The 72,089-nt window shown below is 46.2% G+C and overlaps 1 protein-coding gene and 1 long non-coding RNA gene across 2 annotated transcripts; both read right to left on the reverse strand.

The window, feature by feature from the left end:
- Positions 1 to 29,681: 29,681 nt before the first annotated feature.
- LOC113565553 lies at positions 29,682 to 38,537 on the reverse strand. Its single transcript, XR_003408667.1, has 3 exons — positions 38,344 to 38,537; positions 37,299 to 37,301; positions 29,682 to 29,691 (listed from the first exon to the last, which is right to left on the reverse strand). It is a non-coding gene; the product is annotated as an uncharacterized LOC113565553 (long non-coding RNA).
- Positions 38,538 to 62,181: 23,644 nt separating this feature from the next.
- On the reverse strand, positions 62,182 to 63,078 carry LOC6603592. The gene has a single exon (XM_002028536.1). It carries the CDS (start codon positions 63,076 to 63,078, stop codon positions 62,182 to 62,184), a length of 897 nt encoding a protein of 298 aa, XP_002028572.1.
- Between the last annotated feature and the right edge of the window lie 9,011 nt (positions 63,079 to 72,089).

Below are 72,089 nucleotides of genomic sequence, written 5' to 3' on the forward strand. Positions count from 1 at the left end.
ATCACTAGGAATACAATAATCTGTCCTCTCTGGTAATTGTGGGAGTCTCATCAGCATACCCGAGTCCCAACCGCTGACACTTTCCACAGTCTGGCTTCTCTCATTCTGAGTGCGGAAAGTGTTGCCCTCTTTCCCATGAGATCTATGGGGAGGAAGTCCAGCACAGTATCCAGGGCTTCCCCTGGAGTAGTGCGTAGCCCGCCAGTTATGCATAGCTCTGCCATGCGTTGAACTCTGTTGAGTTTATTGAGGCATGTCCTTTTGTCTAAGGCTGGCCACCATACCACCACTCCATAGAGCATGATCGGTCGTATAATGGCGGTGTAAAGCCACCGAACTATATAGGGGGTCATTCCCCATTTTAGTCCGATGGCTTTCCTGCAAGTATAGAAGGCCACTGTGGCCTTCTTTACTCTATCCTCTATGCTCAATTTCCAGTCGAGCTTTCTATCGAGGATTAGGCCAAGATACTTGGCGTTGTTGCTAAAAACTAGCGCTTCACCACATAGTGTTGGGGGAATCAAGGATTTTCCTTTCCGGTAGGCATGCTGCGCACTTGAGTACAGCTGGGGACTTATGGTTGTCCGTAGTTGTAACCCGATAAGTCTCTCAAAGGTTTTGAGTGGGAAAAACGATAAACTGATTGGTCTAAAGTCTTTCGGGGTTGAGTGTGAGGCTTGCCTGCTTTAGGGATGAAAACTATACCGCCAGTATCTTCCTGAAGATACTATGTAGCCAGTTGATGGCCGTATCCCCGGCCTTCTAAAGTTGGGCCGGGATTACCTGGTCCGGGCCTGGCGATTTAAACGGGTTGAAGCTGTTTACTGCCCAATTTATGTCCCGTTTTGTAAGAATATGGACCATCGATTCTACCGATCGCTCTCCTAGGAGGTACGTCGGCTCGGTGGCTGTGCATCCGGGAAAGTGCGTGTCGAGCAGAATGTGTAGGGACTCCTCACTGGAGTTGGTCCACGTACCATCATTCTTTTTGAGGTAACCTACCGAAGGGATAGTTTCTGAGAGAACTTTCCGGAGTCTTGCGGCCTCCGAAGTTTTCTCGATTTCGGAGCAACATTTTTACCAGGAGGCTCTTTTAGCCTTCCTCTTTCTTTTTGTATAGACTTGTTTTATAGTCTGCCCAGTGAATATCCTCCTTAGCTCTTGTGGCTTTATTGAATAGAGTCCTACAAGTTATACAAAGGGTGTCTAGTTGCTTAGACCACCAGGGGGGTTTCTTTTTCCCCCTTGGTCTGGTAGAAGGGCATGCTGCCTTGAAGGCTTTGTTGCACGCATCCGTAAACCTGTTCACGAGACGGTTTAGGCTGTCTTCCGTGTTCGGGCAATTAGGGGCGTTAGGAGGGAGTAGTTTCTCCAGGGTTGTGCTATATTTTTCCCAGTTGGCTTTTCTGGGGTTGACATAGTTGGTGGGTTTGGGGATCTCGAAGGATAATATCGTCTCGATATACTTGTGGTCTGAGAAGGAGTAGTCTCCTAGGACTTTCCAGTTCTTGATTGTGTTTAGCATTTTGTTTGACACTAACGTGAGGTCAATGACCTCCTGCCGCTTTTTAATTATAAACGTGGGGTCGTTGCCCCGATTGCAAATGAATAAATTTGAGGTCAGGATGAAGCTGAACAGTGACTCACCCCTTACATTCGTGTCCTTGCTCCCCCTTTGGGTGTGGTGGGCGTTAGCATCGCAGCCTATAAGTAGGTCTTTGTCCGTCCTTTCGCTGTCGCTGGCTATTTTGCGAACAAGGTCGTTGGGAGGATCATCCTCCTCGTGGGCCATATAGGACGCCACCAGCTTGAGATGATTCCCGTTTAGCTCTAGGCTTGCCGTCGTGTTATCGCCATCGCTATAATTATCGCTTTCTCGCAAGTATGCAGGTACGGATTTTACCTTCCGGTAGTCCTGGGTTGCATCTTTGCAACATCTTGAGGATGCGTTCTAGCTCCTTGAAGGTAGCCGGCACCCAAATTCAGGCAATTATCTTGACGTTGCCCTGGAACCACCCCATGTCCTTGCAAACTGGCGGTGGTCCTGGGTCTTTGTTTAGGAGGCCGAAGCAGCGGTCGGCCAGTGCCGCTTCCACCCACTTCCACTGACTCCTTGGGATTCTTCCCTCTTTCCTCTCCCGTTCCACCTTCTTCAGACAGTCGGCTTATGGGCTGGCTTCACTGCTGGCGTGTTGCCGACGGAGTATGTGCCCTGTACTCCTCTTTTGGGCATAGGTGTATCGTTTGGCTTGGGCGCTTGTCGACGGCAAGTCAACCCCCTCCGCTTTACCAGAAGGTCGGGCAGCCGCAGTATTGCTTAGCTTTCCTTCCATAGTGTCAGCTTCGGGAGTTACCTTGCCACCCACTCGGATTCGGGATGGGACCCCCTCGGGTTCGCACAGGCCCCTTCCACCTTACAGGTATTCCCTGCTGTAGATCAGGTTGGGCCAGGCCTTTAGGCCGCTACCGTTCCGTGCTTGGGATTGCTCCCGGTGGGCATTAGGGGAGCGCCGCACTCATTTGTTTTTTTTAATGTTTTTTTGGTTTTTACTTTTGTTGTTGTACATCTTGTTCCCACGAGATGCAGAGAAAGGGAGGGGTCAGCCCGGGCAGAGATCCACGTTGTCCGAGTAAGGCATCATTAGAACAGGTTGCTGCCAAGTCCCTGAGCCCTCCGTTAGCGACTGGGCTAGTTTTATACCGGGCCCCCAGCCAGGCTGTCTCTCGGCACGGGTGGGGGTTGGGATGTGGGTAGGTATCGTGTATGGATGGGAGTGTGTGAGCTACTTATTGAGGCGGCACCACAAGCGCATCGTCAGTGCTGCTACCTAGATAACACCCGCTGGCTGTCCGGGACTGCTTATTTCGGTACTCTCCCGTGAGGGATGCGCGCTTATTCGCGGCTGACCTACCGAGGTAGGCCGTTCGTCATCCGCAACCCGCGAACCGTCCGGTGACCTCAGCTAGGCCCCCTTTGAGCTACCTCACGAGCTCATCAGACCAGATATATAGACACCCTAACTCAGATGCATCCACAACATGGTCTAACAGCACACGACTTTGCGGACTCTACCCTGTCAAAAACAATCACAATATCTTTAACACACACCCAAACAAACACAACCAACCAAACCGAAATAGCCAACTCCTTCGCCCACACGTGGTCAGAAGAAGCTCATTATCGTAATTTCTCCCCAACATTCCGTACAAACAAATCCCACACAGCCTTTATTAACTATACCCAACTCCATCAGCACTAGAAATTCGAAAAGGAAATTAACCTTATAGAATTCTCTCTCTCTGTACTCCCTGAAGGGAAACACCCCGGGTCACGACCGCATCTCCTACTGAATGTTAAAAAACGGGGTGCGTTTTAACCTTAAAATCAGAATAATAAGCCACTTTAACAGAATACTCGACTCATAAATAACAACAATAACAATAAAAACAAATAATCAACTGGTGCACTCTGTCAGGAGCAGACCTCTCCAAAGACAAAAGTCAACTCCTACACATATGTCGCAAACATAACTGCAAACCAAAATTCCTTACTGGCAACACATCCATCAACCAAAACAGCTCACTTAGACTACTAGGCCTCACACTCAACTCCAGATACAACTGGAATTCGCACATCAATAAACTCAAAATAGACCTTGCCAAGTCACTGGGCATTATCAAACACCTCTCGTCCTTAAAATACAACTGTCACACCTCAACACTTGTACAAATTATGAAATCGCTAATCATATCCAGAGTAGACTTCTGCCTCCCCATATACGGTTACGCACCAAAAAGCCGGCTTAACCGCCTGAAAACTATGATTAATGCAGCAACAAGAGCCGCCCTGGGTGCATTCCGCACCACATTCACTAACAACATTCTATCCGAAGCCAACATACACACCTTGGAAAACAAGCGAGATTTTCTAAAAGGCAAAATATTCAAAAACCTCATCCACGCTAAAGACACCCCCCTAAACCCACTCCCAAAAAACCTAAAAAAACACAGACTGCTAAGCAATATTGACAGAGCCAAACAAATTTCCCAGAACAACCTCATACCGTTCTCCCTGATTAAAACCTCCAACACCAATAAATTCAACATGACAACATCCTTAAATCAACCAACATCACCCTATCCAAACACGATAAAAACACCACCACCCCAATAGTCTTCCACCAACTCTTCCACACCATCAAATCCGAACTCCACCAACACACCTTCCTATACACAGACGGGTCCAAAGCAGCAGGCATTACTAGCTAGGATCTGCAGTGAGACATCAACCATAAAATCCGGACTACTTCCACAGTACTCCTCAGTACTTTCCAGCGAAATTATAGCTATCCACGAAGCCATTTTATTAATCCGCAACAAACGCGGAAGATACGCTATCCGCACAGATTCACTCTCCTCTATTTCCGCAATTACCAATCCCAACAATTCCTCGTACTACCCCACCACAATCCGTAACCTCGTCACCAAACTATTCCCAAAAACGAGGGGGAACGTTGTGAGTTGCTGCGGACACCGCAACTCTACAGTTATACCCGATACTAAGTCAGTATGGCTCTCCTCCGGCAGACACCGCTAATACTAAACGACACGACAAAGAATGCGTGCGAGAGAGACAGAAAATCAGTCTGAGCGTGACGTCGGGCGCTGCGTAGCCACTGCAAATTGATTTGTTCCTTTTGGCTATAAAAATGATCTGATCTGATCCAAATTCAGCAACCGGATAGATATAGTCATTCTCTATGATTCTGCGTTTTTAGTTTTCTCGAATCTGCAATATTGTGGATGCAACAGATTTTCGTCCTTTGTGGGGGCGGATGGGGGTGGGGCGAAATTCTGAGATATCCGTTTTATAGTGACATCTTAGAGGAGTGTGTGTACCAAATTTGGTTAATCTAGCCTTAATAGTCTCTGAGATTTGTGGTTGCCTCAGATTTTCGTCCTTTGCGGGGGCGGAAGGGGGTGTGGCGAAATTTGGACACGAAACGGTCAAGGTCCGATATCACAGGAGTGTGGATACCAAATTTGGTTGCTCTGGCTCTAATAGGTTCTGAGATCCTTGAACTCATATTTTACAATTGGCACAACCGACAATGAAACCTGTGTGTTAGAGAGAGTAAGGCATCATTAGAACAGGTTGCTGCCAAGTCCCTGAGCCCTCCGTTAGCGACTGGGCTAGTTTTATACCGGGCCCCCAGCCAGGCTGTCTCTCGGCACGGGTCGAGTAACACACTTAGTCCGGCCCGGTGTGAGGTGGGTGTGGGGGTTGGGATGTGGGTAGGTATCGTGTATGGATGGGAGTGTGTGAGCTACTTATTGAGGCGGCACCACAAGCGCATCGTCAGTGCTGCTACCTAGATAACACCCGCTGGCTGCCCGGGACTGCTTATTTCGGTACTCTCCCGTGAGGGATGCGCGCTTATTCGCGGCTGACCTACCGAGGTAGGCCGTTCGCCATCCGCAACCCGCGAACCGTCCGGTGGCCTCAGCTAGGCCCCCTTTGAGCTACCTCACGAGCTCAACAGACCAGATATATAGACACCCTAACTCAGATGCATCCACAACATGGTCTAACAGCACACGACTTTGCGGACTCTACCCTGTCAAAAACAATCACAATATCTTTAACACACACCCAAACAAACACAACCAACCAAACCGAAATAGCCAACTCCTTCGCCCACACGTGGTCAGAAGAAGCTCATTATCGTAATTTCTCCCCAACATTCCGTACAAACAAATCCCACACAGCCCCTATTAACTATACCCAACTCCATCAGCACTAGAAATTCGAAAAGGAAATTAACCTTATAGAATTCTCTCTCTCTGTACTCCCTGAAGGGAAACACCCCGGGTCACGACCGCATCTCCTACTGAATGTTAAAAAACGGGGTGCGTTTTAACCTTAAAATCAGAATAATAAGCCACTTTAACAGAATACTCGACTCATAAATAACAACAATAACAATAAAAACAAATAATCAACTGGTGCACTCTGTCAGGAGCAGACCTCTCCAAAGACAAAAGTCAACTCCTACACATATGTCGCAAACATAACTGCAAACCAAAATTCCTTACTGGCAACACATCCATCAACCAAAACAGCTCACTTAGACTACTAGGCCTCACACTCAACTCCAGATACAACTGGAATTCGCACATCAATAAACTCAAAATAGACCTTGCCAAGTCACTGGGCATTATCAAACACCTCTCGTCCTTAAAATACAACTGTCACACCTCAACACTTGTACAAATTATGAAATCGCTAATCATATCCAGAGTAGACTTCTGCCTCCCCATATACGGTTACGCACCAAAAAGCCGGCTTAACCGCCTGAAAACTATGATTAATGCAGCAACAAGAGCCGCCCTGGGTGCATTCCGCACCACATTCACTAACAACATTCTATCCGAAGCCAACATACACACCTTGGAAAACAAGCGAGATTTTCTAAAAGGCAAAATATTCAAAAACCTCATCCACGCTAAAGACACCCCCCTAAACCCACTCCCAAAAAACCTAAAAAAACACAGACTGCTAAGCAATATTGACAGAGCCAAACAAATTTCCCAGAACAACCTCATACCGTTCTCCCTGATTAAAACCTCCAACACCAATAAATTCAACATGACAACATCCTTAAATCAACCAACATCACCCTATCCAAACACGATAAAAACACCACCACCCCAATAGTCTTCCACCAACTCTTCCACACCATCAAATCCGAACTCCACCAACACACCTTCCTATACACAGACGGGTCCAAAGCAGCAGGCATTACTAGCTAGGATCTGCAGTGAGACATCAACCATAAAATCCGGACTACTTCCACAGTACTCCTCAGTACTTTCCAGCGAAATTATAGCTATCCACGAAGCCATTTTATTAATCCGCAACAAACGCGGAAGATACGCTATCCGCACAGATTCACTCTCCTCTATTTCCGCAATTACCAATCCCAACAATTCCTCGTACTACCCCACCACAATCCGTAACCTCGTCACCAAACTATTCCCAAAAACGAGGGGGAACGTTGTGAGTTGCTGCGGACACCGCAACTCTACAGTTATACCCGATACTAAGTCAGTATGGCTCTCCTCCGGCAGACACCGCTAATACTAAACGACACGACAAAGAATGCGTGCGAGAGAGACAGAAAATCAGTCTGAGCGTGACGTCGGGCGCTGCGTAGCCACTGCAAATTGATTTGTTCCTTTTGGCTATAAAAATGATCTGATCTGATCCAAATTCAGCAACCGGATAGATATAGTCATTCTCTATGATTCTGCGTTTTTAGTTTTCTCGAATCTGCAATATTGTGGATGCAACAGATTTTCGTCCTTTGTGGGGGCGGATGGGGGTGGGGCGAAATTCTGAGATATCCGTTTTATAGTGACATCTTAGAGGAGTGTGTGTACCAAATTTGGTTAATCTAGCCTTAATAGTCTCTGAGATTTGTGGTTGCCTCAGATTTTCGTCCTTTGCGGGGGCGGAAGGGGGTGTGGCGAAGTTTGGACACGAAACGGTCAAGGTCCGATATCACAGGAGTGTGGATACCAAATTTGGTTGCTCTGGCTCTAATAGGTTCTGAGATCCTTGAACTCATATTTTACAATTGGCACAACCGACAATGAAACCTGTGTGTTAGAGAGAGTAAGGCATCATTAGAACAGGTTGCTGCCAAGTCCCTGAGCCCTCCGTTAGCGACTGGGCTAGTTTTATACCGGGCCCCCAGCCAGGCTGTCTCTCGGCACGGGTCGAGTAACACACTTAGTCCGGCCCGGTGTGAGGTGGGTGTGGGGGTTGGGATGTGGGTAGGTATCGTGTATGGATGGGAGTGTGTGAGCTACTTATTGAGGCGGCACCACAAGCGCATCGTCAGTGCTGCTACCTAGATAACACCCGCTGGCTGCCCGGGACTGCTTATTTCGGTACTCTCCCGTGAGGGATGCGCGCTTATTCGCGGCTGACCTACCGAGGTAGGCCGTTCGCCATCCGCAACCCGCGAACCGTCCGGTGGCCTCAGCTAGGCCCCCTTTGAGCTACCTCACGAGCTCAACAGACCAGATATATAGACACCCTAACTCAGATGCATCCACAACATGGTCTAACAGCACACGACTTTGCGGACTCTACCCTGTCAAAAACAATCACAATATCTTTAACACACACCCAAACAAACACAACCAACCAAACCGAAATAGCCAACTCCTTCGCCCACACGTGGTCAGAAGAAGCTCATTATCGTAATTTCTCCCCAACATTCCGTACAAACAAATCCCACACAGCCCCTATTAACTATACCCAACTCCATCAGCACTAGAAATTCGAAAAGGAAATTAACCTTATAGAATTCTCTCTCTCTGTACTCCCTGAAGGGAAACACCCCGGGTCACGACCGCATCTCCTACTGAATGTTAAAAAACGGGGTGCGTTTTAACCTTAAAATCAGAATAATAAGCCACTTTAACAGAATACTCGACTCATAAATAACAACAATAACAATAAAAACAAATAATCAACTGGTGCACTCTGTCAGGAGCAGACCTCTCCAAAGACAAAAGTCAACTCCTACACATATGTCGCAAACATAACTGCAAACCAAAATTCCTTACTGGCAACACATCCATCAACCAAAACAGCTCACTTAGACTACTAGGCCTCACACTCAACTCCAGATACAACTGGAATTCGCACATCAATAAACTCAAAATAGACCTTGCCAAGTCACTGGGCATTATCAAACACCTCTCGTCCTTAAAATACAACTGTCACACCTCAACACTTGTACAAATTATGAAATCGCTAATCATATCCAGAGTAGACTTCTGCCTCCCCATATACGGTTACGCACCAAAAAGCCGGCTTAACCGCCTGAAAACTATGATTAATGCAGCAACAAGAGCCGCCCTGGGTGCATTCCGCACCACATTCACTAACAACCTTCTATCCGAAGCCAACATACACACCTTGGAAAACAAGCGAGATTTTCTAACAGGCAAAATATTCAAAAACCTCATCCACGCTAAAGACACCCCCCTAAACCCACTCCCAAAAAACCTAAAAAAACACAGACTGCTAAGCAATATTGACAGAGCCAAACAAATTTCCCAGAACAACCTCATACCGTTCTCCCTGATTAAAACCTCCAACACCAATAAATTCAACATGACAACATCCTTAAATCAACCAACATCACCCTATCCAAACACGATAAAAACACCACCCCCCCAATAGTCTTCCACCAACTCTTCCACACCATCAAATCCGAACTCCACCAACACACCTTCCTATACACAGACGGGTCCAAAGCAGCAGGCATTACTAGCTAGGATCTGCAGTGAGACATCAACCATAAAATCCGGACTACTTCCACAGTACTCCTCAGTACTTTCCAGCGAAATTATAGCTATCCACGAAGCCATTTTATTAATCCGCAACAAACGCGGAAGATACGCTATCCGCACAGATTCACTCTCCTCTATTTCCGCAATTACCAATCCCAACAATTCCTCGTACTACCCCACCACAATCCGTAACCTCGTCACCAAACTATTCCCAAAAACGAGGGGGAACGTTGTGAGTTGCTGCGGACACCGCAACTCTACAGTTATACCCGATACTAAGTCAGTATGGCTCTCCTCCGGCAGACACCGCTAATACTAAACGACACGACAAAGAATGCGTGCGAGAGAGACAGAAAATCAGTCTGAGCGTGACGTCGGGCGCTGCGTAGCCACTGCAAATTGATTTGTTCCTTTTGGCTATAAAAATGATCTGATCTGATCCAAATTCAGCAACCGGATAGATATAGTCATTCTCTATGATTCTGCGTTTTTAGTTTTCTCGAATCTGCAATATTGTGGTTGCCTCAGATTTTCGTCCTTTGCGGGGGCGGAAGGGGGTGTGGCGAAATTTGGACACGAAACGGTCAAGGTCCGATATCACAGGAGTGTGGATACCAAATTTGGTTGCTCTGGCTCTAATAGGTTCTGAGATCCTTGAACTCATATTTTACAATTGGCACAACCGACAATGAAACCTGTGTGTTAGAGAGAGTAAGGCATCATTAGAACAGGTTGCTGCCAAGTCCCTGAGCCCTCCGTTAGCGACTGGGCTAGTTTTATACCGGGCCCCCAGCCAGGCTGTCTCTCGGCACGGGTCGAGTAACACACTTAGTCCGGCCCGGTGTGAGGTGGGTGTGGGGGTTGGGATGTGGGTAGGTATCGTGTATGGATGGGAGTGTGTGAGCTACTTATTGAGGCGGCACCACAAGCGCATCGTCAGTGCTGCTACCTAGATAACACCCGCTGGCTGTCCGGGACTGCTTATTTCGGTACTCTCCCGTGAGGGATGCGCGCTTATTCGCGGCTGACCTACCGAGGTAGGCCGTTCGCCATCCGCAACCCGCGAACCGTCCGGTGGCCTCAGCTAGGCCCCCTTTGAGCTACCTCACGAGCTCAACAGACCAGATATATAGACACCCTAACTCAGATGCATCCACAACATGGTCTAACAGCACACGACTTTGCGGACTCTACCCTGTCAAAAACAATCACAATATCTTTAACACACACCCAAACAAACACAACCAACCAAACCGAAATAGCCAACTCCTTCGCCCACACGTGGTCAGAAGAAGCTCATTATCGTAATTTCTCCCCAACATTCCGTACAAACAAATCCCACACAGCCCCTATTAACTATACCCAACTCCATCAGCACTAGAAATTCGAAAAGGAAATTAACCTTATAGAATTCTCTCTCTCTGTACTCCCTGAAGGGAAACACCCCGGGTCACAACCGCATCTCCTACTGAATGTTAAAAAACGGGGTGCGTTTTAACCTTAAAATCAGAATAATAAGCCACTTTAACAGAATACTCGACTCATAAATAACAACAATAACAATAAAAACAAATAATCAACTGGTGCACTCTGTCAGGAGCAGACCTCTCCAAAGACAAAAGTCAACTCCTACACATATGTCGCAAACATAACTGCAAACCAAAATTCCTTACTGGCAACACATCCATCAACCAAAACAGCTCACTTAGACTACTAGGCCTCACACTCAACTCCAGATACAACTGGAATTCGCACATCAATAAACTCAAAATAGACCTTGCCAAGTCACTGGGCATTATCAAACACCTCTCGTCCTTAAAATACAACTGTCACACCTCAACACTTGTACAAATTATGAAATCGCTAATCATATCCAGAGTAGACTTCTGCCTCCCCATATACGGTTACGCACCAAAAAGCCGGCTTAACCGCCTGAAAACTATGATTAATGCAGCAACAAGAGCCGCCCTGGGTGCATTCCGCACCACATTCACTAACAACCTTCTATCCGAAGCCAACATACACACCTTGGAAAACAAGCGAGATTTTCTAACAGGCAAAATATTCAAAAACCTCATCCACGCTAAAGACACCCCCCTAAACCCACTCCCAAAAAACCTAAAAAAACACAGACTGCTAAGCAATATTGACAGAGCCAAACAAATTTCCCAGAACAACCTCATACCGTTCTCCCTGATTAAAACCTCCAACACCAATAAATTCAACATGACAACATCCTTAAATTAACCAACATCACCCTATCCAAACACGATAAAAACACCACCCCCCCAATAGTCTTCCACCAACTCTTCCACACCATCAAATCCGAACTCCACCAACACACCTTCCTATACACAGACGGGTCCAAAGCAGCAGGCATTACTAGCTAGGATCTGCAGTGAGACATCAACCATAAAATCCGGACTACTTCCACAGTACTCCTCAGTACTTTCCAGCGAAATTATGGCTATCCACGAAGCCATTTTATTAATCCGCAACAAACGCGGAAGATACGCTATCTGCACAGATTCACTCTCCTCTATTTCCGCAATTACCAATCCCAACAATTCCTCGTACTACCCCACCACAATCCGTAACCTCGTCACCAAACTATTCCCAAAAATAACAATTATCTGGATACCTAGTCACATTGGCATAAAAGGAACGAAATTGCTGACACCGCAGCCAAAACTACCTTCAAACAACCCCTCATATATACCCCCAATCATAATTCTAACGACATCTCACTATTCCTTAAGAAAATCCTCCTATCGAAACAAACATACCTCCTCACTAAGACATCCCCCTGGTACCAAAAAGTTATCAATCTATCTTCCACTCATTCTCTCTCCAAAAACCTAAACAACCTTAACAGAAGACACCAAGTCATCGTAAACAGACTGAGACTAGGGCACACAAGATCCACCAATGCCCACTACATGGATAAAACATCCTCCAACGCAATATCGTATAAAACCAACCCTGTACATATGTATACAAGTTCATACATACTCAAGTGTATAATTATACCATAGCCAGCTTAAGGCCTCAGTAGCTATAGCCCTATACCTTGTTAATACCTAGTTTTAACTATTTATTAGCTTTATATAATAATAATGAAAAAATATAATTAGTATATTTTATAATTTCTTTCTAGAGCTTATTACCTGCTTGCTCGTGCAGTGAGTGTGAATTATCTTGCCCGAAAGCCCCACCAAAAACCGAATTTCCCGAGCAATTTAAAATAGCCGGATTTGATGCCTATGTCGTAATAATGTCATCAGTTTATTTTGTAGGAGTCTTTATTTTCCTCATGGGAGCATTTGTATTTACTCAAGATTCGATAATAGGTAAGTATTTTTTATTTTTATTGTCTTGATCCATGGACTAAAACGAGGGGGAACGTTGAGTTGCTGCTGCGACCGCAACTCTACATTTATACCCGATACATAGTTAGTATGGCTACATTGAACTACAAAGAGTGCGGGTGAGACAGAAAACATGACTGAACATGTCGTCAATCGCTGCGTAGCCACTGCAAATTGATTTGTTACTTTTGGCTATAAGAATGATCCGATCTGATCCAGTTTCGGCCATCTGGTAGATATAGTCATTCTTTATAATTGTGCGTTTTTAGTTTTCTCGTATCTGCAATGTTAAGGATGCTACAGATTTTCTTCTTTTGTGGAGCGGAAGGGGCTGGGCCGAAAATTTGAAATACACTTATAACAGTTAGATCTACAGATGTATGGAGACAAAATTTGATTGCTCTAGCTCTAATGGTCTTTGCGATTTGTGGATGCCAAAGATTTTAGCCCTCTGCGGGGGCGGAAAGGAGTGGGGCGAAAATTTTAAAAACACTTGTTCAGGTTGAAATTCACAGGAGTGTGGATACCAAATTTAGTTGCTCATGCTCTTGTAGTCTCTGAGATCTAGGCGCTTTTTGCGATAGGCAAAGCCGACCACGAAACGTGTACAAGAGAAACGTAGAGTAGTTTACTAGTATAGGATTCAGAGAATTCCTTCGACCATATTTTGATAAAGCCAAGGACTCCTTTGGCTTTATTTGAAATAGCGGATATATGAGAATTAAAACATGAGTTAGGTACGAAGATAATACCTAAGTCCCCGGAGTACCGGAGTTCCAAGGAAATTTTATTAATTGTGAAGTCAAAAAGGTAAGACTTGTTGCGATGGAAGGTCATGACACCAATTTTTGAGAGCGTCGAGATTCGATTGAAGAAACGAGGGGGAACGTTGTGAGTTGCTGCGGACACCGCAACTCTACGGTTATACCCGATACTAAGTCAGTATGGCTCTCCTCCGGCAGACGCCGCTAATATTTAACGACACGACAAAGAGTGCGTGCGAGAGAGACAGAAAATCAGTCTGAGCGTGACGTCGGGCGCTGCGTAGCCACTGCAAATTGATTTGTTCCTTTTGGCTATAAAAATGATCTGATCTGATCCAGATTCAGCAATCTAATAGATATGGTCATTATCTATGATTCTGCGTTTTTAGTTTTCTCAAATCTGCAATATTGTGGATGCAACAGATTTTCGTCCTTTGTGGGGGCGGATGGGGGTGGGGCGAAATTCTGAGATATACGTTTTATAGTGACATCTTAAAGGAGTGTGTGCACCAAATTTGGTTACTCTAGCCTTAATAGTCTCTGAGATTTGTGGTTGCCTCAGATTTTCGTCCTTTGCGGGGGCGGAAGGGGGTGTGGCGAAATTTGGACAGGAAACGGCCAAGGTCCGATATCACAGGAGTGTGGATACCAAATTTGGTTGCTCTGGCTTTTATAGGTTCTGAGATCCTTGAACTCATATTTTGCAATTGGCAAAACCGACCATGAAACCTGTGTGTTAGAGTGAGACAGAGCGAGAAAGAGTGAAATTGTTTTCGTGATTCTGGCTGTAATAATTATACGATCTGGTTCAGATTTGGCACTCTAGAAGATATAGTCATCTTCTACGATTCTGCGTTTTTAGTTTTCTCGTATCGTCGAAATTGTGGATGCCACAGATTTTCGCCCTTTGTGGGGGCGGAAGTGGGCGGGGCAAAGTTTTGAAATATTTTTGGAGCAGTGACATATCACAGAAGTCTGGATCCAAAACATCGTTGCTCTAGCTCTTATAGTCTTTGAGCATTAGGCGCTGAAGGGGACGGACAGACGGACGGACGGACAGACAGACAGGGCTCAATCGACTCGGCTATTGATGCTGATCAAGAATATATATACTTTATAGGGTCGGAAACGATTCCTTCTGGACGTTACACACATCCACTTTTACCACAAATCTAATATACCCCAATACTCATTTTGAGTATCGGGTATAATAACGGGGTGACAGGAACTCTGTATCAAAAACATAGCTTGACATCATCAGCATTCATTAGGACTCGAGAATTAGGTAAAACTTAGGGAAACTCATTGATAAAGTGGTTTAATATTAAGGGACTGAGATGGCTAGAAAGAGAGATGGTTTAGAAAGAGAAGATTGGAAGCAGACACGCTGAGAACGGTTGCAAGGGTACGCATTACTCCAGAGAAGAAGTTTAGTCGGAAATCCTAGTAGAGATAGTTTGTGGATGAGGAGATTGTGATTAACTGAGTCAAAAAATTTACTAAAATCAGCATAAACTGCGCCAGTTTGACATTGCTTTGCAAATCTGGCAGTTACATAGGAGGAAAATATAAATCCGTATTAGCGAAATAAATTTGTATAATCTACGGTGGGCACGAAATTTCAAGGAGGTTAGACGAAATTTACCGACGTTTTACAAATCCGTACTGTGATTCTGATAACAGAAAACTACAAAAGTGTTGAAGCTGAGAAGTAATAATTTTTCGAAGAGTTCAAAAATGGAAGATAAATTGGAGATAAAACGGTAGTTTGATTGTGCGTCTTTAGTTTTCTCGTATCTTTAATGTTGTGGATGCCACAGATTTCCGTACTTTGTAGGGGTGGAAGGGGATGGGGCGAAATTTGGAAATGCACATGTAGCAGTTAGATCAAACAGGAGCGTAGATACCAAATTTTGTTGCTCTAGCCTTAATAGGCTCTGAGATCTGTGGATGCCACACATTTTCGTCTTTTGCGGGGGCGGAAAGGAGTGGGGCAAAATTTTGAAATATACTTTTGCAGGTTCGGTATCACAGGAGTGTGGATACCAAATTTAGTTGCTCATGCTCTTGTAGTCTCAGAGATCTACGCGCTTTTTTGCGATAGGCAAAGCCGACCGTGAAACGTTTACAAGAGAAATGTAGAGTAGTTTAGTAGTACTTATAGGGTTCAGAGAATTCCTTCGACCATATTTTGATAAAACCAAGGACTCCTTTGGCTTTGTGTGAAATAGCGGATATATCGGATTAAAACATAAGTTAGGTACGAAAATAATGCCTAAGTCATTAACTTTGTACAGGCGTTCCAAGGAAATCTTGTTAATTGTGAAATCAAAAAGGTAACGCTTGTTGCGAATGAAGGTCATGACGTTACATTTAGAAATGTTAAGAGGAAGAGCATTAATAATACACCAATTGTTGAGAGCGTCGAGATCCAATTAAAGAAATAACGGTGACACCGGGTCGCAGTAGGAAAAACAAGCTTGACATCATCAGCGTACATTAGGACTCGTGAATTAGTTAAAACTTGGGGAAGATCGTTGGTTAAGAGGTTATATAATAAGGGCGCGAGTTGGCTACCTTGCGGCACACCCGAAGAGACAAAAACTGGTTTAGAAAGAGAAGATTGGGAGCACACACGCTGATAACGATTGCAAAGGTTCGCATTAGTCCAAAGAAGAACTTTAGTTTACTCATTTTGAGTATTGGGTATAAAAAAAGAGTAGGAACATGTTCGAATCCCAACTATAGCATTCTCCCATAGAGCAATCCGTTAAAAATGTGCACAGCTTTAAGGTTAGCTAATCATTGTGGTCTTTTCTGAGTTTGTTAGCTTATAAACGTTGTAAATTAAAAAAAAGTGAATGTAAAAAATGTATCCGAAAGGCCGGGGTATGTAGAATGTCTGTTCGGTTAAGCGCCTGCCCATTGCAGCACAAAACCCTGCAGTACCAGCAGTAAGCGATGACGAATGTAATCTACAATGTCATCTAGGCGTTCAAGCCAGCCAAATCAAACCCTTTGATTGCTCTTTTGTTTCTTTCTTTTCCGCGCGTGCCGAACGTTCTTCGGTTCTGCCGACCGTGCGCAGAAGAAGATAACTTCGTTTTTTCTTTTCTTCTCTTTTGCTCCTGCGTCGTCAGAACTCTTTTTCTTTGTTCGCTTTGCATTTGCTATTTGCAATCGTCATATTGTGCGCACGTGTTGTGATTGTTATTATTATCAGGTAAGTTCAGTGTTAAAATAATTAATAATAATATGCCCAAAGTGATTTACTACACGAACACCCCCCCTCCACACATAGCCACCGATTGACAGGTGCCGTCTTCGTAACGCTGACCCAACACCAGGTCACGCTGACTTCCACCACTCCAGACCAAGCAACCGGCCAGGCTCAGTCTTCCGGGTTCATCGGCTACAAAACGATGACACCGCGGAAGCCCACGACGAGCCCCCAACGGCAAACCCGCCAGCTCGCCAAAAACAGGAAGAGGCAGAACTAGGTCAACCCGCGATCGCCAGAACGGCGAAGTGCACCCCGACGCGGAAGTGCACTTCCGAACCCGCTGACACAGCGCCCGTTGGCGTATAAATAGACGCCGACTGGAAACCAGAAAGCAACTTACGCAGAGATCCGGCTCACGGTACGGTCGTTGTACCAAAACTTACGCAGAGATCCGGCTCACAGTACGGTCGTCGTACCAAAACTTACGCAGAGACCCAGCCCGGAGTACAGACGCGGTACCCGGAACCCGCCAGAAGACATCGACGCCCAATTAAAAATAAGTCATTTAAACCGCTAAGAAATGCGATAAAGTGTCAAATTTGCAAAGTAAAAACACCCGATTGCGTAAGTTCACCCCAATCAGCCGAGACACCGACGTCACCCCACCCCGAGTCCACACGGTCGTTTCATATACACAACGGTAGCAACGCCCGCCCGAGCCCCAATCTACATCTCTACGACAGGCCGCCCTCCGACGCCGCCCTTAAGGTTCCAACACATTTCTACAAATTTCTTGTGAACAGACCCCTGGACGTGGCTGAGCTTACCTCAGCCTGAAATAGGACCGTCACAAGTGGCGCCCGAGCAGGGACCCAAGGGAACGTCAGCGAGGGTTTGTGGAATAAATCCCCACGGCCACTAGAGCAAGAACACAAGAGAACAACCCAAAGAAAACCCCGACCTCGCGCAATATCAACGGCGAGAGTTGCGCAACGAGCAGACGAAAGCGCGACACAGCGACAGAGAAACGCGAACAGTGCCGTCACCCCGAGAAGAAATTCGAAGCGTCAGCCGCGAAGCTCGACACAGTGCCCTAGTGAAGGAAAAGTGCAAGCCCAGCGAAACAGCCAACTCAAGTAAACGATCGGAGCGATGGAATCCCACACAGAGGAACAGGCCAGCGGGCATTACCCTGGAGAATTCGTCGCCAACCCAGCGGTGAGTACCGGCTGGATACACAAACGTCGCCGAGAGGAGCTAGAGTCCCTCGCGGAGGAATTCGGATTCAGCCGCGAGGGGAACGTGGAAGATTTGCGGAGGAGTTTCGCCGAACTAGTCGCCGGGCCCCTCGAACCCGATGCCTGGGTCAGGTTGGCGGAGCTCGAGCGGCAGTACGCCAGATCGCCAGGACGAGCCAGATCGCCCCAGCCCGACACCTCAGCACCAACAGAGAAGCGGAAGACGGACCCCAAACTCAGCCTACAAGTTCCAGGATTCGTGGAAGGCAAAGCCAGCACCTCACCGACATCGATAACCGCCGAAGATCTACCGAAGCCCCCGCCCCCGGAGCCAAGGCCTTCGCCCATGAGAAGGATCTTGCCGCCAGCAGTAGCGAATGGCCCCACAGACGGCCATTACTACAGTCACGCCGCACAGATGGCGGAACGGATCCGAAAGTGGGGAATCCAGTTTGACGGGCAGGACGACCCACTGTCGTTCATCGAACTACTGGAAGAGCGTGCCCTCTCGTACGGGGTAGACATGAACTACGTGACGCGAGCCATGGCAGAGCTCCTCACCGGCCGAGCCAACCGTTGGTTCCGCACCAGCCGACTCCAGAGCGCCTCATGGGCCGATTTCCGTCAGGAATTCCTAGCCTTTTTCCTGCCTCCCCGGTACTTCGAGCAATTGGAAGACCAGATCAGGGACCGCAAACAAGCGGTGGGCGAACCGTTCAAGGACTTCGTCATCGAGCTCCGGTTGCTCATGCACCACGCCGGGTACGACGAAGCCAAAGAACTAAGCCGGATCTATGACAACACCCTCCCGGCGTACCAGCTGTATGTGCGAAGGCACGAACTGAGAAGTCTGACGCAACTGACAATGTTGGCCACCGAATTTGAGAGTATCCAGGAGCGGAGCATACCAGCGATCCTCATCCCCCCTCGACAACCACCCAGGTACACGCGGCCAACGGCACAACAAAACGAAAGCGGGACGAATCGGGCCCAATTCCGAAAGCCCCACTGGAACACCTCGGAACCCGCAAGGAAGCCGCACCAAGCCGGCGCTTCAGCACAGGAAGCGACACATCGAATGATCACCACCCCCATCGCCAACCCGCACGCAGCCTGTCGACGCTGCGGAGAAGCGGGACATGTATCTCGTGACTGCACCAACACATCGATCCTCTTCTGTTGGGAATGCGGCAAGCGCGGAACACGCACCGTGGGCTGTTGCCGCCAGGACCCGTCGGGAAACGACTCGCGTCCCCAGCTGACACGGGAACAGCCGGGCACGACGCTCCCTCAGAAAACCAACTAAGAAACCCGCTACAAGTACACGACGGCCGGATAGTGGCGAGAGTGACCATCGGAGGACGGCGCACGGAAGCCACGGTCGACACCGGGGCGTCCCGAAGTTTCATCAACGCCGACTTCGCCCGCCAACTCGGCCACGACGACGACCTGCGCGACGCTTGCATCCCGATACGCCTAGCCGACGGCTCAGCACGCGAGATAACTCAGATCTTGCTAGCGCGCGTCAAACTAGACGAGCAAGAGGTACAGATGCCACTCTTGGTACTACCCAACATGTTAGAGCAAGCCATCATAGGGATGGATTTCCTGTGCGCCATCGAAACCACAATACAATGCGGCAACACACGCCTCCATCTCCAGGGCTCCCAACGCCCCCTCCCAAACACTCCGATGATCACCGCCAGCCAAGTACACGCCCACGGACCCCAGAACTTGAGACCCCCGCCGCCAACAAACCCTCCGCCACGACACGAGACACGAGCACAAGGAACGAGGAACACAGAACCCACGGCCACGCCGAGACACACTAGCCCCAGGCCCACTCCGAGGAACCCAAAACCAAGCAAAGCAACGAAGAAAGCGAGCCGGTCTCCCGAGGGCACCGACGCGGTCCCACCAACGATGGGAAAGGAACCCAGGACGCCCCTCCAGAAGAAAACCCGGCCACAGCAACGGCAGCCGCCACGCGGCAGCCAGGCGCTCGAGGTACCACCTCCGACCGCCACCCTGGCCCACGAACGCGTCGACACCGCCCTCGACGCGAAAACTACCCCCACGACACCGACCGACCCGCTACTCCCGCGTCCTCTCAGGCAGGAACCGGGAGGGGCGATCACCGCCGCACGAGGCATCAATCGGAACCCCGCCGCACCTGGAGCCGACACACCATCGATCGTCACCGACATCATGGAACGCCTCCCGGGCAACACCCCGTACGGCGCCGGCATGCGGCCCAGCACCACGCCTGGAGCCATGTCAGTGAACCTCACCGCCCAAACTAGCCGTCGGTCAAACGCTACGACCGCAATCGAGACCCGCACGTTCGTACATCACGCTGAGTACAACGTCGCGCAAGCACCCAGGACACACACGAGCACCCCACACCTGAGCGACGCACCCGCCATCGTCGCCGCCATAAGCGAATACACTCGCGAAGTCGAACCACCAAGCGCATTCGACACAACGATCCTCCCCGAGAACCCCGACTACACGTGCGACCCAGGAATCGACGAACCACCGGAGGACGATTCGGAACGAATCTCCGACCCATGGCCTCCCGACATCGCGCCGAGAATACAGGAATTTCTAGACGAAGAACTGCCGACACTCGCAGGCCTCCGAGGGACGACGGATCTAACAGAACACACCATCGTCATGAGAGACAACCGACCCATAAAACAGCGGTACTACCCGAAAAATCCAGCCATGCGGCGGATCATCGATGAACAGGTCGACCAACTGATAGCAGAGGACCTAATCGAACCATCCCGGAGCCCCCACAGTGCGCCAATCGTCCTGGTCCGCAAAAAGGACGGGAGATGGCGCATGTGTGTAGATTATCGGCAGCTCAACGAGCGTTCTATCCCGGACGCGTACCCGCTACCCAGGATCAACTACATACTAGAGCGACTCCGAAATGCCCACTTCATCACGACCCTGGACCTGAAAAACGGGTACTGGCAGATACCAATGGCCCGCGACAGCCGGGAAGCTACGGCATTCACGATACCCGGCAGAGGGCTATACCAATGGAAAGTAATGCCCTTCGGTTTACATTCCGCGGGAGCCACGTTTCAACGGACCCTCGACGCCGTTATCGGCGCAGACATGGAACCGTTCGCGTTCGCATATCTCGACGACATCGTCATCGTCGGGAAAAGCTTCCAGGAACACCTGAACAACGTAAAAGAAGTCTTCGCACGACTGCGAAAGGCAAACCTACGGATCAACACGGACAAGTGCGCCTTCTTCCAACGCCGGATAAAATACTTGGGCCACATGATCAGCGAAGAAGGTATCCACACGGACCCCGACAAAATCGCAGCCGTAAAGGATCTGAGGCCGCCGACCAACCTGAAGGAGCTACGACAATGCGTAGGCATGGCCGGTTGGTACCGCAGATTTGTCCCAAACTTCGCCACCGTGGTCCAACCAATGTCACTGCTGCTGAAGAAAGGGAAAGCATGGACATGGGGCCAAGAACAACAAGACGCCTTCGACGAGCTGACTGCTCAAACGTCAAATTTTCCCTGCAGACGGACGCAAGCAACCTTGGAGTAGGCGCGGTCCTCACCCAAGAGATCGAAGGGAAAGAGCGGGTCATCGCATACGTCAGTCGACGCCTCAACAAGGCAGAAGAAAACTACTCGGCCACCGACAAGGAATGCCTCGCCGTCATCTGAGCGATCCGAAAACTGCGATGCTATCTCGAAGGCTACCGATTCGATGCCATAACCGATCATCTTGCACTAAAGTGGCTAAATACCCTCGAGAGCCCTTACGGTAGAGTAGCAAGATGGGCGCTCGAACTACAGCAATACCAATACGACGTGCACTATCGGGCCGGCAACCAGAACGTAGTCGCTGACGCGCTGTCAAGACAACCATTGGAGACCCTCTCCCGCATCGAGGAGGAAGACAACACAGCATGCACCTGGCTTAAACAAAGGATCCGGCAAGTCCAAGACGAACCCCAGAAATACCCGGACTACACGCACGAAAACGGGCAACTATACCGCTATCTAGGACACGGAGCCGACGACGACGACCACATACCGTGGAAACTATGCGTGCCTAAAAACGGCCGAACGAGAGTACTCCGCGAATGCCATGACGAACCAACAGCAGGACACCTCGGCGTCCGGAAAACCATCCTGAGGACAACGCAACGATATTACTGGCCAGGACTACACCGAGACGTACGACGGTACGTGCAGGGCTGCGTAAGCTGCCAGAAGTTCAAGGCCACACAGCGCAAGGCCGTGGGCAGGATGCTCACGCGCAAAGCCGAAGAACCCTTCGCCACCCTGTGTGCCGATTTCGTCGGACCATTAACACGGTCCAAGCACAGGAACACCATCTTACTGGTCTTCTTCGACACTTTCTCCAAGTGGGTCGAACTGGTACCCCTCAAGAAAGCGACAACAGCGAACCTCGAACGAGCCTTCAGAGAACGAATACTGAGCAGCTTCGGCGTGCCGAAACTATTCGTGTGCGACAACGGAACCCAGTTCACCAGCCGATCGTTTAAAACATTCTTGCGAACCGCAGGCGTGGACCTACAACACACAGCCCCGTATTGCCCCCAAGAAAACCCGACGGAGAGAGCCAATCGGACTGTGAAAACGATGGTCGCACAGTTCGTCGACGACCACCAGAACACGTGGGACGAACTCCTACCCGAGATGACATTGGCGATCAACTCCAGCGTCTCCGAGACGACCGGATTCAGCCCCGCTTTCCTCCTGCAAGGAAGAGAACCCCGACTCCCCGGCACCCTTTACGACGAAGTCACGCCCGGGACAGGGAGTACACAAGAGACGGCCAGCCGCAAAGCGACGAGACTAAAAGAAGTATTCGCCGTCGTCCGAAACAACATCCAGAGAGCCAGCCAAGAGCAAGGGAGACATTACAACCTCCGCCGGCGACTATGGCGCCCCGCCATCGGATCATTGGTACTACTACGCCAACACCACCTCTCAAACGCCGCCGAGGGCTTCGCGGCAAAGTTAGCTCCGAAGTTCGACGGCCCCTACCGAGTCAACAGTTTTCCATCGCCAAACATCGCCCAATTACAACATTGCGAACGCCGGAAACGGAAGACCGCGAATATCAACGACCTGAGAGAGTTCCACGACCACGAGCCCGACGAGCCCACTGGCCTACACAGGAATGCTGACATCGCGGAAGAAACCAATGAAACAGCAACCCGACGCCCCGACCGCGGCACCGCAGAGTCGGCAGAACCCGGGGCACCTGGCCAAGAGAAACAACGTCAGCGAAACACCGACCGGCGGCGCCACGCCAACAACAACGCGAGCGCAACAAACCCCTTGACAACGAAGTAAACAGACCCGGTAACGAGGCAGGGGACGAGATGATCGCAAGTCGGCGGCGACCCCAAAACGCACCCCCGGTGCAGCACGGAAGAGAGGAGAAAAGCTTGCTCCTTAAGTACGGACCTGGCAGAACGGCTTAAATAGCCGCAACTCTGGCTCCCATCAATCAGTGCACTCTCACCAGAAGAAGGCGAAGCCATCCGAGCCAACAACCCACCGCCGCACGCCCCACGCACGGGTCTTCATGACTCTCGTCGGGGAAGAAAGGGGAGGGTGTAACGAACCCAAAAGGGTCGCTACAACGCCTCTCCCAACACCCAATAAAGATCCGGCTACTAAATTACAAAACCTCGCCCAAAGTGATTTACTACACGAACACCCCCCCTCCACACATAGCCACCGATTGACAGGCGCCGTCTTCGTAACGCTGACCCAACACCAGGTCACGCTGACTTCCACCACTCCAGACCAAGCAACCGGCCAGGCTCAGTCTTCCGGGTTCATCGGCTACAAAACGATGACACCGCGGAAGCCCACGACGAGCCCCCAACGGCAAACCCGCCAGCTCGCCAAAAACACGAAGAGGCAGAACTAGGTCAACCCGCGATCGCCAGAACGGCGAAGTGCACCCCGACGCGGAAGTGCACTTCCGAACCCGCTGACACAGCGCCCGTTGGCGTATAAATAGACGCCGACTGGAAACCAGAAAGCAACTTACGCAGAGATCCGGCTCACGGTACGGTCGTTGTACCAAAACTTACGCAGAGACCCAGCCCGGAGTACAGACGCGGTACCCGGAACCCACCAGAAGACATCGACGCCCAATTAAAAATAAGTCATTTAAACCGCTAAGAAATACAATAAAGTGTCAAATTTGCAAAGTAAAAACACCCGATTGCGTAAGTTCACCCCAATCAGCCGAGACACCGACGTCACCCCACCCCGAGTCCACACGGTCGTTTCATATACACAACGGTAGCAACGCCCGCCCGAGCCCCAATCTACCTCTCTACGACAGGCCGCCCTCCGACGCCGCCCTTAAGGTTCCAACACATTTCTACAAATTTCTTGTGCAAAAACACTAAAAGACAAAGGGCGCACACTGCATGATCAAAAGTGTGTGAGAGAGAAAATGAGAGAAAGAATAAAATAAATAAAACAAAAAAAAAACGAGGGGGAACGTTGTGAGTTGCTTCGGAAACCGCAACTCTACAGTTATACCCGATACTAAGTCAGTATGGCTCTCCTCCGGCAGACGCCTCTAATATTAAACGACACGACAAAGAGTGCGTGCGAGAGAGACAAAAAATCAGTCTGAGCGTGACGTCGGGCGCTGCGTAGCCAGTGCAAATTGATTTGTTTCCTTTGGCTTTGGAGTGTGGATACCAAATTTGGTTGCTCTAGCTTTTATAGTCTCTGAGATCTAGGCGCTAATGTTTTACTCTAAGCAAAGCCGCCTATGCTACGTGTGTGTTAGAGAGAGACAGTGCGAGAAAAAATGAAATTGTTTTCTTGATGCTGGCTATAATAATAATATGATCCAATTCAGATTCTGCAGTCTATAACATATGGTCATCCTCTACGGTTCAACGTTTTTGGTTGTATCGTATCTTTAAAAATGTGGATGCCACAGATTTTCGTCCTATGTGGGGGCGGAAGTGGGCGGGGCGAAGTTTTGAAATATTTTTGTAGCAGTGACATATCACAGAAGTCTGGATCCAAAACATCGTTGCTCTAGCTCTTATAGTCTTTTAGCACTAGGCGCTGAAGGGGACGGACAGACGGACGGACAGACGAACAGAGGGACAGACAGACAGACAGACATGGTTCAATCGACTCGGCTATTGATGCTGATCAAGAATATATATACTTTATGGGGTCGGAAACGATTCCTTCTGGACGTTACACACATCCATTTTCACCACAAATCTAATATACCCCAATACTCATTTTAAGTATCGGGTATAAAAACCCTCAAAATCTAACTCAAAGCACAAAAGGTCATCGACGCAACCAAATTTCTCAAACTCAAAGACGACTTGCTTCAAGAAACCGGACTTATAATCTTCAAAGATTAAAAGTAAAAGTTCGCCCCCAAACACTACGCCCCCTCAAATACAATAATTGCCAGAAATTTGGTCACCCAACTAAATACTGCACAACCACCAAAATCTGCAAAAACTGCTCTGAAGTGCACCCCGCTGAGGACGATTTATGCTCCAAGCCAAAATTCTGGAGCAACTGCAAACACAACACCAACAAAATAACCACAGCCTACTAGACCCCAAATGCTCTGAATTCCTCAAGCAAAAAGAGAAAGCCATAATCAAATCTCCCGAGAATGTGGACTTCATAACTGGAAAAAAAATATATTTTCAGCTCAACACACACCAATCCACAGCATACGCCGACATAGCTGCATATCATCAACAACCAAAACCACAAACCGCAGTAGTATCGATCCCGAACCATCCTTTATTATCACACAACACTCAGAACACACAGAAAAAAAGGCTAACTACTAACTACGCAGACATCTCAGACTCAAACACCTAACCAAACCAACCCAGCAACCCACCCAAAAAGAAATGGCTATGAACACAGACTTCGAGGAAATTACGAAAACCATAAACTACAAAATTATCCCAGATACTGACCGAAAGCTCCGTAGCCAAACTAAAGATAAGGATAAACTTAACCTAGTTACCAAGCCACTCAAGGCTAAAGATAAGTCGGAAAAAACAAAAACTGCAAGCCTAGCTTCATTATCCAGCTACACTCTTACTAACCTAATACAGCGAAGAAGAACTCTAAATAATAGTAATGGTATAAATATTAATTTCAAGCCTCTTTAAGTAAATACAAACACTACTATGCAACTTAAAATAATCCAATGGAACATGCACTGCTACAAAAAAAAAACTACATAGAACTGCAAAGACTTATGAAATAATACAACCGCGTAATTGTACTCCTACAAGAAACCCACATATCCAACCCCAACTCTCTCCCTATCCCAACCAACTATTCACTATACTGCAGCAGTAACCACATTAATGCATTTGGAGGCACAGCCATCCTCATTCACAACTCCACACCAAAATTCCTCTCAACTCCGACTTTGACGCAGTAGGTGTCAACATCAAATCCAAAGTCAACATCATATCCTCCTACATCTCTCCAAAAATACACTTCTACGCCCGCAACCTAATAGACTTTAATGGAACCCCTACTGGGGCTCACCTAAGGCCAATCTAAGAGGGAAAACCTTAGCATCTTTTCTAGACCATTCCAATTATATTCTCTTAAACGAAAAATCCGCCGCGCACTTCTAAACACATAAAACATTCACCTAAATTCACCCAGAGCTCCTCTGGGAAGTAATAGACGACGTCCACGGTAGCGACCACTTCCCCATACTAATCTCTCTTTACAACAACCCATCCCTCCCAAAATTTATCTCAAAATAGTTGTTGCAGCAGACTATCTTAATTACCCTACCTTAGCGTGTGCGATGTTGTGATCAGAGCTTTCGCTTTCACACGCCGCGCTCTTTTACTGCTCTCTGAGCATGCAAGATCGGCTCGGCGTTGGAGTCGGGGAGTTATTGTTATCTCTGGCTGCGACCAGTCGAATAAATGCTTTGAAGTCGAGCACTTATTTTATTTCTTCAAAAATTACCTGACAATTTAAAGTAAAAGTCGCAACTATAGCCCGCTGGACCGGAGTCATCATAAAGTTTAACTTGGAAAAATTCTTCCGAATTTTCAACAGTCCTTCAAACTAAAAAGTGCCGACTGGGATCTTTACCAAAAACACACCCATAAATTCAACTCCACTACCCAAACAAGCGACAACGTTAAAAGGGAAAACGAACTAATTAAAAAAATCATAATCCAAAGCACCCATCTTCCATCCCTCAAAACACCACTTTCTCCCTACCCCGTACCGTTCCCTGGTAGAACAAAGAGCTAACAGTCCTTAAAAGAGAAAAAGTCACTAAATGGAATAAACTCAAACTCTATACCACCAACATAGAATACAAACGAGGGGGAACGTTGTGAGTTGCTGCGGACACCGCAACTCTACAGTTATACCCGATACTAAGTCAGTATGGCTCTCCTCCGGCAGATGCCGCTAATATTAAAAGACACGACAAAGAGTGCGTGCGAGAGAGACAGAAAATCAGTCTGAGCGTGACGTCGGGCGCTGCGTAGCCAGTGCAAATTGATTTCTTGCTTTTTACTATAAAAATGATCCGATCTGATCCGGATTCAGCAACCGGATAGATATGGTCTTTATCTATGATTCTGCGTTTTTAGTTTTCTCGTATCCTCAATATTGTGTATGCAACAGATTTTCGTCCTTTGTGTGGGCGGAAGGGGGTGGGGCGAAATTCTGAGATATACGTTTTATAGTGAGATCTAAGAAGTGCGGATACCAAATTTGGTTACTCTAGCCTTAATAGTCTCTGAGATTTGTGGATGCCCCAGATTTTGGTCCTTTGCGGGGGCGGAAGGGGGTGTGGCGAAATTTGGACACGAAACGGTCAAGGTCCGATATCACAGGAGTGTGGATACCAAATTTGGTTGCTCTGGCTCTAATAGGTTCTGAGATCCTTGAACTCATATTTTACAATTGGCACAACCGACAATGAAACCTGTGTGTTAGAGAGAGACAGAGCGAGAAAGAATAAAATTGTTTTCTTGATTCTGGCTATAATAATTGTGATGGACCTATTTCAGGCTGAGGTAAGCTCAGCCACGTCCAGGGGTCTGTTCACAAGAAATTTGTAGAAATGTGTTGGAACCTTAAGGGCGGCGTCGGAGGGCGGCCTGTCGTAGAGAGGTAGATTGGGGCTCGGGCGGGCGTTGCTACCGTTGTGTATATGAAACGACCGTGTGGACTCGGGGTGGGGTGACGTCGGTGTCTCGGCTGATTGGGGTGAACTTACGCAATCGGTTGTTTTTACTTTGCAAATTTGACACTTTATCGTATTTCTTAGCGGTTTAAATGACTTATTTTTAATTGGGCGTCGATGTCTTCTGGCGGGTTCCGGGTACCGCGTCTGTACTCCGGGCTGGGTCTCTGCGTAAGTTTTGGTACGACGACCGTACTGTGAGCCGGATCTCTGCATAAGTTTTGGTACAACGACCGTACCGTGAGCCGGATCTCTGCGTAAGTTGCTTTCTGGTTTCCAGTCGGCGTCTATTTATACGCCAACGGGCGCTGTGTCAGCGGGTTCGGAAGTGCACTTCCGCGTCGGGGTGCACTTCGCCGTTCTGGCGATCGCGGGTTGACCTAGTTCTGCCTCTTCCTGTTTTTGGCGAGCTGGCGGGTTTGCCGTTGGGGGCTCGTCGTGGGCTTCCGCGGTGTCATCGTTTTGTAGTGGTGGTAGAGTGGTGGAAGTCAGCGTGACCTGGTGTTGGGTCAGCGTGAGAGTGCACTGATTGATGGGAGCCAGGGTTGCGGCTATTTAAGCCGTTTCTGCGGGGTCCGAATTCGCGGAGCAAGCTTTTCTTCTCTCTTCCGTGTTGCGCCGGGGGTACGTTTTGGGGTCGCCGCTGACTTGCGATCATCTCGTCCCTTGCCTCGTTCGCGGGTCTGTTTACTTCGTTGTCAAGGGGTTTGTTGCGCTCGCGTTGTTGTTGGCGTGGCGCCGCCGGTCGGTGTTTCGCTGACGTTGTTTCTCTTGACCAGGTGTCCCGGGTTCTGCCGACTCTGCGGTGCCGCGGTCGGGGCGTCGGGTTGCTGTTTCATTGGTTTCTTCCGCGATGTCAGCATTCCTGTGTAGGCCAGTGGGCTCGTCGGGCTCGTGGTCGTGGAACTCTCTCAGGTCGTTGATATTCGCGGTCTTCCGTTTCCGGCGTTCGCAATGTTGTAATTGGGCGATGTTTGGCGATGGAAAACTGTTGACTCGGTAGGGGCCGTCGAACTTCGGAGCTAACTTTGCCGCGAAGCCCTCGGCGGCGTTTGAGAGGTGGTGTTGGCGTAGTAGTACCAATGATCCGATGGCGGGGCGCCATAGTCGACGGCGGAGGTTGTAATGTCTCCCTTGCTCTTGGCTGGCTCTCTGGATGTTGTTTCGGACGATGGCGAATACTTCTTTTAGTCTCGTCGCTTTGCTGCTGGCCGTCTCTTATGTACTCCCTGTCCCGGGCGTGACTTCCTCGTAAAGGGTGCCGGGGAGTCGGGGTTCTCTTCCCTGCAGGAGGAAAGCGGGGCTGAATCCGGTCGTCTCGGAGACGCTGGAGTTGATCGCCAATGTCATCTCGGGTAGGAGTTCGTCCCACGTGTTCTGGTGGTCGTCGACGAACTGTGCGATCATCGTTTTCACAGTCCGATTGGCTCTCTCCGTCGGGTTTTCTTGGGGGCAATACGGGGCTGTGTGTTGTAGGTCCACGCCTGCGGTTCGCAGGAATGTTTTAAACGATCGGCTGGTGAACTGGGTTCCGTTGTCGCACACGAATAGTTTCGGCACGCCGAAGCTGCTCAGTATTCGTTCTCTGAAGGCTCGTTCGAGGTTTGCTGTTGTCGCTTTCTTGAGGGGTACCAGTTCGACCGACTTGGAGAAATTGACGAAGAATACCAGTAAGATGGTGTTCCCGTGCTTGGACCGTGGTAATGGTCCGACGAAATCGGCACACAGGGTGGCGAAGGGTTCTTCGGCTTTGCGCGTGAGCATCCTGCCCACGGCCTTGCGCTGTGTGGCCTTGAGCTTCTGGCAGCTTATGCAGCCCTGCACGTACCGTAGTACGTCTCGGTGTAGTCCTGGCCAGTAATATCATCGCGTTGTCCTCAGGATGGTTTTCCGGACGCCGAGGTGTCCTGCTGTTGGTTCGTCATGGCATTCGCGGAGTAGTCTCGTTCGGCCGTTTTTAGGCACGCATAGTTTCCACGGTATGTGGTCGTCGTCGTCGGCTCCGTGTCCTAGATAGCGGTATAGCTGCCCGTTTTCGTGCGTGTAGTCCGGGTATTTCTGGGGTTCGTCTTGGACTTGCTGGATCCTTTGTTTAAGCCAGGTGCATGCTGTGTTGTCTTCCTCCTCGATGCGGGAGAGGGTCTCCAATGGTTGTCTTGACAGTGCGTCAGCGACTACGTTCTGGTTGCCGGCCCGATAGTGCACGTCGTATTGGTATTGCTGTAGTTCGAGCGCCCATCTTGCTACTCTACCGTAAGCGCTCTCGAGGGTATTTAGCCACTTTAGTGCAAGATGATCGGTTATGACATCGAATCGGTAGCCTTCGAGATAGCATCGCAGTTTTCGGATCGCTCAGATGACGGCGAGGCATTCCTTGTCGGTGGCCGAGTAGTTTTCTTCTGCCTTGTTGAGGCGTCGACTGACGTATGCGATGACCCGCTCTTTCCCTTCGATCTCTTGGGTGAGGACCGCGCCTACTCCAAGGTTGCTTGCGTCCGTCTGCAGGGAAAATTTGACGTTTGAGCAGTCAGCTCGTCGAAGGCGTCTTGTTGTTCTTGGCCCCATGTCCATGCTTTCCCTTTCTTCAGCAGCAGTGACATTGGTTGGACCACGGTGGCGAAGTTTGGGACAAATCTGCGGTACCAACCGGCCATGCCTACGCATTGTCGTAGCTCCTTCAGGTTGGTCGGCGGCCTCAGATCCTTTACGGCTGCGATTTTGTCGGGGTCCGTGTGGATACCTTCTTCGCTGATCATGTGGCCCAAGTATTTTATCCGGCGTTGGAAGAAGGCGCACTTGTCCGTGTTGATCCGTAGGTTTGCCTTTCGCAGTCGTGCGAAGACTTCTTTTACGTTGTTCAGGTGTTCCTGGAAGCTTTTCCCGACGATGACGATGTCGTCGAGATATGCGAACGCGAACGGTTCCATGTCTGCGCCGATAACGGCGTCGAGGGTCCGTTGAAACGTGGCTCCCGCGGAATGTAAACCGAAGGGCATTACTTTCCATTGGTATAGCCCTCTGCCGGGTATCGTGAATGCCGTAGCTTCCCGGCTGTCGCGGGCCATTGGTATCTGCCAGTACCCGTTTTTCAGGTCCAGGGTCGTGATGAAGTGGGCATTTCGGAGTCGCTCTAGTATGTAGTTGATCCTGGGTAGCGGGTACGCGTCCGGGATAGAACGCTCGTTGAGCTGCCGATAATCTACACACATGCGCCATCTCCCGTCCTTTTTGCGGACCAGGACGATTGGCGCACTGTGGGGGCTCCGGGATGGTTCGATTAGGTCCTCTGCTATCAGTTGGTCGACCTGTTCATCGATGATCCGCCGCATGGCTGGATTTTTCGGGTAGTACCGCTGTTTTATGGGTCGGTTGTCTCTCATGACGATGGTGTGTTCTGTTAGATCCGTCGTCCCTCGGAGGCCTGCGAGTGTCGGCAGTTCTTCGTCTAGAAATTCCTGTATTCTCGGCGCGATGTCGGGAGGCCATGGGTCGGAGATTCGTTCCGAATCGTCCTCCGGTGGTTCGTCGATTCCTGGGTCGCACGTGTAGTCGGGGTTCTCGGGGAGGATCGTTGTGTCGAATGCGCTTGGTGGTTCGACTTCGCGAGTGTATTCGCTTATGGCGGCGACGATGGCGGGTGCGCCGCTCAGGTGTGGGGTGCTCGTGTGTGTCCTGGGTGCTTGCGCGACGTTGTACTCAGCGTGATGTACGAACGTGCGGGTCTCGATTGCGGTCGTAGCGTTTGACCGACGGCTAGTTTGGGCGGTGAGGTTCACTGTCATGGCTCCAGGCGTGGTGCTGGGCCGCATGCCGGCGCCGTACGGGGTGTTGCCCGGGAGGCGTTCCATGATGTCGGTGACGATCGATGGTGTGTCGGCTCCAGTTGCGGCGGGGTTCCGATTGATGCCTCGTGCGGCGGTGATCGCCCCTCCCGGTTCCTGCCTGAGAGGACGCGGGAGTAGCGGGTCGGTCGGTGTCGTAGGGGTCGTTTTCGTGTCGAGGGCGGTGTCGACGCGTTCGTGGGCCAGGGTGGCGGTCGGAGGTGGTACCTCGAGCGCCTGGCTGCTGCGTGGCGGCTGTCGTTGCTGGGGCCGGGTTGACTTCTGGAGGGGCGTCTTGGGTTCCTTTCCCATTGTTGGTGGAACCGCGTCGGTGCCCTCGGAAGACCGGCTCGCTTTCTTCGTTACTTTGCTTGGTTTTGGGTTTCTCGGAGTGGGCCTGGGGCTGGTGTGCCTCGTTGTGGCCATGGGTTCTGTGTTCCTTGTTCCTTGTGCTCGTGTCTCGTGTCGTGGCGGGGGATTCGTTGGCGGCAGGGGTCTCAAGTTCTGGGGTCCGTGGGCGTGTACTTGGCTGGCGGTGATCATCGGAGTGTTTGGGAGGGGGCGTTGGGAGCCCTGGAGATGGAGGCGTGTGTTGCCACATTGTATTGTGGTTTCGATGGCGCACAGGAAGTTCATCCCTATGATGGCCTGCTCTAGCATGTTGGGCAGCACCAAGAGCGGCACCTGTACCTCTTGCTCGTCTAGTTCGACGCGCGCTAGCAAGATCTGAGTTATCTCGCGTTCCGAGCCGTCGGCTAGGCGTATCGGGATGCAAGCGTCGCGCAGGTCGTTGTTGTGGCCGAGTTGGCGGGCGAGGTCGGCGTTGATGAAACTTCGGGACGCCCCGGTGTCGACCGTGGCTCCCGTGCGCCGTCCTCCGATGGTCACTCTCGCCACTATCCGGCCGTCGTGTACTTGTAGCGGGTTTCTTAGTTGATTTTCTGAGGAAGCGTCATGCCCGGCTGTTCCCGTGTCAGCTGGGGACGCGAGTCGTTTCCCGACGGGTCCTGGCGGCAACGGCCCACAGTGCGTGTTCCACGCTTGCCGCGTTCCCAACAGAAAAGGATCGATGGGTTGGTGCAGTCACGAGATACATGTCCCGCGTCTCCGCAGCGTCGACAGGCTGCGTGCGGGTTGGCGATGGGGGTGCTGATCATTCGATGTGTCGCTTCCTGTGCTGAAGCGCCGGCTTGGTGCGGCTTCCTTGCGGGTTCCGAGGTGTTCCAGTGGGGCTTTCGGAATTGGGCCCGATTCGTCCCGCTTTCGTTTTGTTGTATCGTTGGCCGCGTGTACCTGGGTGGTTGGCGATAGGGGATGAGGATCGCTGGTACGTTTCGTTCCTGGATGCTCTCGAACTCTGTGGCCAACATCGTTAATTGCGTCAGACTTCTCAGTTCGTGTCTTCGCACGTACAGCTGGTACGCCGGGAGGGTGTTGTCATAGATCCGGCTAAGTTCTTTGGCTTCGTCGTACCCGGCGTGGTGCATGAGCAACCGGAGCTCGATGACGAAGTCCTTGAACGGTTCGCCCACCGCTTGTTTGCGGTCCCTGATCTGGTCTTCCAATTGCTCGAAGTACCGGGGAGGCAGGAAAAAGGCTAGGAATTCCTGACGGAAATCGGCCCATGAGGCGCTCTGGAGTCGGCTGGTGCGGAACCAACGGTTGGCTCGGTCGGTGAGGAGCTCTGCCATGGCTCGCGGCACGTAGTTCATGTCTACCCCGTACGAGAGGGCACGCTCTTCCAGTAGTTCGATGAACGACAGTGGGACGTCCTGCCCGTCGAACTGGATTCCCCACTTTCGGATCCGTTCCACCATCTGCGCGGCGTGACTGTAGTAGTGGCCGTCTGTGGGGCCATTTCCTCCTGCTGTCGGCAAGATCCTTCTCATGGGCGAAGGCCTTGACTCCGGGGGCGGGGGCTTCGGTAGATCTTCGGCGGTTATCGATGTCGGTGAGGTGCTGGCTTTGCCTTCCATGAATCCTGGAACTTGTAGGCTGAGTCTGGGGTCCGTCTTCCGCTTCTCTGTTAGTGCTGAGGTGTCGGGCTTGGGCGATCTGGCGTACTGCCGCTCGAGCTCCGCCAACCTGACCCAGGCATCGTGTTCGAGGGGCCCGGCGACTAGTTCGGCGAAACTCCTCCGCAAATCTTCCACGTTCCCCTCGCGGCTGAATCCGAATTCCTCCGCGAAGGACTGCAGCTCCTCTCGGCGACGTTTGTGTATCCAGCCGGTACTCACCCCTGGGTTGGCGACGAATTCTCCCGGGTAATACCCGCTGGCCTCTTCCTCTGTGTGGGATTCCATCGCTCCGATCGTTAATTGAGTTGGCTGTTTCGCTGGGCTTGCGCTTTTCCTTCACTAGGGCACTGTGTAGAGCTTCGCGGCTGACGCTTCGAATTTCTTCTCGGGGTGACGGCACTGTTCGCGTTTCTCTGTCGCTGTGTCGCGCTTTCGTCTGCTCGTTGCGCAACTCTCGCCGTTGATATTGCGCGAGGTCGGGGTTTTCTTTGGGTTGTTCTCTTGTGTTCTTGCTCTAGTGGCCGTGGGGTTTTATTCCACAAACCCTCGCTGACGTTCCCTTGGGTCCCTGCTCGGGCGGCACTTGTGACGGTCCTATTTCAGGCTGAGGTAAGCTCAGCCACGTCCAGGGGTCTGTTCACAAGAAATTTGTAGAAATGTGTTGGAACCTTAAGGGCGGCGTCGGAGGGCGGCCTGTCGTAGAGAGGTAGATTGGGGCTCGGGCGGGCGTTGCTACCGTTGTTACCGGGTTCGGAAGTGCACTTCCGCGTCGGGGTGCACTTCGCCGTTCTGGCGATCGCGGGTTGACCTAGTTCTGCCTCTTCCTGTTTTTGGCGAGCTGGCGGGTTTGCCGTTGGGGGCTCGTCGTGGGCTTCCGCGGTGTCATCGTTTTGTAGCCGATGAACCCGGAAGACTGCGCCTGGCTGGTTGCTTGGTCTGGAGTGGTGGAAGTCAGCGTGACCTGGTGTTGGGTCAGCGTTACGAAGACGGCGCCTGTCAATCGATGGCTATGTGTGGAGGGGGGGTGTTCGTGTAGTAAATCACTTTGGGCGAGGTGCTGTAATTTAGTAGCCGGATCTTTATTGGGTGTTGGGAGAGGCGTTGTAGCGAACCCTTTTGGGTTCGTTACAGATTATAACAATTTATTTCGCTAATACGGATTTACACTCTATTTCTTTATTCTTTGTTTATTCCCGAGCATAAGAGACGAATAAAGTATAATGTGAATGCAGCGAAACATTAATATAATTTGAACACAGTTTTTCACAAATTTGATTTTTTATACAATTGAGATTTTCTTTATTTACCACGCGCACAACACATATTATTAATTATTTTAACACTGAACTTACCTGATAATAATAACAATCACAACACGTGCGCACAATATGACGATTGCAAATAGCAAATGCAAAGCGAACAAAGAAAAAGAGTTCTGACGACGCAGGAGCAAAAGAGAAGAAAAGAAAAAACGAAGTTATCTTCTTCTGCGCACGGTCGGCAGAACCGAAGAACGTTCGGCACGCGCGGAAAAGAAAGAAACAAAAGAGCAATCAAAGGGTTTGATTTGGCTGGCTTGAACGCCTAGATGACATTGTAGATTACATTCGTCATCGCTCACTGCTGGTACTGCAGGGTTTTGTGCTGCAATGCTTAACCGAACAGACATTCTACATACCCCGGCCTTTCGGATACATTTTACATTCACTTTTTTTTAATTTACAACGTTTATAAGCTAACAAACTCAGAAAAGACCACAATGATTAGCTAACCTTAAAGCTGTGCACATTTTTAACGGATTGCTCTATGGGAGAATGCTATAGTTGGGATTCGAACATGTTCCTACTCTTTTTTTATACCCAATACTCAAAATGAGTAAACTAAAGTTCTTCTTTGGACTAATGCGAACCTTTGCAATCGTTATCAGCGTGTGTGCTCCCAATCTTCTCTTTCTAAACCAGTTTTTGTCTCTTCGGGTGTGCCGCAAGGTAGCCAACTCGCGCCCTATATACCTATATAACCTCTTAACCAACGATCTTCCCCAAGTTTTAACTAATTCACGAGTCCTAATGTACGCTGATGATGTCAAGCTTGTTTTTCCTACTGCGACCCGGTGTCACCGTTATTTCTTTAATTGGATCTCGACGCTCTCAACAATTGGTGTATTATTAATGCTCTTCCTCTTAACATTTCTAAATGTAACGTCATGACCTTCATTCGCAACAAGCGTTACCTTTTTGATTTCACAATTAACAAGATTTCCTTGGAACGCCTGTACAAAGTTAATGACTTAGGCATTATTTTCGTACCTAACTTATGTTTTAATCCGATATATCCGCTATTTCACACAAAGCCAAAGGAGTCCTTGGTTTTATCAAAATATGGTCGAAGGAATTCTCTGAACCCTATAAGTACTACTAAACTACTCTACATTTCTCTTGTAAACGTTTCACGGTCGGCTTTGTCTATCGCAAAAAAGTGCGTAGATCTCAGAGACTACAAGAGCATGAGCAACTAAATTTGGTATCCACACTCCTGTGATACCGAACCTGCAAAAGTATATTTCAAAATTTTGCCCCACTCCTTTCCGCCCCCGCAAAAGACGAAAATGTGTGGCATCCACAGATCTCAGAGCCTATTAAGGCTAGAGCAACAAAATTTGGTATCTACACTCCTGTTTGATCTAACTGCTACATGTGCATTTCCAAATTTCGCCCCATCCCCTTCCACCCCTACAAAGTACGGAAATCTGTGGCATCCACAACATTAAAGATACGAGAAAACTAAAGACGCACAATCAAACTACCGTTTTATCTCCAATTTATCTTCCATTTTTGAACTCTTCGAAAAATTATTACTTCTCAGCTTCAACACTTTTGTAGTTTTCTGTTATCAGAATCACAGTACGGATTTGTAAAACGTCGGTAAATTTCGTCTAACCTCCTTGAAATTTCGTGCCCACCGTAGATTATACAAATTTATTTCGATAATACGGATTTATATTTTCCTCCTATGTAACTGCCAGATTTGCAAAGCAATGTCAAACTGGCGCAGTTTATACTGATTTTAGTAAATTTTTTGACTCAGTTAATCACAATCTCCTCATCCACAAACTATCTCTACTAGGATTTCCGACTAAATTTCTTCTCTGGAGTAATGCGTACCTTTGCAACCGTTCTCAGCGTGTCTGCTTCCAATCTTCTCTTTCTAAACCATCTCTCTTTCTAGCCATCTCAGTCCCTTAATATTAAACCACTTTATCAATGATCTTCCCTAAGTTTTACCTAATTCTCGAGTCCTAATGAATGCTGATGATGTCAAGCTATGTTTTTGATACAGCGATCCTGTGACCCCGTTATTTCTTCAATCGAATCTCGACGCTCTCAAAAATTGGTGTCATGACCTTCCATCGCAAGAAGTCTTACCTTTTTGACTTCACAATTAATAAAATTTCCTTGGAACTCCGGTACTCCGGGGACTTAGGTATTATCTTCGTACCTAACTCATGTTTTAATTCTCATATATCCGCTATTTCAAATTAAGCCAAAGGAGTCCTTGGCTTTATCAAAATATGGTCGAAGGAATTCTCTGAATCCTATACTAGTAAACTACTCTACGTTTCTCTTGTACACGTTTCGTGGTCGGCTTTGCCTATCGCAAAAAGCGCCTAGATCTCAGAGACTACATGAGCATGAGCAACTAAATTTGGTATCCACACTCCTGTGAATTTCAACCTGAACAAGTGTTTTTCAAATTTTCGCCCCACTCCTTTCCGCCCCCGCAGAGGGCTAAAATCTTTGGCATCCACAAATCGCAAAGACTATTAGAGCTAGAGCAATCAAATTTTGTCTCCATACATCTGTTAGATCTAACTGTTATAAGTGTATTTCAAATTTCCGGCCCAGCCCCTTCCGCTCCACAAAAGAAGAAAATCTGTAGCATCCTTAACATTGCAGATACGAGAAAACTAAAAACGCACAATTATAAAGAATGACTATATCTACCAGATGGCCGAATCTGGATCAGATCGGATCATTCTTATAGCCAAAAGTAACAAATCAATTTGCAGTGGCTGGCTACGCAGCGATTGACGACATGTTCAGTCATGTTTTCTGTTTCACCCGCACTCTTTGTAGTTCAATGTAGCCATACTAACTATGTATCGGGTATAAATGTAGAGTTGCGGTCGCAGCAGCAACTCAACGTTCCCCCTCGTTTTAGTCCATGGATCAAGCCAATAAAAATAAAAAATACTTACCTATTATCGAATCTTGAGTAAATACAAATGATCCCATGAGGAAAATAAAAACTCCTACAAAATAAACTGATGACATTATTACGACATAGGCATCAAATCCGGCTATTTTATATTGCTCGGGACACTCGGTTTTTGGTGGGGCTTTCGGGCAAGATAATTCACAGTCACTGCACGAGCAAGCAGGTAATAAGCTCTAGAAAGAAATTATAAAATATACTAATTATATTTTTTCATTATTATTATATAAAGCTAATAAATAGTTAAAACTAGGTATTAACAAGGTATAGGGCTATAGCTACTGAGGTCTTAAGCTCGCTATGGTATTATTATACACTTGAGTATGTATGAACTTATATACATATGTACAGGGTTGGTTTTATACGATATTGCGTTGGAGGATGTTTTATCCATGTAGTGGGCATTGGTGGATCTTGTGTGCCCTAGTCTCAGTCTGTTTACGATGACTTGGTGTCTTCTGTTAAGGTTGTTTAGGTTTTTGGAGAGAGGATGAGTGGAAGATAGATTGATAACTTTTTGGTGACAGGGGGATGTCTTAGTGAGGAGGTTTGTTTGTTTCGATAGGAGGATTTTCATAAGGAATAGTGAGATGTCGTTAGAATTATGATTGGGGGTATATATGAGGGGTTGTTTGAAGGTAGTTTTGGCTGCGGTGTCAGCAATTTCGTTCCCTTTTATGCCAATGTGACTAGGTATCCAGATAATTGTTATTTTTGGGAATAGTTTGGTGACGAGGTTACGGATTGTGGTGGGGTAGTACGAGGAATTGTTGGGATTGGTAATTGCGGAAATAGAGGAGAGTGAATCTGTGCAGATAGCGTATCTTCCGCGTTTGTTGCGGATTAATAAAATGGCTTCGTGGATAGCTATAATTTACTGTACTGTGGAAGTAGTCCGGATTTTCTGGTTGATGTCTCACTGCAGATCCTAGCTAGTAATGCCTGCTGCTTTGGACCCGTCTGTGTATAGGAAGGTGTGTTGGTGGAGTTCGGATTTGATGGTGTGGAAGAGTTGGTGGAAGACTATTGGGGGGGTGGTGTTTTTATCGTGTTTGGATAGGGTGATGTTGGTTGATTTAAGGATGTTGTCATGTTGAATTTATTGGTGTTGGAGGTTTTAATCAGGGAGAACGGTATGAGGTTGTTCTGGGAAATTTGTTTGGCTCTGTCAATATTGCTTAGCAGTCTGTGTTTTTTTAGGTTTTTTGGGAGTGGGTTTAGGGGGGTGTCTTTAGCGTGGATGAGGTTTTTGAATATTTTGCCTGTTAGAAAATCTCGCTTGTTTTCCAAGGTGTGTATGTTGGCTTCGGATAGAAGGTTGTTAGTGAATGTGGTGCGGAATGCACCCAGGGCGGCTCTTGTTGCTGCATTAATCATAGTTTTCAGGCGGTTAAGCCGGCTTTTTGGTGCGTAACCGTATATGGGGAGGCAGAAGTCTACTCTGGATATGATTAGCGATTTCATAATTTGTACAAGTGTTGAGGTGTGACAGTTGTATTTTAAGGACGAGAGGTGTTTGATAATGCCCAGTGACTTGGGAAGGTCTATTTTGAGTTTATTGATGTGCGAATTCCAGTTGTATCTGGAGTTGAGTGTGAGGCCTAGTAGTCTAAGTGAGCTGTTTTGGTTGATGGATGTGTTGCCAGTAAGGAATTTTGGTTTGCAGTTATGTTTGCGACATATGTGTAGGAGTTGACTTTTGTCTTTGGAGAGGTCTGCTCCTGACAGAGTGCACCAGTTGATTATTTGTTTTTATTGTTATTGTTGTTATTTATGAGTCGAGTATTCTGTTAAAGTGGCTTATTATTCTGATTTTAAGGTTAAAACGCACCCCGTTTTTTAACATTCAGTAGGAGATGCGGTCGTGACCCGGGGTGTTTCCTTTCAGGGAGTACAGAGAGAGAGAATTCTATAAGGTTAATTTCCTTTTCGAATTTCTAGTGCTGATGGAGTTGGGTATAGTTAATAGGGGCTGTGTGGGATTTGTTTGTACGGAATGTTGGGGAGAAATTACGATAATGAGCTTCTTCTGACCACGTGTGGGCGAAGGAGTTGGCTATTTCGGTTTGGTTGGTTGTGTTTGTTTGGGTGTGTGTTAAAGATATTGTGATTGTTTTTGACAGGGTAGAGTCCGCAAAGTCGTGTGCTGTTAGACCATGTTGTGGATGCATCTGAGTTAGGGTGTCTATATATCTGGTCTGTTGAGCTCGTGAGGTAGCTCAAAGGGGGCCTAGCTGAGGCCACCGGACGGTTCGCGGGTTGCGGATGGCGAACGGCCTACCTCGGTAGGTCAGCCGCGAATAAGCGCGCATCCCTCACGGGAGAGTACCGAAATAAGCAGTCCCGGACAGCCAGCGGGTGTTATCTGGGTAGCAGCACTGACGATGCGCTTGTGGTGCCGCCTCAATAAGTAGCTCACACACTCCCATCCATACACGATACCTACCCACATCCCAACACCCACACCCACCTCACACCGGGCCGGACTAAGTGTGTTACCGGGGGGCCCGGTATAAAACTAGCCCAGTCGCTAACGGAGGGCTCAGGGACTTGGCAGCAACCTGTTCTAATGATGCCTTACTCTCTCTAACACACAGGTTTCATTGTCGGTTGTGCCAATTGTAAAATATGAGTTCAAGGATCTCAGAACCTATTAGAGCCAGAGCAACCAAATTTGGTATCCACACTCCTGTGATATCGGACCTTGACCGTTTCGTGTCCAAATTTCGCCACACCCCCTTCCGGCCCCGCAAAGGACCAAAATCTGGGGCATCCACAAATCTCAGAGACTATTAAGGCTAGAGTAACCAAATTTGGTATCCGCACTTCTTAGATCTCACTATAAAACGTATATCTCAGAATTTCGCCCCACCCCCTTCCGCCCACACAAAGGACGAAAATCTGTTGCATACACAATATTGAGGATACGAGAAAACTAAAAACGCAGAATCATAGATAAAGACCATATCTATCCGGTTGCTGAATCCGGATCAGATCGGATCATTTTTATAGTAAAAAGCAAGAAATCAATTTGCACTGGCTACGCAGCGCCCGACGTCACGCTCAGACTGATTTTCTGTCTCTCTCGCACGCACTCTTTGTCGTGTCTTTTAATATTAGCGGCATCTGCCGGAGGAGAGCCATACTGACTTAGTATCGGGTATAACTGTAGAGTTGCGGTGTCCGCAGCAACTCACAACGTTCCCCCTCGTTTATATTCTATGTTGGTGGTATAGAGTTTGAGTTTATTCCATTTAGTGACTTTTTCTCTTTTAAGGACTGTTAGCTCTTTGTTCTACCAGGGAACGGTACGGGGTAGGGAGAAAGTGGTGTTTTGAGGGATGGAAGATGGGTGCTTTGGATTATGATTTTTTTAATTAGTTCGTTTTCCCTTTTAACGTTGTCGCTTGTTTGGGTAGTGGAGTTGAATTTATGGGTGTGTTTTTGGTAAAGATCCCAGTCGGCACTTTTTAGTTTGAAGGACTGTTGAAAATTCGGAAGAATTTTTCCAAGTTAAACTTTATGATGACTCCGGTCCAGCGGGCTATAGTTGCGACTTTTACTTTAAATTGTCAGGTAATTTTTGAAGAAATAAAATAAGTGCTCGACTTCAAAGCATTTATTCGACTGGTCGCAGCCAGAGATAACAATAACTCCCCGACTCCAACGCCGAGCCGATCTTGCATGCTCAGAGAGCAGTAAAAGAGCGCGGCGTGTGAAAGCGAAAGCTCTGATCACAACATCGCACACGCTAAGGTAGGGTAATTAAGATAGTCTGCTGCAACAACTATTTTGAGATAAATTTTGGGAGGGATGGGTTGTTGTAAAGAGAGATTAGTATGGGGAAGTGGTCGCTACCGTGGACGTCGTCTATTACTTCCCAGAGGAGCTCTGGGTGAATTTAGGTGAATGTTTTATGTGTTTAGAAGTGCGCGGCGGATTTTTCGTTTAAGAGAATATAATTGGAATGGTCTAGAAAAGATGCTAAGGTTTTCCCTCTTAGATTGGCCTTAGGTGAGCCCCAGTAGGGGTTCCATTAAAGTCTATTAGGTTGCGGGCATAGAAGTGTATGTTTGGAGAGATGTAGGAGGATATGATGTTGACTTTGGATTTGATGTTGACACCTACTGCGTCAAAGTCGGAGTTGAGAGGAATTTTGGTGTGGAGTTGTGAATGAGGATGGCTGTGCCTCCAAATGCATTAATGTGGTTACTGCTGCAGTATAGTGAATAGTTGGTTGGGATAGGGAGAGAGTTGGGGTTGGATATGTGGGTTTCTTGTAGGAGTACAATTACGCGGTTGTATTATTTCATAAGTCTTTGCAGTTCTATGTAGTTTTTTTTTTGTAGCAGGGCATGTTCCATTGGATTATTTTAAGTTGCATAGTAGTGTTTGTATTTACTTAAAGAGGCTTGAAATTAATATTTATACCATTACTATTATTTAGAGTTCTTCTTCGCTGTATTAGGTTAGTAAGAGTGTAGCTGGATAATGAAGCTAGGCTTGCAGTTTTAGTTTTTTCCGACTTATCTTTAGCCTTGAGTGGCTTGGTAACTAGGTTAAGTTTATCCTTATCTTTAGTTTGGCTACGGAGCTTTCGGTCAGTATCTGGGATAATTTTGTAGTTTATGGTTTTCGTAATTTCCTCGAAGTCTGTGTTCATAGCCATTTCTTTTTGGGTGGGTTGCTGGGTTGGTTTGGTTAGGTGTTTGAGTCTGAGATGTCTGCGTAGTTAGTAGTTAGCCTTTTTTTCTGTGTGTTCTGAGTGTTGTGTGATAATAAAGGATGGTTCGGGATCGATACTACTGCGGTTTGTGGTTTTGGTTGTTGATGATATGCAGCTATGTCGGCGTATGCTGTGGATTGGTGTGTGTTGAGCTGAAAATATATTTTTTTTCCAGTTATGAAGTCCACATTCTCGGGAGATTTGATTATGGCTTTCTCTTTTTGCTTGAGGAATTCAGAGCATTTGGGGTCTAGTAGGCTGTGGTTATTTTGTTGGTGTTGTGTTTACAGTTGCTCCAGAATTTTGGCTTGGAGCATAAATCGTCCTCAGCGGGGTGCACTTCAGAGCAGTTTTTGCAGATTTTGGTGGTTGTGCAGTATTTAGTTGGGTGACCAAATTTCTGGCAATTATTGTATTTGAGGGGGCGTAGTGTTTGGGGGCGAACTTTTACTTTTAATCTTTGAAGATTATAAGTCCGGTTTCTTGAAGCAAGTCGTCTTTGAGTTTGAGAAATTTGGTTGCGTCGATGACCTTTTGTGCTTTGAGTTAGATTTTGAGGGTTTTTATACCCGATACTTAAAATGAGTATTGGGGTATATTAGATTTGTTGTGAAAATGGATGTGTGTAACGTCCAGAAGGAATCGTTTCCGACCCCATAAAGTATATATATTCTTGATCAGCATCAATAGCCGAGTCGATTGAACCATGTCTGTCTGTCTGTCTGTCCCTCTGTCCGTCTGTCCGTCCGTCTGTCCGTCCCCTTCAGCGCCTAGTGCTCAAAGACTATAAGAGCTAGAGCAACGATGTTTTGGATCCAGACTTCTGTGATATGTCACTGCTACAAAAATATTTCAAAACTTCGCCCCGCCCACTTCCGCCCCCACAAAGGACGAAAATCTGTGTCAGCGGGTGCTGTGTCAGCGGGTTCGGAAGTGCACTTCCGCGTCGGGGTGCACTTCGCCGTTCTGGCGATCGCGGGTTGACCTAGTTCTGCCTCTTCCTGTTTTTGGCGAGCTGGCGGGTTTGCCGTTGTGATACCGCAATACAGTTGCCCTCAATGTGCCGGTGGCCCGGGACAAATCAGGCTGATAGCAAATTACTGAGCCATCTCGTGAAGAGATTTGCGACAGGTTGCTACGGTAGCCGAGTTCGAGGAGATCGCAATAAGTGATTTGATCGCCGCTTGGCTGTCGCTATAGATGTTTAGCTGGGTTGCCGTGGCGGTAACCGTTTGAAGGCAGTACAGAGCCACCCAGATTGCTGTAACTTCCGCTGCAAAGACGCTTCAGTGATCTGGAAGCCTGAAAGAGTGCCTTATGTGTAGATGTTCAGAGTAGATTCCTCCTCCGACCCTGCCGTCCAGCTTCGAGCCATCCGTGAAGATGTTTATGGGCCTGGGAGTCCCTCGAGCCATTCGTCTCTATGAGTGATGATAGTGTTAAAGGGAGTCTCTGTGTACTCCCCTGAAACTTGTTCTTGCTGGAACAATGTCTCTAAGACGTATTGCTGACATTTCTGCCTGCTCTTTTGCTGCAAGGTCAAGGCTCTGGAGGCATAACATGGCGTTTATCGCATCATTTGGTGTGGTGGAGAGCTCCACTGATGCAGAGGGCGACAGTTCGCTGAACTTTGCCCAACTGAATGGCGATTGTCCTTTTTGATAGGGCAGGCCACTTCACGGTAACTCCGTAGAGTAATATAGGTCTGACTATTGCCAAATACATATATCCATAGGACTATGCTTGGGTTCATGCCCCACTTTAAGCCAATAGCTTTTTTGCAAGTGTAGAGTTCAGTCGTTCTCTTCGTTTCGTCAGCGGATTTGTGGGGCGCGCGGTCGTGAGCGTTAAGTCACTTCTCTTGCTGGCGTCAGCGCTGTTCCATTAATTGGTGGTCGCGCGGTTCGCTGCGCTTGTATTCTCGGCGGTATTATGCCATTGGGCTCGCTTTTGCCGATGCTGTCTGTTAAGCTATTAAGCGTTTTTAACAACTGTTGCAATTTGAAGTTAATGAAAGTCTAGAGGCTGTTTATAATTCACAATTTATTCGCGTATGTACATATGGGAATGATTGGGGCGAACGATTGATGCGAGGATGTTAGTCTAATAGCTGCGACGATTAGCTATAGACTGCCCATGCAAGGGCTGACGTGCCAAATTTCCGGGCCCTATGCAGCAAGCTTAGACGCGAGCGAGAGCGTATGATAGCCCGAGAGCGTTAGAGCTGCTCGGGGACGCTGTTAAGCCGAGTCCGAGAGATTGCGACATAAGGAGACGAAAGAATTCCGCTGCATGCGCATATGCGATAGCAAATAATCTTTGCAGTGGGGGCATTGGAATCGACAACACCAAAATGCATTTCCTTTGGGGCGCACCACTGGCAATAATTTAAAATATTTAAGCTGCTTGACCGGACATACTCCCCCCGTTGGAAGCCTGACTTTCAACAGCATCTTTAAGGGGCAGCAGGCACAGCTTGTTGACGGCGCGCTTGGTGATTCCAGATGACATCTTCAGCACAGCAACTCGGAACACGCCATCTCGTCCAGGCAAAAGCTCGACCACTCTCGCCAGTGGCCACTTCATGGGAGGAAGATTCTCATCATTGACAAGAACCAAATCTGCGACTGCTAAACTAGGCTTCGCAGTGCGCCACTTTGAGCGCTGCTGCAGTGACGTTATGTACTCCTCCTTCCACCGGGACCAAAAGAGCTGCTGCAGGTACGAAACGCGCTGCCAGCCGTCCAGGCGATCGAAGTTTAGCTGCGTGACGTCAGGCTCAGCGAACGAAGCAGGAGGGCCACCATTCAAGAAATGCGCTGGAGTTAGAACATCTAGATCGGCAGGGCTCTCTGAAATTTAAACTAAAGGTTTGGAATTAATCACTGCCGTGATGTGGCACAACAGCGTCCGCAGCTCGTCAAATCCAAGAACCGAGTTGCCTATCGCACGGTAGAAGTGGTACTTGGCCGTCTTCACTGCAGCCTCCCAAAGACCAGCGAAATTCGGCAAGCGCAGAGGAATGAAATGCCAGTCTATAGCCTCGACCAAGCAAAAATCCAGAAGCGCCTTCTGATGGTCATCGCTGAGGACCATCAGCTCATTCTTAGCGCCGACAAAATTGGTTGCGTTGTCTGACCAAATTTGCCGCGGCTTTCGTCTGGTACATATGAAGAGCTTTAGTCCATGTAGAAAAGCAACTGTGGATAAGTCCTTTATAAGCTCCACATGAACAGCCTTGGTAGCGAAACAAAAGAAGACGCAGACGTAGCACTTAATTGGAGCCTTGTTGCGTGCCTCCGGTTTGTAGAAAAACGGCCCACAGAAGTCCATGCCTGTGATCTCAAAGGCATGAGAACCATCGAGCCGCTCCTTTGGAAGATCCGCCATAATATGCTCCAATACCCTGGGCTTCAGTCGAAAGCATCTTACGCACTGGTTTACTGCCTTGTTTACCGTCTTCCTCCCCCGAATAGGCCAATATTGGGATCGAATTAGTCCAAGCGAAGCTCGAGGACCTGCGTGCAGATTCCGCTCATGATAATGGGAGATTATTGCCAAGAGTCAGTGGATGGCTGCTGGGCAAGATGATTGGATGACGGCCATCAAAATCCAACGAAAAGTTTTTCAGTCGACCATCTACCCTGAGAAGTCCAAACTGATCCATGAATGGCGATAACGATTCGATTGAGCTCGATGAGGAGACTGCTCCCCTTGCCCGCAGTGACTTCATGTCCTCCCATAGCTGAGTATGCTGGACTAGTCGTAGCAATACCTGGGTTCCATGTTCAATGTCTGAGACAGTGAGTCCGGGGCGCCGAATTCGGTTGCAAAACTTGTGAATGTATCCGAAAACGCGTTGCAAAGAAGCAAATGAATTCGCATACTTGGAATCAGCAATAATGTCCATGTAGGGCGATTTGCCCAGAAGAGCCTTCCGACGAAGTTCAAGGGCTGGCTTATCAGGTAGCACAGTGGGTGGCCAGTCATCTGAGGAGCCGCAAAGAAATTGAGGACCATGAGCCCAAAGAGGTGACTCATTCAGCTCAGTCGGATGAGCCCCTCGAGACAGAATGTCTCTAAAGCTGTGGGAACATAGCGCCATTCCATTTTTTCGGTCATTTCCTGAATCGTTGACACTTTGTTTGCAACAAAAATATTAAATCTTGACGGCTCGTCCCGAATCCAAGAGAGCGCAACGGCAGAATCACACCAACAGTAACACCTTCCCTTGAATACATTCATTCCAGCTATCTCAGATATGAGCATAGCCAGCAACTCCGCTCCACAAAGCTCCAACTTTGGTACTGTAAGTGTCTTCAAAGGAGCCACACGAGATTTGGCACAAATTAAGTGACTGCTGGAATGCTGACCCTTAGACACGACATAAATGCATGCAAATTAAATAACTGCGGTAGCGGATTGTGTTTTTAAAAAGTTTTTATTTTACTTCGAACTTCACTGATATAGATTTAAGTAGAGGGTCACAAAGGAATTCCGGGCCAAGGGATTGCGCGATCTTAATTTTTAGCTAGACTTTGCGGTGTCGCTGCTGGATCAAGACTGACTTGAACTTTCTGATCTTTGCATCGTTGATCCCTTTCGGGAATCGTTTTTCTATAAACATTTCAATTGATTTCGCCATCCCGAGTATTGGATTTCGTCATCCAAAGAGAGAACTGTAAAATGCCTAAAGTGCAGGATCTGCAGAAAGCCGGGAGTGAGATTGTTTATGAGAAGCCGGGTGTGGGCAAACATTGGTTTTCCATTTAGGCGAGTGTCAAAGATTGGGATTGCGGCGGGGGCGCTTAAGATTGTACATCTTAGAAATCAATTAGGCGGAGGCCCAAGATTGAAATTGTGTTCGTTTTGGAAAGCCAAAGATTGTTTACAACTCGTATAAGAGCTCAATAGAATTGGGTACGTTAACTCGCCCCATTCTTAAATGTTTCGTCCGATACATTTTGAAGTTCTGATAGAGCTCTAATTTCTTCTGACAGTATTTGAATGTTGCTTTCCACTATTTCTTCTGACGGTATTCTTATTGATTTAATAAGTACAAATTTGCTTTAATTTATAGCCGAAGTAAAATAACATTAACAATATCAAAATGATTAAAAATAATGTTGTTAATGGTAAGACCGTATTACCTAATGTTATAAGGGGATTTAAAATATTAACATTATCAAAAGAAAATTGCTTATCATTCGATTGTATATAATCAACTAATTCAAAATCGCTATATCTATGATGCGATATATATCTTAGAATTTTACCCTTATCATTTATGTGGGTTATATTATTTATTACAATTGTGTTGTTGAATATAAGGAGATACGATCCTAACAAAGTAGTATTGTCTTCGATATTTTTGCCTGAAACTAATATGGCACCATCCTGAATGATGTCTATTTCTTTGTTTTTTTCCCTTTTTTAGTGCAGTTGGCTTTAAAGCCATTAAGTAAATTGGTGAAACAGGTATTCTTTAAATTTATTTGTGCGTAATTGTTAAAAGTTTCACTTTTAAAATTATTCATTAAATAGTATTTCTCCTTACATTCACAAACTTTTTCACCTATAACTAACATTCCATCATTTTGTGAGATGGCTCTTGCATGGTAAAACTTGCAAATATCTTTAATTTGAGGATATTTTATGTTAATGATTATTAAATCTGCATTTCGAATTATTTTAACCGTTGCAATGTCCAGCAGATCAGACAGTTCAACATTATGTTTTTCATGCTTATAAATGTCCTCTATTTCGTTTTTATTTAAAATTTTTGTATTGAAAATGTTTACTTTTAAGAGGGTTATGGTATCAACTAAATTTAGTAGGTCAAAAGTTATTAATTTTAAACGATGCTTTCTCAGTATCGTTTCTTCATTGAAGATGACATTTTTTAATGAATTTGATAGCAATTCAATTTCTTTGAAAAATTTTGAATTTATTACAAATTGTTTATTATTATTTTCAGTTAATTCATTTATTTTTTTTTTGTATTTTCAAAAAGTCGTCATGATCAGGGCTGCCTGCTATCCATTTCCAAATGGTACCTAATTCATTAATTCCCCTTTCATTCCGTTTTGGAACTAATTCTGAAATCATTAATTTTAATAGACTTAAGTCCATTGATATTTCCCACTCATCGTCTGAATTAATTGATTTGTTGACATATTTGGATTCTTTATCAATTATCTCTCTATAAAAACTCAAATTAGTAATATGGAAAAGTTCAGCGTATGTTTCATAAGTGTAAACGTCTCTGTCGTCTTTGAGCAATAGATAGTCACTATGCGTATAGTCAATTACTTCCGAAGTCGTCAATATAACAAAAGTCAGTATTAGTATATTCGCATACATTTTCTGGAAAAAATATTTAATATTTGATGTTATCTTTATGTATAATTCTGTTTTTATTGTTGATTATAATTTTATTCGGTCGATTTTCCTTAACTACCTGCTTTTTGTATCGGGATTGAAGTTTATTTCTTTCCCCGAATTTCTTTTCATAAACTACTTCTCCTATTTTATAATCTTTTTCTCTTCTTTCTTTGTTATGTAGCTTAAGCATTTTGGTCTGAGCTTCCTTAAGTAATATTGGATTATGTTTGTGTTCTATTTTGTTATACAATATGTCATATGGCATTTGATTGGTCGTTGAATGTATCGTCAGGTTATATTTCAGTGCCGCCCTTATTATTATTTCTGAATAATCTGTTAGATTTAGTTCATCCTTGATGCACCGCGCTATTTCTGTTAGTGTGGAATGTACCCTTTCTACCTGACCATTTGAGGTACTGTGTCTGGGATCAGCATAATAAATAGTTAAGTTACTTCTTTGTATGAATGATCTAAATTGTGCTGAAGTAAAGCTTGGTTCGTTGTCAGGCAAAATTTCCATTACCTTATTTTCAATGTTTAATTTACTTTGAATTTCCTTGACCACCAAGTATTTGGAATAAGAATCTATACAAGTTATGAATGTTAGGTTTTGGGCATAGTATATGTCTAAGTGTAATTGATCGCCTTCTTTTGCTGGAATGGGAGCTTCCCCAATTGGAATTCTTACAGGGTGTCTGTGATATTTGTTTTTGTTACAGATCTCACAATTTTTTATATATTCTTTTAATTTTTTGTGCAGGTTTGGCCAATAATACAGCTTAGTTATTTGTTTGTAATTTTCGTCTAGTCCTCTCTGGGCTCTGCAATGTGTTTCTTCTATAATTATAGCTTTATCTTCTGAATTTACTACATCTTGGAGGAACTTTCTCGTGAAGAGAAATTTATTTATGAAGTTTTCCTTTAGCTTATTTTGGATAAGGTATAAATCTTCTAAAGTGCAGTGTATTCCTGTGGTTAAGTGAGGCTGAATAAATTCTTTTAAAATGATTAGCAGATTGTCAACCGTATCAAATTCAATAATATGTCGGGTATTTTCATAAACTCTTACTAACTCATGAACTGTGAATCTCCCTTGCGCTAATAGTAGCTGCTGTTTAAATTGGTTTAGAGGCTTGCTAGTCTCTTGAATGACGTTTTCAAAACTACTCTCTGCTGAATGCTGAGTATTTATGTCTGATTCTGATTCTGTCTGGTCGACATCACTATCTGTCATATGATTAATTTTAATCCGAGATAAAGCGTCCGCTACTACGTTAGTTGAGCCTGGCTTATAAATGATTTTTGGTGTGAAACTTTCTATGAAGTAATACCAACGTTTCATTTTTGCGACATTGCAAAGGACAAAGGTTGGTGATCTGTATGTATTTCAATTCCACTCACTCCGTATAAATAATTTCGCAAATTTTTTAATGCCCATACAATAGCTAATAATTCCTTTTTATTAGTAGCATATAATTGCTCGGTTTTACTTAAAGTTTTAGAAATAAATGTTATGGGATTCCCATCTTGCGACAAAACCGCACCTATTGCTATGTCCGATGCATCTGTGGTTAATGTAAATTTTTTATTATAATCTGGTTGTACTAATTCAATATGTGCTATTAAACTGTCCTTTAAATTATTAAATGCTCCAATTGCTGGTTCATCCAGCTGTATTAATGTTTTCTTGGATGCCCTTCGTGAAACTTTCCCATTGACTCCACTCAGATATTTTGTTAATGGTTTGGCAATTGTGGCATAATTTCGGACAAATTTTCTGTAATACCCTGTTAGTCCTAAGAAGCTACGTAGCTCTCTGATATTTTTAGGAATTGGATAGTTTTGTATTGTGGAGATTTTGTCTGGATCTGTTTTAATGATATTTTGGGAAACAATGTATCCCAGAAATTTGGTTTCCAATTGAAAGAATTTAGACTTTTCTAGGGAAATTTTCATGTTAGCGCTTTGCAATATCTGTATTATATGAATTAGATCTTTATAATGTTGTTCTATAGTTTTTGAAAATATTATTATATCGTCCATATAAACGTGACAAGTTTTCCCAACTTGTTCTCTAAGTATATCGTCCATTGCCCTTTGGAAAATTCTGGGAGCGTTCGTCAATCCCATAGGCATTCTTAGAAATTCATATTTGCCGTTATTTATGGAAAAAGATGTTTTTTCAATATCTGATTCCCTCATTAAAATCTGATAGAAACCTGACTCTAAATCAATGGCCGAGAAATACTTCGCTTTACCTAAATTGGCAAGGATTACTGAAGGATCTTGCATAGGGTATATATCCGGTATGGTGTTTGTTTTAGATGCCAAGCTTTTTTGGCACCTATGTGTTTCAAGATGAAAAGAGATTTTGGGTTAAACTTTATAATTCGTATTTAATCTTGGTGGCTTAGCGGAAGCGGATTGCTTGCTATTGCCAGATAAACTTTATGCGAGATCGATATGCAACCAATGCGCAGAGGGGTTAACATAGAACTAAACTATAGACGACGGCGTTAGATCGAAGTGGCTGCCGAAGTGGCGGCAGCAGATCAAAGTAATTGCCGAAGTGGCGGCGGCAGAGAGCCCCTTTAGCGGGAGAGCGCAGCAGCTCTGCAGAACGTCAACGTCTTACAACATAGGCGGCTCTCTCTGCTCATACAATAATAATGTTAAAGTTACGGCTATTCCTCAGCGGCTGGCCCGAACATACTCCCCCCGTTGGGAGCTAGTCTCTCAACAGATTCCTTAAGGGGCAGCAAACATAGCCGAGTGACGGCCCTCCTGATGTTTCCTGAGGATGTCTTCAGGTCAGCGACGCGACACACTCCGTCCTTGCCCAAAACAACATCGACCACTCTAGCCAGTGGCCAACGCATTGGAGGAAGATTTTCGTCCTTCACCAGAACGAGGTCGTTCTTGCAGATGTTTTGCGCGGGGGTACGCCACTTCGCGCGCTCTTGCAAAAGAGTGAGATACTCTTCGCGCCAACGGCTCCAAAATATTTGTTTTAGTTGGGTGACCCGCTGCCAGCCATCCAGACGATTGTAGTTCAGCTTCGTTAGGTCAGGCTCGAGGATTTTCTCATGGGGGCCGCCTAAAAGCAGATGAGCAGGAGTCAAAACGTCTAAATCATCAGGATTTTCTGAAAGCGAGAGCAAAGGGCGAGAGTTAACAATTGCAGTGATCTGACAGATCAGAGTGCGCAGCTCGTCGAAGCTAAGCACAGATGGTCCAACTGAGCGGTACAAGTGATATTTTGCGGTCTTCACGGCCGCTTCCCACAACCCGCCAAAATGCGGAGAGCGAGGTGGGATGAAACGCCAGTCGATCGAGTCAGCCAAGCAGGATTCGTGGACCTCCTTCATATGCGGTTCGCTCAGACAAAGCTTCTTTAGCTCCAGAAGCTCGTTCTTGGCCCCAACGAAGTTTGTCGCATTGTCCGACCAAATTTGACTTGGCCTTCCTCGAGTGGAAGTGAAGGCGCTTTAGTGCGCCTAGAAACGATGCAGTGGTCAAATCCTTTACGAGCTCCATGTGTATAGCCTTAGAAGTGAAGCAGATTAATACGCTAATGTAGCACTTGATCGGAGGCCTTGTGCGGATTTCTGATCGGTAGAAAAAAGGTCCACAGTAATCTACTCCAGTGACTTCAAAAGCTCGAGATCCTTCCAAACGTTCCTTAGGTAGGTCTCCCATGATGTGTTCGACCATGCGCGGCCTAGTCCTGAAGCATCTCACACATCTGCTGACGACCCTTGACACTGCCTTAACACCTCCAATGGGCCAATATTCCAGCCGAATTTTGGATAGCAAGGCGCGAGGTCCGGCATGGAGGTTTCTTTCATGATAATATCTTATCAGCGCAAAGGTAATGGAATGTCCCTTTGGCAGAATGAGCGGGTGCTGAGCGTCAAATCCTAGCGATGAGTTTCCAAGACGACCTCCAACTCTAAGTAGTCCAGAATGATCGATGAACGGGTTGAGCGAACTAATAGAACTGGATTTCATGACTTGACCATTGCGCCGAATCTCCTCTATGTCCATCCACAAATTTGCCAGCTGAATGTGTCGAATTAGAAGATGCGTTCCTTGCCGAATATCAGAAACGGTGAGTCCTGGATGCCTAAGACGATGTATAAATTTATGCATGTAGGCGAATGTGCGCTGCATGCGAAAGAATGAATTCGCAAATTTGCATCCGGACGTGAGATCGGCATGTGGAGACGTGATTAGCAATCCTCTCTTGCGAAGCTCCAAAGTTGCTATGTTGTTAGATGGAGATACAGGCCACTTATCCTTGGAGCCTAGCAAAAAGGATGGGCCGTGAAACCATAGCTCTGACTGGATAAGATGGTTGGGAAGCGAGCCTCTCGAGAGAATATCAGCAGGATTTAAAGATGTGGGAACATAGCGCCATTCCATGGCTGCCGTCAACTCCTGAATTGATGCCACTCGATTTGCCACGAAAACTTGAAATTTAGCTGGCTCGTCCCTAATCCAAGATAATGCTGTTGACGAATCCGACCAGCAATAGAACCGACCTGTAAAGATTCCCATGTCCTTTACATTCTGCATGATTTTCGCAAGCAAATGGGCTCCACTTAATTCCAGCTTAGGAATCGATATAGTCTTTAGCGACTTTGAGCACAAAACGTGGCTCGAAGACTGGGCTTCCCTGGACACGACATACACGAAAGCGCCATATGCTTCTAAGCTGGCATCACAGAATCCGTGAACTTCTGTAGCCACACTAGAACGAAGAACCAAGCGAGGAAATGAGATCCGAGAAATGCTTGCCAAACTATTTCTCAAGTCCATCCAAGTTGAATGCAACGCTGAGGGTAGGCTTTCATCCCAATCCAAATTTTCTCTCCAAAGCTGCTGAAGGAAGATTTTGCACCTGACAATGACTGGATTTATCAATCCAAGAGGGTCGTAGAACCGCGTAATCGTAGATAAAACCGACCGCTTTGATGGCTTTGAGTTTGTGTCCAGTGCGGACAAGGCAAAAAGCAGCTGATCCGAAGCAGGGTCCCACGCTAAGCCGAGAGTTTTGGCTATGTCGCTTCCATCATGTCGGTTCCCTCAAGTACTTCCTGGTGACTGGAGCACCATTTCCTAAGTCTAAAGTTACCACGGGACAGTAAAGCTGATGTTTGGTGCATCTTGTCCATGACCTGTGCGATCGAATTACCGCCCGAAATAAGGTCATCCACGTAAAACTCCTGCCGCAGAGCAGCTGAGCCAAGAGGGTAGGATTCACCCTCGTCGATGGCCAGCTGGTGGATTGCGCGGACCGCTAAAAATGATGCAGCCCTCGTCCCGTAATCGTCGATGTAATCTCGCCATAGGATGCACTGATACAAATTGTCGGGTGGAGACACTCGTACGCAGCGGTACATTTTACAAATGTCCCCAGTGAGAGCGACTGGATATGTTCGAAAGCGAATCAATATGTTGAACAATGCAGGCTGAATAACAGGGCCTGTCATCATCACATCATTTAGAGAATATCCAGTTGATGTAGCTGCGGATCCATCGAAAACGACACGGAGTTTTGTCGTCGTACTGTCCTCCTTTAGGACACAGTGATGAGGCAAGAAATATTTGCAGAGGCTACGGGAATCAGGGTTGACTTGGTGCATATGATGCAAATCAATGTACTCCCTCATAAAGGCGGAATACCGCTCCTTGAGTGTAGGATTACGCTCCAGTTTTCGCTCCAGACTGATGAACCGTCGATAAGCCTGAGCATAAGATTCTCCTAAACGATCAGTATTGTTATTTAGCGGCAGACGAACTGCATACTCCCCGGATGGCAACCGTGAAAGGTGGCTTACGAAATGTGCTTCACAATCGTCTTCTTCTTTGGTATTCAACCCAGCCTCCACACAATTCTCGACTTCCCAAAACATACGAAGAGTTTTATCCAACCTTGCTTCCATCTCAGCTACCGAATCTGGACAATTGTGCGTGGCCAAAAGCGCCGAGCTTGATATCTTCTGTCCACCGCCAGATACGATCCACCCAAGCCGGGTCTTCTGCAGAAGAGGCAGTCCATCGGTGAGTTTGATTTGCCCTACGCAGAGGAGATCATAAAACACGCTCGCACCAATGAGAAGATCAACCCGTTGAGGATTGAAAAATGCAGGATCAGCGAGCTGAATGTTAGATGGAATACGCCAATCGGATACATTTACTGTCATACTTGGTTGAGAATCGGTAATCGTGGGGGCGATGAGAGCAGTAAGCGTAGTTGTGTAAGCAGAGGTGCGAGAATGCATACAAATGCTTATGGTGGATCCCTCAGTAGAAACGCTGGTATCGCCCAGCCCAGACACAAGTGCAGACGATTGAGTTCTCCTAAGCTGAAGCTGCTGGGCGAACCTGGATGTGACGAGATGCAGCTGCGATCCTGAATCTAAGATGGCACGACAAGGAACTAAAACGCCAGACCGATTCTTCACGAGAACCACGGCTGTAGCCAGAAGCACGACATCAGAGTGAAGACCTTGGGCAGCAAGAGAGGTAGACGAAGGTAGAGACGAGCTGCTAGCAGAATTTTGAGCAACGGAAAGAGTGTCCGGTTGAACGGCCAGATCGGGAGGAGTAATACCTGGGCAGCCTTGTGTTGTGGACTGTATACTATCGAAGTGCAACAAACTATGATGCCTACCGCCGCATACTCGACATTTTCCACTATTGCATGCGCGGGTCCGGTGCCCCGGTTTTAGGCAATTGAAGCATAGGGAAAGCTTCTTCACTTCTTTGTGGCGCAGCAACGGTGAGAGATTTCCGAATATCTTGCACGAGTATATTCCATGGCCCGCTGAGTGGCAAAAGACGCATACAGACGGGTCGGCGGAAGAGTTGGAAGCTACAAACGTTTTCTTAACCTGCGTATAGGAATGGTTTTTTCCCACCTGATCGCTACTAGCGTGTGTCGCTGTAGCATATTCCAATCGCTCCATTTTCTGGCAGCGTTGCTGCAAGAATTCGAAGAATTCCTCTGCGGTAGGTATAGCATCCGACGATGTGTGCTCCTCCCATTTGGTTTGCGTCTTCGAATCCAACTTCTGCAGCAGCATGTTGATAACCATGAATCCCGAAATCTCCTCAGCAGTTCCCAATGTCTGCAACGCTCGCATGTGTAAATTGACTGCATCCGAAAACTCCCGAAGCCTTTTAGCAGAAGGCGAGTCTACCCTCTTTAGCCCAAGAATCTTCTTGATGTGTGCCTGGAAAACAAGTCTTTTGTTATTAAAGCGTTTACTAAGTATATCCAGAGCCGCACGATAATTGGCACTGGAGAGCTCCAACGATCGAACCGAATCCAAAGCCGCATCAGCGAGGCAAGAGCGAAGGTGCTGGAATTTCTCGATGTCACTGAGATCCGCATCCGCTTCAATCACCGATTTGAACATTGCCATAAAATCCGAGAACTCCACGTATCCACCAGAAAACTTCGGCACCTTCAGCTCAGGAAGTCGCTGCTTGTGAGCCATGATGATGGTACTATGTCCGGAATGGCTTGGCAGAGTCGTAGAATGGGCAGCGGCGTGTGACTGGCTTACTTCAACAGCAGCCAGCAACTCAGCTTTCAACGATATGAAAAGAGTATCGAAGATTTCGCGCAGCTCACTCCCAATCTCGTTTTGATCGAGAGCCTCCAACTCATTATGGGCCTTATTAAACTCCTCTCGAATTTCTGCCAACATATCAAGGCGCACCTCGACTTCCGCGGCGGTCAGCTTATCGATTTTATTCCCCGCGAAGGATTCGCCAAGCCTGTGCAATCGATCATATAATGACTGACTTTTACGTTTATACAGACTCAGTCTGGAATCAGCCACCACAATATTTCCGCCCGCGCCTGTATTTGGATCGTTGTCCATGTTAGCCGTTGTGCAATCGACACAACAACGGAAAATGAAATACCGCTTAAGCGACGATGTATAGACGCGAGAGCGAGAATGCAAGACACGAAAAGTCAAGAACCGCGGCTGTAAGTGTTTTAATAATAATAATTAATAATTAATAAGTGTTTTAACGGAACGCGATTAAGCAATGGTTTTATATCACGTCGGGGTCACCAATGTTTGAGATGCCAAGCTTTTTTGGCACCTATGTGTTTCAAGATGAAAAGAGATTTTGGGTTAAACTTTATAATTCGTATTTAATCTTGGTGGCTTAGCGGAAGCGGATTGCTTGCTATTGCCAGATAAACTTTATGCGAGATCGATATGCAACCAATGCGCAGAGGGGTTAACATAGAACTAAACTATAGACGACGGCGTTAGATCAAAGTGGCTGCCGAAGTGGCGGCAGCAGATCAAAGTAATTGCCGAAGTGGCGGCGGCAGAGAGCCCCTTTAGCGGGAGAGCGCAGCAGCTCTGCAGAACGTCAACGTCTTACAACATAGGCGGCTCTCTCTGCTCTTACAATAATAATGTTAAAGTTACGGTTATTCCTCAGCGGCTGGCCCGAACAGTGTTTTCATTAAGTTTCTTAAAGTCTATTACTAATCTATGTTTAGGAGTTCCGTCCTCATTTACTCCCTTCTTTGGTACTACTATTACCGGTGAATTATATGGGCTTTTACTAGGTCTGATTATACCTTCATCTAACATTTTACTTATTTCGTTATTAACGAAATCGTTAACCGAATAAGCGTATGGATACTGCTTGCCATATACCGGTCTATCATGTTCAGTGTTAATCTCTCCTTTTATATCCGTTCTGAACGGTAACTGTAAATTTATATTGGCATGGTCTTCTTCGATGATAGATACCATTTTCTCTCTTAGATTTTCTAAATTGTCCTCTTTGTAGGTTATTGTGTTATACAATTTCATTTTTTTCAATTCAGAATTTGCATAATTATGAATTTCGGATATTTCTACGACGGCGCGTTCAGGATTTTTGCATCTCAAACTTTTAAATTGTTCATTGTCGGATAATTCAACGACGGCGTGTTCAGGATTCTTTAATCCCAAACTATTCGAACTTTTAATGTCGGATAATTCAACGACGGCGTGCTCAGGATATTTTAATCCCAAACTATTAAAACTTTGGATGTCGGATAATTTAACGACGGCAGGTTCAGGATATTTGAATCCCAAACTATTGACGGATAATTCTTCGTCGGCGTGCTCAGGATTTTTTGATCCCAAGCTATATAAACTTCCTTCTACCTTTACTGAATCACTTTTCATTTCTTTTTCTTCTTCAAAATATTTTTTTATTATATATTCCTTCAACGGAAGGATGGTTTTTCCTTCTATAAATGTTAATTTGTTTAAAGAAAGGACCTCGTCATATATTAGTTTCTCCTCATTGTCTTTATAACTTAAAGTCCCCTTTCCTGTATCAATAACAGCTCCGATTTTCTTTAATAGGTTAAAACCTATTAGTAAATCTGCCTCCATTCCATCTATTTCATAAAACACTTGTTTTGTGTTGAAAATAGTTATATTATGGAAATATTTAATTATTGAAAACCCATTCACTGTAGCAACTTTCTTATAAATAGATAATTCTTTTTTATTTTCGTAAATTCCCTTTTTTATATAACAGGAAGTTGCTACCGTATCTATCAAAACTTTTAATTCTCTGTTTATTTTTTTATCTACTCTTTTTAAGTAGGGCAGTCCTACTTCGGGGGCTGATCTAAAAAATGATCCTCCTCAATGTTAATTATCCTCATTGCTTTATTAGCCGGTTGTTCCGACATTTCGTTTGGCTTTCGTTTCTGCGCTTGATTGTCGTTATACTGATTATTCGGTACTACGTTTGCCCTAAAATGCTGAGCTTGGTTATAATTGTTATTATTTCTCCTATAATAACCGTTAGTATTCTCCCGATAATTTCTACTGTTATTATTTCCCCTGAATTGATTGCTGTTCTGTCGGTTCCGGATTTGTATCGATTCGTCTACATCCATTGGTTCTGGGGCCTGATTTTGTTGTCTATTACCCAAGAAATAGGTTTGTCCCCAAGACATGTTATTCCTCTGAAAATCCCTTTTTTGGTCGAATGGTGAACTGTTAGTCCTAGGTTGTCGTTGGTTGAATCTTAAGGTATTGTAATTATTATTCCCTGAATTTCTGGGACCGCTGAATTGGTAGGCAAATTGGGCCCGAATGTTATTAGGTTGCAACTCCTGTACCTTTGCCAAGGCATTCGGTAAATCTGGGGGATTCAATGAAAATAGGATTTCTGCAATACCGCCGTTTAGGCCAGTGACAAAAATGCGTAAGGCATTGTCTCTAATTTTTTTATTTGATTCTTTGGTGATTTCACTGTCCTTTCCGTGAGTCATTATTGTCTTATTTATTAACAAGGTCATTTTCTTGTTAACCTCGTTATAGAAATCTATAATTGAAAGGTTCCCTTGTCGGAGAACGCTTAACTCCTGTTCTATTATGTAAATTGGTCTCTTGTCACTGTAAACAAAGTCAAGTCGTGAAAGTATGGCATCAAAATTTAAAACTGTCCCGTGGTTGGTCAGTGCGTCATGTGCTGGTCCTGTTATTTTGTTTCTCAAAATTGTTAATGCAATATTGCTTACTTCCTTTCTTATATAACTTCACTGCAGTTTCTGCAGCTTCCCTCCATCCTACGTATTGGTTTAATCCACCATTGAAAATTGGTAGGGATTCTATTACCTTTAATGTGGTGTCATCTTTTATTGTCTCGTCTAATGTTTCTGCCTGATAATCTGATACCTGATCGGATTTAGTTTCTATTTGTTGTTTTAAATTTACAATTTGCTCCTGTACTTGTGAAATTTGAAGTGCTATTAATTGTTTGACCAGATCTGCAGTGAGATCGGTCCTTGTTTGTGAGTTAATCATTTTTAGTTTTTCAAAATCTAAAGTTAGTTGATCCACCTTAATTTTTCTTATATGTTTGTTTTTATAATCTAATATAACCTAATTGAACTTATATATTTATTAATACAACTTTTGCTAACGAACTATCCGGTAGGGGTCGTCCTTCTTAGTTTGGCTGACAGATCTTCGAACGGGTCTTCCTTCTTGATTTGGCTGACAGGTCTTCGAACGGGTCTTCCTTCTTAAATTTCTTTGTTTAACTGGGTCTTCTGGGGGTCTTCCTTCTTTGGTTTAGCTGATAGTTTCACTTTCTTTGTGTTTTGTTTTGGTTGGTTTTGTTTAAAGACTTTGGGTTTTTTTGGTTTTTTTGTATTTTTGAATTGTCTTGATTAGCTTTTGTATTTATTTGTATTTTGTATTGTATTTGTATTTGTATTGTATATTGTATTTATTTTTGCATACCCTAAGCTCCCGTTTGTTTCCTTTTTATCTCACTTTTTTTTATCTTATATCACACAGTCACTCCGCGTTTTTAAATTTGAAGGATTTATTCCATTAATTAATTGTCCTTCGGGTTTCGGCACGACGCAACACTTTTATTATTCGGTGCTTTTTATACAACGTCGCCCCACGTTGGGCGCCAATTAAATAACTGCGGTAGCGGATTGTGTTTTTAAAAAGTTTTTATTTTACTTCGAACTTCACTGATATAGATTTAAGTAGAGGGTCACAAAGGAATTCCGGGCCAAGGCATTGCGCGATCTTAATTTTTACTACGCTTGAGATTGTACATCTTAGAAATCAATTAGGCGGAGGCCCAAGATTGAAGTTGTTTTTGTTTTGGAAAGCCAAAGATTGTTTACAACTCGTATAAGAGCTCAATAGAATTGGGTACGTTAACTTGCACCATAAGCCTCGATGCTGGCATCGCAAAATCCGTGAATTTCCAGCGTAGAGCCTGGAAGGAGTACAAGCCGAGGAAATTCAATCGAAGATTGAAGGCCCGAGAACGAAAATAATAGTAGATCAGAAACCGGATCCCACGCAAGTCCTAAAGTTTTAGTCACATGGCTGCCATCGTTGATCTTCAAAAATGTTTCCTTGTCCTCTTCCGGAACTCCATCCAGCACAGCAGGAACGTTCGAACACCATTTCCTCAATCTGAACTGACCTCTAGACAAAATTCCTGTAGTTTGCTCCCGAATTCGGATAGCCTCCTCCTGCGAGCTGGCTCCAGATATCAAGTCATCCACGTAGAAGTCACGGCGAAGGATTTCAGCTCCACCTGGAAACGCCATCTGCTCGTCCATTGCCAACTGATGCATCGCTCGCACAGATAGATAGGAGGCAGGCTTCGTCCCATAATTAACGGTGTCCAATTGAAACACACGCAAGTCTTCTTCCTTGGAGTTTCTCCACAGAATACACTGCAAGTTGCTATCCTCGGTCGAGACTCTTACACAACCATACATCTTACAGATATCTCCCGTAATTGCAACGGCGTATGACCGAAATCGAGAAAGAATATCATTTTCCAACTTCTTCATTGCTTAAATTTCAAGCGAATCAAAAATGAACTTAAAACATATGTATTTTGCTTCCTGCAAATTGTTTAGAGCTTAAGTATTAGTTATTGAACTGAAAATTAAACTAAAAGTTCCAGAAATCTCTTCTATAAGTAGTTTAGCTGTCAATTCATTTTGACTAGTTCTTAAATGACAAAAAAACTGATCCAAAAAATTAGACCGTAAATGTATCTTCGGTTCGCTATAGCCTATAAGGTGGTTTGTACATCGTATGAGCTGGAGTTTTTTTTCCCACAATTAAAGCTAACTATTCAATAGATCAACGAAGAGGGGTTTGAAAGGGGAGGCTAGTCCTCCGCGGTTTTGAAGCCCAGGCGCTCAAAGTGGAGCAAAAACATCTCTTGCTGGTGCATCCAGAGGTCGAGGGTCTGCTCTAGCTCGTTGTATTGCCGCTCCTTGAACTCCAACTCCATCTGGCTGTTCTCATTCTGCCGCTCCAGCTCTCCGTTCTGCATGCGCAAGGCCTCTAATTGGGCCAGCGAGATCTGTCCCACGCGCGGCAAAATGCTGCGTCGTCCGCGCTTTTTCTTTCCAACGTACTCCATCTGACCGTTCGCCCCCATCTCCATGCGCTCCTCCACGGGTAGCTGGAGCTGATAATTGGCGGGCATCAAGGGTGTCCGTCGTATGGCACTCTCTGCGTAAGTTGGACTGTCGGCTTCGTCCGCCTCAAGCGGCTTGGGTTCAGTCTTGACTGGATTCTGAGAAAAGTGCAGCATTTCGGGAAAATTTTGGGTCTGTTGCGGCGGTGTTGGTGATGGGCCCTCCAGGAAGGCACAGCCGTCCGGATCGCGATTGAACTTCACATAAGGTGCCCTGGACATTGAGCTAGGTATGTTCGGCAGATCCGGATGCTCGCTGCGCACCTGCATGGCCGCCGACTCGAGCACATTCTGTACCAGGTGAATGTCCACCGAGGGTCGCTCTGGATTGAAAAGGCAGTCTACAATCTGGTACAGACGCCATTCCGGTGTGTACTCCGGATCGCCCTCCACGCGACTCCGTTCCGTTAAATACTTATTGCGATAGCTATTGATGCGACGGCGAACCTCTTGTTTGTTCAGCCGAATGCCGCATTGCTGCATGCTGTGTGAAATGTCCCGAAAGATGGGCAGATTCTCGCTGTACGAGGGTATCAGGTCGAGAAACTCACGCCACACCCGCACCATGGTGACCTCCTCCATGGAGGTATAGTAGCGCAAACAGTTTGGGTTGGATTACGGGACCAGCCATTAAAAAGTCGTTCAGGGAATATCCAGATGAGGTTGAAGCGGATCCATCAAAAACGACGCGAATCTTGGTCGTAGAACTATCTTCCTTCATGACGCAATGGTGAGGCAAAAAATATCGGCAGTTGCTGATTGACTGGGTAGGAACCTGAGGCATATGGCCTAAGTCAAGGTACTCCTTTATAAATGCTGCATACTGTAAACTTTTAATCGCACGGTTTTTATTATATGTTCTTCTTTCTTGATCGTCGTATATGAATGAATGTGTGTTGGCATATCGATACTTGTCCTCGACAAGGTTCATCAGAAACTGTCTACCGTGTATACTACACTCGATGCCTAAAACAATCCATAACAGAATGCTCCATAGTATCCCAAAGTCGTGTGTTCCTTTTCATACCCTACATGTTGATCATTTGGGTCCATTGCCGAGTATTAGATCTAAGCGAAAACACCTCCTTGTGGTAATAGATGCATTCACTAAGTTTGTCAAATTGTTCCCGGTTAATAGTACCAGCACGCGGGAAGCGAAGGATGCCTTAAGTAAATATTTTGATTTCTATAGTCGCCCTACTAGGATAATATCAGATCGTGGGACCTGTTTCACCTCGTTAGAGTTCTCTAGTTTTCTGCAGGAGAGAGGGATAGAGCACATTAAGGTAGCTACAGGTGCACCGCAGGCGAATGGCCAAGTGGAGCGGGTGAATCGTGTTCTTACTCCTATGTTAGGAAAACTGTCAGAGCCCCTTGAGCAAGCCGATTGGTATAGGTTGATGAGCAAGGTAGAGCACGCCATTAATAACTCCGTTAACAGCAGTACGAAAAAGACACCTAGCACATTGTTATTTGGAATACCCCAGAAAGGACCCGTTGTAGATGAATTAACCGAATACCTAGAGGAGAAGTTAGCGTCAGAACTTAGAGAGTTGGAAACTATAAGAGAAATAGCAAGTGAGAACATACGGTTGTCGCAGAAAAGAAATGAGAGCCCATAAACATAGAGCCACATTAAAGTATGAACCTGGTGACTATGTAGCAGTCCGGCATGTGGACACAACACCTGGGATCAATAAGAAGTTCGCACCAAAGTATCGAGGACCGTACAGGATCAATAGAGTGTTGGATAATGATCGTTATGAGGTTGTCGACATTGAGGACTGTCAGTTGACGCAAATGCCATTCCGAAGTATACTAGAACCAGCAAGGCTTAAACCCTGGGTAGAGTGTAAGGATAAAACCATGGTCTCATGTTGTTAATCGATGAAATAGTATGTTAAGTAAGACAATACCGAATAAGAAATGTTTAACCAACTGTATGCCTTAGTGTGTAGATCGTGGGCGATCTGTAGTCAGGTTGCCCGAATGTAAGATATGAATATCAGTTTATAAGATTTGAATATTAGTTTAAGATTTACTCATCGATAGTATTATAAGAAATACCAATGTACTCGACATTGACGGAAACCAGTAGGTCCTCAAAAGGTCACTCACGCACTTCTCTGCGGCCAGATGTCCTAGTTTTTCGTGTGACCGCCTTATCAACTGCTCTTCCATACACATTGGTACATAGAAACATAGTTTGTTTTCACAACTCCTCTTGTAAACAATACCATCTATCATTTCAAAATCTACTTCAATTCCATCCTCTAGCATTTTTCGAATCCTAACTACTTCCTTGTCTCGCATCTGTTCTGTTTGCAATATCAAATCAACATCTTCTGGCGTTGCACCTACTACCCCAACTATCAATGATTTTAGTAATCTTTCCTCCTGAAACTCTAACTTGTCCCTCTCTACTGTATCCTCAACACATTTTTTCACTTTATCTGAATTCCTACTACTAATGTACTTTACTCCCCCCACCACATCGTTAACGCTTCCTCTACATTGGCTCAAATCTCTAATTTCAATCTTCGATCCATCCTCTTCCCTATATTCACTATTCTCTATGTTATCTCTACAATCACTACCAAGGTTCTCTCTATCATCAGACTTCCACCTATTTCCCAATCTACTTCCTACTGCACTTGATTCTCCACACTCAATCGCAGGGTTCTCTACTGTACTACTACGCTCTCTACTGATATTTAATTCTCTACACTTAATCACAGGGTTCTCTACGGTACCTCTATGCTCACTACCAGGGTTGTCTCTACTTACACTATTCCTTGTATATTGCTTTCTACTCTCATCTTTTTCTAAATTAGACTTTTCTAAACCGTATTTGACTCTATAACCATCCTCTAACATATTCGTCACTTGATCTTGTCTGCTCAGCGCATCAACGTGCGACATACTGGCCCCAGGTCTGTGCATAATGGAGTAATCATAGTTCTCTAACTCTAGGGACCACCGTGCTATCTTAGGACTAATTGACTTTCTGGTTAACGTCTGTACTAACGAATTACAATCCGTGATTATTTTGAAGGACCTATGCTCCAAATATGCTCTAAAACGCCTCAATGCATAAATTATAGCCAATGTCTCTAGTTCGAAACTATGATAACGTGATTCTCTTTCTGTTGTTTTGCCAGAATAATAGGACACAGGGTGCATCTTCCCATCATCTTGTCTTTGCATCAGTATTGCGCCATAGCCATATGAACTTGCGTCTGTATGTAATTCCGTTTCTCTATTTGGGCTAAAAATGGCTAATACCGGAGGATTTGCCAACGTTTTCTTAAGAGTTTCAAACGTCTTCACCTGTTCTCTATTCATGGGAAACGGACCACCTTCTTTTAACAACTGCACCAAGGGCTTAGCTGTCGTCGCAAATGACAACATGAAACGTCGAAAATACGAAAAGAATCCCAAGCATGAGTGCAGTGCTTTTACATTTTGAGGGACTGGGTATTTTTTCAAGGCCTCAATATGGGAATCACTAGGAACTATTCCGTTTTGATTAACTTTATACCCCAGGAAATCGATGTTTCGATTGACAAACCTACACTTTTTTAGATTTATCTCTAAATTTTGCTCGCTAAACCGAATGCATAGTCTTTTTAATATATCCATGTGTTCTTCAACTGTTTTAGTCGCTACTAATATATCATCCATGTACACTACAATGCTTTTGTTCCTAATAAAGTCTCTCAAGAGCTCCGAAATAAATCTTTGAAAAATAGCGGATCCATTTTTTAACCCAAAGGGCATTCTCAAGTACTCATACTGTCCTTGCGGTGTCACAAACGATGTATACGGAACTGATTTTTCTTCTACGCCTATTTGATGATACCCACTTTTCAAATCTATAATGGAAAAACAGCACTTGTTTTCTAAAAACTCAAGACAGTCCTCAATAAGGGGCAATGGGAAATTATCTTTAACAATTCGTTTGTTCAGACCACGGTAATCGACACACATTCGAAGTTCTCCTGATTTTTTTTTTACTAGGACCAACGGGGAAGCATAAGGAGACTCACTATGACGGATTACTTTCTTTTCTAACAGATCATCTACTATTTCAGCTACTTTCTCTCTCTCATGGTAGGATAAACGACGCGGAGTACAATGAAATGGTGTTGTTTCTGTTACACGAATCTGCATCTGATACTTTGGTGGTGCTTTAAAGTCAAATTCTTTGTGTAAATAGTATGTCTTAATAACTTCCCTACACTTTTCTGCAATAGTGGGGCCAAATTCGAAACCTACGTTAATATGTTCCTCTTCATCAATCTCTACCGACGCACAAAAGTTACTGAATTCGTCGCCTTGATTCATATTCTCGATGACCATTTTGTCATTCCTTGAGTTTTCTTGTGTCTGATTTTTAAATGGATTAGAACGTTTGATTAGCTCGCTTCTTTCTGATTGATTACCGTCTAACTTATCATATAGTCTTATGTTAATATTATTTTTACTTTCGGTGAATAAAGACGCGCAGGTTAAACTAATAGCTTTTTGCTTTAACGAACTTAATGGTGTGTGTTGCTTCGCATTGATATTTTTCTTATGAACTAATTTTACTTCAATAACTTTAAGGGCATCGCGTCCCAACAATACCGGCAAAGGCAGCATGTTATCATCTACGATGTTTAATAAAACGATATATTTCTTTGTGCAAAATTCAATATGGCACTTAAATTTTCCCCATATGGGAATTGGTTGTCCTCCTAGTCCATAGTATTTCCTAACTTCATTATAGGCTTCAACTATAGCCGACTTCGGTATCAAAGACTTATGAATAAAACTTACAGGGCTACCTGTATCAAATAGACTAAAAATACTGACGCCTCTTTGTTCACCAAACGGAAGTCATAAAGTGATTAACTGGACAGCCGCTAAATCGGTGTTGTTTTTTTCTCCTGGTCGCTCCTCATCTTGAACTGCAGCTACCCTAGTGGCCATCTTTCGTTTCGGGCACTGCGAATATAGGTGGCTGGTACTCCAACAGTTAAAACATGCACCATCCGGTCTCTTTGGCTGACTGCATTCCTTCATAACGTGCCCAAATTGCCGACAGTTGTAGCAACGCATTGCGCCACCACCTTGCTGCTGCCCAACTGCCATACTCACATTTAGTTTTCCCTTTGTCATACCTTCGCTACGAATTGCTACGACGCCAGGAGCTCTTCTGACCTTATCATAGGTGACCATCTTGTCACGCAACTCGTTGAGTGTGATGCAGTATAGCATGGATGCTGCCATGCCCGTCTTGTCCTGCAGTCCCTCTACGATGAATTTGACCACATCGCTCGTGGCCATGTCTGCTTGCGACGCTATGCTGCACATTGCGACGAAATATTGCAATGCGCTTTCATTATTTGCAATTTTCCGTGCCTCCAGTCGCTTTCCAATGTCCCACGCTGTCACTTTCTGCTCAAAGACGTTGAGCAATTCTGCTCGCATCAATTGCCAAGTCAAAGGCGCCACATGGTCGATGTACGCCTTCGCCGATCCGCCTAGCAGCCGCTTCGCTAATATCCAGCATTTTGACTCGGATACACCATGGAAATTCATAATGTCCTCAAAGTTACTTATCCAACTGGTTACAGCCTGGTCGTCATCTCCAGAAAATGGACGCATCAACGCCTCAATGTGTGTCAAGTCGATGCAATCTCTCGGCGTTTCCAACTCCATAGCCTCTTTCTCCGTTTTCAATATGCTTAATTTGTTCCAACTGCTGCAAACGGCGCGATTCTTCTTCGTATTCATCTGATCGCATGGTCAATTTCGAACAAGCGTTGTCTTGTCGCGGCATGAATGCTTCTCGAGCCTTCTGCACATTTTCACCATATTCTTCTGGCGCCGCTTCTACTGCGTGTTGTGCACTACGGTTGTCTCTATCTATCTCGCGCTCAACCGGGACTGCAAAAATGTCTGCCTGCATAGTCTCGTCTGCGCTTGGCGCCGTATTTCCTAGCTCATGCGTGTCTTCCATGATTTTTTTCACTGCTGTACGTAATTGGTGTATGTTGGCATCTTGATCAAAATATACGTTTTGCCTACGCAATATGTCGCTAAGTTCACTTTTGGTTTTCGCTCTTATGTCTGCATAGTTCATCGCAGTTTTTTTTTTTTTTTTTTTTGGGCAAACCCTACACCTGATATGTAAACTTTTAATCGCACGGTTTTTATTATATGTTCTTCTTTCTTGATCGTCGTATATGAATGAATGTGTGTTGGCATATCGATACTTGTCGAGGACAAGTATCGATATATCGAGTACACTGGTATTACTTATAATACTATCGATGAGTAAATCTTAAACTAATATTCAAATCTTATAAACTGATATTCATATCTTACAATACTGAGATTTAACATCAGGGCGACGATCTAACGTTCTCTCAAGGGTCAGGAATCTACGAAACGCTTGATTGTAAGATTCTCCAAGGGGATCCAAATTGTATTTTGCTGGCAGCCGAACACAATAGTCGCCTTTATGTAGTCGACGGAAATGCTGCACAAAGTGTGCTTCACAATCTAGCTCTTCTTTGGTAGACTTTATTATTGGTTCGATGCAATTTTCTACCTCCCAAAACCTCCGGAGAAGCACCTCAAGCCGATCCTCTGGACTATTATCCTCAGCAGCTACGGCCCGAGCGCGAGAGACCATCAACGAGGAACCTTTTAAACGCGAACAACTTCCAGACACGACCCATCCCAAGCGTGTTTTCTGAATTGAAGGCAATCCTGGCAGTAGCTTGACCTGACCAACACACAGGAGCTCGAAAAACAGACTTGCGCCAATTAGCAGATCGACAATTAGCTGCGTCTTATAAAACTCCGGATCAGCTAGTGGTATGTTAGATGGAATGTTCCAGTTTTGAGTGTCAATTCCAAAGCTTGGCTGTCGGTCGGTTATGCTAGAGGCTACAATGGCAGTGATGAGAGTTGAGTAATCCGATAAGCGAGAGTGCAGGCTAACGTTGACCGAAAATCCATCCGTGACGAAGCTAGAGTCGACTATTCCCGTGACTGCAGTCGAGGATTTCATTTTTCGAAGCTGAAGCTGATTCGCGAAACGAGAAGTTATTAGATGCAACTGGGAGCCGGAATCCAGCAACGCTCGGCAGGGGCAGACGAGGTAGCCGGTAAAGTAGAGGGCTCAGTGGTATGCTCGCTGTAGGTATGCTCGCGTAGACTCACACAGCGCAGACTGAGATGGAGTATACGGCGCTGATTTCCCTTGGACTGCGGTATCTTCAGGGCTACCAAAATGAGGGAGGTGTCTACCCCCGCAGGTACGACAGTTGCTCGAGGTGCACTGAAGTGATCGATGCCCTGTTCTGAGACAATTTATACACAACGAAAGCCGCTTGGCTTCTTTATGGCGATTTGTAGGGAACAGCGCTTTAAACTTCTAAAAGTGCTGGACCTCGTGAGCACCATCGTTGCACAGCGCGCAGCGTATAGCTTGCCATAGAAAAGTCCATCGTCTCCAATGATCTGCATCGCTGCTCCAAGAACGAGGCCATAGATTCCCACGACGGAATTAAGTTTGCAAATGCGGGGTCGTTGAAGCGTTCCTCCCACTTCTCTTGGCTCGCTGGATCAAGTTTTCGGAGAAGTTCCTGCACGACGATGCATCCTGCGATCTGCTCAGTGGTGCCCAAACCCTGGTGCGCGCGTATATGTGAATTGAACTTGTCTGAAAGCTCCCGAAGCATGACCACTGACCCAGGTTCCACAGTCTGGAGCGCCAAGATCTCATTGATTTGTGCCTGAAAGACCAATCGCCGATTATTGAACCTGTTTTCCAACAAATCTAATACCACAGCAAAATTGTTAAGTCCGGATGGCTGTCGATGATGGTGGCAAACATTGAATAAAAGTCCGTCCAGTTCGCATACTCGCCGCTAAACGTCGGCAATTGCATAGGAGGCAGGAATGGTACTTGTCTACGGTGAGGTAGAAATTGCGAGTGTTTCCTCCAACCGAGGTAGAATGAAACGGCATGCGGCCGCTACTCTTAGCCATTTCCCTCATAATCGCCGCCTTCAGCGAGCTGGCAAGTGACTCAAAAATGTCACACAAACTACTGTGAATTTCGCTTCGATCCAATTCCTCAAGCTCGCCGTGAAACATCTCAAATTTGCCGATCAACTTCTAATCTTGCTCTTGCTTTACCACTAGCATGTAGTAGTCATAGTCCGACGACTTATTCTGCCAAGCGGTAGCTAACCTTTTTATTTTCTCGCATAATTCCGTTGACTTAAGCTTCAAAAAAGACACCCTGTTTTGCTCACTGGTCATTGGAATTTCGTTAGCAGCATTAATTTCCATGGTAGCGGCAGCGTTAGCAGGAAGACCAACGTCTCTAGTGGGAAGATGATCGCAAAGAGTAACACGAGCAATAGACGACAAGAACCAGCAAGCGAACAGCTATGTACGAACTGTATATACAAAGGCGACCGGTGTAAGAAACGTTTCATGCGGGAAGATGACCAAAAAGAGAAGCGCAAGCCAACAGCTACGTGCACTACCGAATATGCAGGGGAGGCCGGTGTATACATATATGTATGGATAACTTATGTGGTCGATGACACTGGTTGAGATGGCAATTAGTTTAGATCTTTGAATGCTATATTAGTTTGTGATTGCACTGATGGATTATTTATTGCACAATCACGTCGGGGTCTCCAAATGTTAAGCTATTAAGCGTTTTTAACAACTGTTGCAATTTGAAGTTAATGAAAGTCGAGAGGCTGTTTATAATTCACAATTTATTTGCATATGTAAACCAACTTATCGCGTATGTACATATGGGAATGATTGGGGCGAACGATTGATGCGAGGATGTTAGTCTAATAGCTGCGACGATTAGCTCAAGACTGCCCATGCAAGGGCTGACGTGCCAAATTTCCGGGCCCTATGCAGCAAGCTTAGACGCGAGCGAGAGCGTATGATAGCCCGAGAGCGTTAGAGCTGCTCGGGGACGCTGTTAAGCAGAGTCCGAGAGATTGCGAAAGAAGACGAAAGAATTCCGCTGCATGCGCATATGCGGTAGCAAATGATCTTTGCAGTGGGGGCATTGGAAACGACAACACCAAAATGCATTTCCTTTGTGCCGCACCACTGGCAATAATTTAAAATATTTAAGCTGCTTGACCCGACACTGTCTTTTGGCCGGGTGTCCCGGGTTTTGCTGACTCCGCGGTGCCGTGGTTGGGGCGTCGGGTTAATGCCTCGTTGCTTTCCTCGTCGATGTCAGCATTCTCGAGTAGGTCAGTGGGTTCTTCGGACTCGTGATCGTGGAACTCTGTCAGGTCGTTGATATTTACGGTTTTGTGTTTCCGGCTTTCGCAATGTTGGGAACTGGCGATGTTCGGCGATGGAAAACTTTTTACCCGGTAAGGGCCATCGAACTTCGGGGCTAGCTTTGCCGCAAAGCCCTCGGCGGCATTTGAGAGGTGGTGTTGGCGTAGTAGTACCAGTGACCATAGTCGCCATAGTCGCCGGCGGAGGTTGTAATGTCTCCCTTGCTCTTGACTGGCTCTCTGGATGTTATTCCGGACGATGGT

The sequence above is a fragment of the Drosophila persimilis genome, unplaced genomic scaffold (genome assembly GCF_003286085.1).
Source record: "Drosophila persimilis strain 14011-0111.01,24,50 unplaced genomic scaffold, DperRS2 tig00000124-arrow-pilon, whole genome shotgun sequence".
In the NCBI taxonomy this organism is placed as follows: Eukaryota; Metazoa; Arthropoda; class Insecta; order Diptera; family Drosophilidae; genus Drosophila; species Drosophila persimilis.

Excerpts from the sequence above, each read along its gene's own strand:
- LOC6603592 (XM_002028536.1), bottom strand. The coding sequence starts at position 63,078 with ATGGAGGAGGTCACCATGGTGCGGGTGTGGCGTGAGTTTCTCGACCTG.